General features: G+C 36.2%; 2 protein-coding genes and 1 pseudogene across 6 annotated transcripts; 2 read left to right on the top strand and 1 right to left on the bottom strand.

Moving 5' to 3' along the window:
• The first annotated feature begins 21825 nt into the window (after positions 1–21825).
• LOC116106513 (far upstream element-binding protein 2-like) lies at positions 21826–27969 on the top strand. Of its 2 annotated transcripts, none has more exons than XM_031392884.1 (7): positions 21826–22266; positions 22647–23035; positions 23294–23479; positions 23671–23772; positions 23862–23936; positions 24051–24167; positions 26456–27969. In XM_031392884.1, the coding sequence occupies exons 1-7, from the start codon at positions 22056–22058 to the stop codon at positions 27725–27727; spliced, it is 2352 nt and encodes a 783-aa protein (XP_031248744.1). In that variant the 5' UTR covers positions 21826–22055; the 3' UTR covers positions 27728–27969. The 2 variants fall into 2 exon arrangements, with proteins under 2 accessions (XP_031248744.1, XP_031248745.1); XM_031392885.1 differs by having other exon boundaries at positions 21827–22266; positions 23862–23933.
• A 352-nt stretch (positions 27970–28321) lies between these two features.
• On the bottom strand, positions 28322–36315 carry LOC116106539 (non-lysosomal glucosylceramidase-like). Of its 4 annotated transcripts, none has more exons than XM_031392909.1 (20): positions 36262–36314; positions 35230–35287; positions 34400–34504; positions 33291–33347; positions 33111–33181; positions 32887–32986; positions 32629–32699; positions 32416–32519; positions 32225–32328; positions 32076–32129; positions 31702–31757; positions 31538–31576; positions 31306–31450; positions 30879–31054; positions 30714–30781; positions 30542–30614; positions 30400–30461; positions 29387–30314; positions 28966–29256; positions 28322–28859 (listed from the first exon to the last, which is right to left on the bottom strand). In XM_031392909.1, the coding sequence occupies exons 2-20, from the start codon at positions 35281–35283 to the stop codon at positions 28577–28579; spliced, it is 2841 nt and encodes a 946-aa protein (XP_031248769.1). In that variant the 5' UTR covers positions 35284–35287; positions 36262–36314; the 3' UTR covers positions 28322–28576. The 4 variants fall into 4 exon arrangements, with proteins under 4 accessions (XP_031248769.1, XP_031248768.1, XP_031248771.1 ...); XM_031392908.1 differs by lacking the exon at positions 36262–36314 and adding an exon at positions 35775–35800 and having other exon boundaries at positions 35230–35288; XM_031392910.1 differs by lacking the exon at positions 28322–28859 and having other exon boundaries at positions 28962–29256; positions 36261–36315.
• A 2984-nt stretch (positions 36316–39299) lies between these two features.
• On the top strand, positions 39300–41984 carry LOC116106621 (annotated as a pseudogene).
• Positions 41985–58315: the final 16331 nt, after the last annotated feature.

The following is a 58315-nucleotide window of genomic DNA, read 5'->3' as shown; positions in this document are numbered from 1 at the left end:
CTAACACCTTGTTGAGTGTGTTAAGCATCTTTTAAAAAAAAATGAAGGTAACCTTAGAAATATTATGTTTGTTCGAATTTGGTTAATAAAAAATAGTTGCTCGACCTACATGAAATTATTTAGAGGACTTATTTTCACAAGAAAAAAAAACCCTTAAAATATGGTTATTCTCAACCTCCCTCAACTGAAATACAAAGTACTTATTTGATATAACTCGAGAGAAAAATGTTACTTAAGATTTTACGTACTTAAGAGAAATTTGATTCATTATTTTGTAATTAATATGCGTAATAATAATTCAATTCGGGGTATTGTTGTTAGTTTTTCAAATGTCTATAGTAAGTTTTGGGGTACAATGTCATTTAACCTTTTGTAGTTTTTTGTATGTTTTTAGTTCTAATTATTATAGTCGTTAATTCCTAGCTGGCATTGTTTTGGATCGGATTCCTGGCTTTATAAGCGGTTTGGGCTTTCGGGTGCAAATCAGGGAAAGTTGTCTTCAATTTTAGTATAATTTGTTAAATTAATACTTTTTTTTCAGATTCAAATAGTCTTATGAATCCCTATAGTAGTTTTCTTTCTTTCTTTTTTTTTAATCCATGAAATATCACAATTATAATTTATTATTGTTATACAAGATTAATTTACTTGCCCTTGAGGAGGGTTAAGTTTTAAACATCACAACTATTGATAAAGTATTAAAAAAAAAAAACCTCCCATTAGGGTCTTTTTAATACTTGTAAGGGTTTTTTGATATTTTATAAGAGATTTTATGATTTTTTTTTTTTTTTTTTTGGAGGGGTAATTTCAAGGAGTATTTTTTTTTTTAAATTGTAGGAACAGTAAACTTAACTATTTCTTAGTACGAATAAATTAATCTCCATACAACAATAAAAGGCTATGGAAAAAAAAAAAAAAAAAAGTTCGAGTATAAATTTCACAAGCAGAAAACAACTAAGCATTCATTTTTTTTTTTTTTTTTGTGTGTTTAACAATTAATTTTAAAAAAATAAAATATGATCTTGTGTTTTTAAAATTCAATTTTTTTATGTGATTTTGTATTTAAAAATTAGTTTGAAAAAGTAAGAAATATGATTTTGTGTTTTTAAAATTGGAATACATTACTTTTTTTTTTTAAACTGAAAACCAAAAAAAAAAAAAATTGTATTAATCATCAATGAGTTCTTAGAAGTCACTAGGGAAACAAATTAATGCAAAACTTACAATATTATTACGTGAATCCCATTCTTACTTCAGGCAAAGTTGGTACGAAATCTAAAATAAATAAATAAAATTACAATAAATAAGGAGCTTTAGGGATAATATTGAGTATAATTATTATTAGTTGGTCATATCATACATACAATTATAAAAAATGTTTATTAGTTTTCTTAAATTTTCCTTAATACAATTTGGGATGATTTCATATACCCATTGTGAGATCAATTACTATTAAATGCAAAAACAGTTATAAAAAATATATTAGACACTCTCGATGATTATTAAAAAATCACTAAATTATACAAAATCCCAATAAAATTATCAAATACCTTGAGCTTTTTAAATACTCTCTAATAACAATAAAATATGTTTTATATTAATCGATCTCATAAAAGGTATTAGAATGTAAACCTTGTCAAGTTATTAAAGATAGCGCTTGAACATATCATTTTCACATTAACTAAAATAACATTTTTAATCAATAAATAATGTTTTTAGTCCTCTTTCATAAATAGGTCAAGCTATTGTAATACACAAATTGTTAATATAAAGCCTTGATTTACTATAATCCAATGGTTGAAAAGTTAATAAATCGGTATTAAAGAAAAACTTCCATTTTAAATATATGTATTTTTAAATTATAATATTTCTTTTTTATGTTTGATTATATCACATTTAGACATACACATAGGGGTGGGATTTGTCCTAGGAATTTCGAGAACCCGCTTCACCCCACTGCGTACTAGATAGGGATTCCCCAAAATAAGTAGGGACGGGGACAAAAAAATTCTCTGTCCTCGAGGATGGTATAGACATCTCCCCGCCTTATACCTATCCCACCTCACCTCGCTTGAACCTGAATCCGAATAGATAAAAATGAATTGACCCAAATCCAACTAATAGATGTCTCTCTTCTTTTCTAGTTCTTTCTCCAAGTTGTCAAACTATAATTGTGGCGTTGAACCAACCATAGCAGCCACATGTTGCACCAAAATTTGAACCCACCCCATTCTAAACTGTCAGAGAATGAAAATAAAGAGAAGGCAAGAGAGGCAGAGCTGGCCTGATGGTACTCACTTTATGTAACGGTCAGCATGGTGAGCCCACTACTAACCGGCCACGGAACTACCTTTTATTAAAATTTACTTCTTTAATAGTTAATACACATAAGATTGGTTAGAATTTTGATGTCTATTCATCTAGGGTTAATTTCCTTAATACGCATCCAACCATACCACAATAAAATTCCAAATTCTTTCTACTTATGTTATCTTGGAACAGTTGAGCTGTCAATTATTGAAATAAGATTATGGTTGTACAAATTAAAGTTTGATGATTTATATAAAATTGTTAAAATTAGAAAATAATAGAAACAAAAATAAGTTAACAAAATAAAATAACAAATTTAATATTGAAATTAGACTCAGATGGAAAGGTTAGACAAAAATAATTATGTTTTTTACCCTTTATTTAAAATCCCAAAATACTAGCCATCAAAATATTAAGCTTTCTGCCAACATAAGCATTACTAAAATAAAATTATGCCCATTTTAGGAAGCCAACTGGCCTGATGGTACTCACCATGCTCCCCAATTGACTATAGCCCCTTGGTCTTGGGTTCGAGTGGTAAGGGAGGCGAGAGAAATCCCTTAAGGGGGGTACAGTACCTGCCACGAAGGTAGTTCCGTGGCCGGTTAGTAGTGGGCTCACCATGCTGACCGTTACAGATTGTTTCTTTGATTTCTAGGAAATCAACGTGTCTCCAAGTTTTATACGAAACCCAATAAGTGATCTTCTCGTCATTGGACATGTTCCCCAATTTGACTCGCAGTAGGCTGTGACATCAAGGTTTGCATTTCAAGATAAGAGAAATCCTAATTTAGGACATCCCTTTAGATACTTAATTACCTTCATTTTTGCATCCATATGAGATTGTTTCGGCCCATGCATGAATTGACTAAGGATGTAGATTGCATAACTGATATTCATCTAGAGAAAAAAGCATAATCGTTTTGATTGAGTAAATCCGAGCCTTGTGAGACCTTTAGTAAACTTTTGATTCCACTGTCGAGAGGCTTGCTTTAAACCATGTAGGGACTTTCAAAGGCGACATACTGTATTCTCCCCTTGTCATTGAAGTCTTGGAGGAAGATCCATATAAATTTCCTCATGGAGATCACCATAAAGAAATGCATTGTGAGTCTCCATTTGATGCAAGGTTCAGTCACGAATAGAAGCCACTATTAGAAAAGTGCAAACAGTAACATGTTTGGCCACGGGGGCAAAAGTTTCAACATAATCAAATCCTTCACGTTGAGTGAAGCCTTTTGTAACGAGTTTGGCTTTATATCTCTCAATGGAGTCATCCAAATGGTGCTTGATTTTATATACCCATTTGCAGCCAATAGGTTTTTTGTGTGTTGGACGTAGCACTAAATCTCATGTCTGATTAACAGCGAGAGCAAAAAGTTCTTCAGCCATGGCCTGATGCCAGTGAGAATGAGATACAGCCTCAGAATAATAAGAAGGTTCTCGTTCTGCAGAAATCTGACTGATACAGACCTAGTGAGTTGGAGAAAGTTTATCATAGTTGACATACTTTGAGGTTGGATAATGAATGCCCGTGCAGGTCTGTATTGTGGGGCAAACATAATCAGTTATCCAAATAGGAGGCTGGGTGGTGCGTGTGGATTAGTGTGGAGGAGGTTTAGGAACTCTGGTAAGGGATTGTAATTATGGTGGAATATTGATGATGGAAGTATCTTTTGTTGGGAGAGTAGTGGACCGAGGACCTGTTGGTAAATCTGTAGTGCCAAGAGCAAGGGGGCAGGAATGAGCTCAAAAAAATGAGCCCAAGGAAGGAACATCATCTATAGAAGGTGATTAAATGTGAGTTGGGACTGATAACTGCATCATGATAAGGAAATCTATCCTCATGAAAAACATCCCGTGATACCAAGAACTTCTTTGCTGCTGGATCATACAACATTATTAGTGTATGCCCTAGAAATCAATCGTATAGTCGGTTTCAGGACATTATATCTTGTAAATGTATTATGAATAAAAGAAAGTATTCTTATTTCACATGTTGATTTTCTACTTCATTTATATTATATTATATTTAATATTGCATGTGAAATGTCTGGATGACACGGATCTTCAGAAGATCAAATCATCAAAGAATTCCCTACGCAAGTAATGTTAATTAGGCAATAACATTGCATAGTAGGCTATTGAATGTCTCCATTGAATATCATGTGATGGTATTAGTGTGGGTGATTATAAGAGGTATGTCACTGAGGCATTAGTATGGATAAACGGTTAGTGAACTGTTTATCAAATACGACCGATTACGATGAATCACATGGATGTGGTCAATGATGCATCATAGGATCGTGCTAGTGTACCACTGATCCTTAGACCTGAGACATCATAGTTGGATTCAACATAGGATGCATATGGTTCATATGGTGTATAAGCACAATACTAGTCATGTCTTGTGTAACAAGCCGGTTTGGTCATATGTTATTCATGTGCGAGGACATGTGATAGTCAAGATGGGATCAATTAACTCAAAATAGTCCAATCTCGAGTTCCCAGACGAATGTCAATAAACATTGGAAAAGGGAAATCTCTGGCTAGAGTATAATAAATGTCAAATGAAAAGTAGTTTTATGTTGACGAGTTCCATTGTATCGATTGACAATTTGATTAAAGATTAAGTTAAAGGTTTTGACATACCATGAACTATTTTTAATCGGGATTAGATAACGGAGGGATTTGACTACACGGTACGTACGATTAGAATAGGTTCATTGGAGTTTACACTTCATTGTGGTTTAGGGGTTATGAAACATTGCTAGACGTCTACCATAATCAATGAGAGTTTCAATTATAAAGAATTATAACAAAACATATCAAAATTCGATATTGGGCCCACGGCTAGATCACAGTGAACGAAAATGGTCACACATAAAACCAAGCTCAAGGAAAGAGAGTAATACGTATCACTAATCAAATTAATGATGTTCGGACGTAAACAATTGCATCCGAAATAATGTATTGGTGAGAAATGATTATCCATGGATAGCTAGCACTAACCAAGGGTAATAAGGATTTATTAAATATTATTATTGAATCGGATTCAATAATGGGGACAAAAGTGCATTGGTTTTGTTCTAAAGAGTTAGAATAATTAATGGGATCAAAATTTGGGCTAATATAATTAATGGGATTAAAATTTGGGCTAATTATGAATTAACCATACAACCAATGACTTGACATAAATGCTCTTTTCCAAGATTAATTTTAAATTGTTTGAGGACTTTCCAAGATAATTTAAAATTACACTTTGTGCCCATGGTATATAAACCAAGTGTTATACCATTTTCATAGAATTGAAAGAATTGAAACAAAAATCACTCTCTCGACTTTCTTTTCCTTGACTCGTGTGGATCACATTTTGAGGTTATTCAAGTCCACTTGAAAAACTAAGACTCCAAGATAGAAGATTCAAGTGTTGAATAGCAAATGAGTTGGTAATTTTCTATCCTTTTCTTATATTAATATGTTAATGGTTTAATGGTTTGTTTTCTATCTTATGTTCATCATCTCGATCATCATTTTCTCTCCATTTCCATGTCCAAAATGCATGAAACACGACAAACCTATACCCTTTTTGCAACCGAGGATAGCCCATGAAAATACAAGGTGTGGCCCGGGCTCCAAATTTGTCATGAGATCCCATAACTTTTGAATAGCATAGGCAACCAAACACACAAAGGTGACTAATATCCTGAGGTTTACCAAAGAGTAATTCATATGGTGGTTTACCTCCCAGCACACCAGATGGCATGCGATTAATTAAGTAAGTAGTTGTGATCACACATTCACCCTAAAAGAAAAAAGGTAGGTTGGCTTGGTATTTAAGGGTCTGAACAACTTCTAACAGATGCTTATGTTTATGTTCAATTACCCCGTTTTACTATGGAGTGTATGTACAGGAACTCTCATGCAGAATTCCAAGGGAAGATAATAAGGAACTACAGGTGTGGTTAAAAAATTCTTTGGCATTATCAGATCGTACCTATTGTACAAAGGTTTTAAATTGTGTGGTGACCATAGCGAAGAAATTCCTAAGGTGAGTAAGTGTTTGATTGTAATGACTTCTTTCTACTCATATGCTCATAACATATATTTATAAAAATACATGTATAATTAATAGAAAGTAGTTGGGCCCAAATTTTTCTTTACTTAATATATACATTATTTACATAGTACAAAATAACATGTATAAAAACTATCAAAATGGTGGACAGTGTAGCCGTTTCTCTCCGCTTGCTGACGTCCATCCGACTGCATCCTCACCTATTTCCTGCAAAAACATAGAAAATGACGGGGTGAGCACAAAAATGCTCAGTAAGTAAATCCTCTATACCGCTATCTCCATGTACCACTCTTTAATTCTTTCCTTACTCTACCTTTTTTCTTGTTTTTCTTTCTTTCTTGTTCTTTCTATTTTCTTCATTGTTTCTATTCTTTCTTTCTTTCTGCTTCTTTCTTTCTGTTCTTGACGCAACATGATAGAAACCATAATAACAATGCATGAATTAAATGAACATGCAGTAGTGCATAGGAATGCATTCTGTTTATTTTCTTCTATTTTTCCTTCTATTCTTTTCTTTCTCATGTTTTCTCATTCTTTCTCATTCTTATTATTTTTTATTCTATACCAATCGGATTCGGTTGATACATGGATTCGAAACCCTTGGCCGTGTGAGTGTATTCTCTTTCTCGGGTATAACCCTCATCCGCATGCACTCTCACGGGCTATACCAATTCTTGTTCTCATTCTCAGGCCGCTCACTAAAGGCGACGTACATGCGAGAGTATCTTGCTTATCACTCACGAGTTCCCCATCGCACAACCTATTATTTTCTCTTGCTCTTTTCTTTCTTTCTCTTGTGCTTATTCTTAGAGTATCTTCTTCTTAGAATTCTTTAATCTTTCTAAAGTATTCCACATATATAATTGTATGCATATGGATGGCTCATGCTTGAATTCTAAATGTACTCATAAAATGCAAATATGTAGTGTTGTATAAATTAAGGTTCTGTACTCATACTCATGCTTCTCTTAGGTATTTCATCAAACAACTAATATGCATACATAAACTCTACTTTAACTATAATTTTATTTGTCTCTTAAACCATCCAAAATAGGAGTAAAACTCCCTTGTATCATCACAATCCCTATCAAGGAAAAACACTCCCAAAAGTTTTCTCGAACTCTTTCAATTTCAACCAAACTTCAATTCATCATCATGCAATCAAAACACTTCTCATAACCCAAATATATTGGACAACAAGCATAAATAAACATCAATCTCATCTCAATTTCTCAACAATCATAGCATATACATCATAAAGAAATCTCTACTCAATTGATTTCTTAAACCTTAACTTGGGTTGGATTTACTTACCTTATGCTTGAGTAGTCTTCACTAAAGCTCTCTACTCTTGTTGGACTTTAGCTTTCTCTCTTGTTGCTTAGGATCAACTCTTATAAAAAAATCCCACCAAAAGCCCTCAAAAATCCTTGAAAAATTGAGTGAGGAAATTAAGAGAAAATGGAGAATGGAAGAGGCGGTGGAGGAAAGGAAATGAAGGGGATTTAGACAACTAAACCCTTAATATCACATATAAGTAACACTCTTTCCCATTTTGCCCTTACTCTTTCTTAGGAATTCCATCTTTGTCCTTTAATTCTTTTCAAAGTCACCCCCATTCTAAACTATTTTCCATGAAATTTCCTTGCATTTCACTCTCCACTTTTCCTGCTAATTAGGGGTAGAATGGTCATTTTGCCCCAAAGGAAAAATTCTCTAGTAACTTCATCAAGAAGTTCAGCCTGCTCTTCGCCCCGATGAAAAATTACAGAACCTCGTCGCCTTAGCGAAGATTCTTCTTCGCCCCGGCGAAGTCTGTAACTCCAAGATTTCGCCAAGTTTTCACCAAATTCAGGACAACCACTTAACCAAAACAACATATCAATTCAATTAGGAGCCAACCAAGCAATATCAACAACATATAAGTTTAACTAAGGGCAAAACAATCAACACTACGGGCAAAATGAACATACATTAGCTTCGTACCTCAAGTGGGCGTTACATTGATCCTTGGACTGCATAAGAAAAACCCCAAGTCCCCCGCGAAAAGTCATCTATAATGGTGAGGAAAAACTGAGATCCATCATGATTTCTAGTGTGATAAGGACCTCAAATATCAAGATGAATAAGAGTGAAAGGATGTGTCGTGGTGGACATGCTTTGTGGGAGATTGTTTCGAGTTTGCTTGCCTAGAGGACATATGAGACAGTGAGGTTGGGGAATGGAAGCACTATGACCCAAACATTAGTGGGAAATATAGGAATTTGTATTACAACGAGAAATTTTATTGGTAATATAATCAGAGCTAACAAGTTAAAGGTTTGATATACCAGAACTATTTTTAATCGGGATTAGTAACGGAGGGATTTGACTACATGGTACGTACGATCAGATATGTTAATTGGAGTTTACACTTCATGTGGTTTAGGGGTTATGAAACATTGCTAGACGTCTACCATAATCAGTGAGAGTTTCAATTATAAAGAATTTAACAAAATATATCAAAATTCGATATTAAGCCACAGCTAGATCACAGTGAACCAAAATGATCACATAAAACCAAGCTCAAGGAAAGAGAGTAATACATATCATAATCAGATTAATGATGTTCGGACGTAAACAGTTGCATCAGAATAATGTATTTGTGAGAAATGATTATCCATGGATAGCTAGCACTAACCAAGGGTAATAGGATTTATTAATATATTATTGAATCGGATTCAATAATGGGGACAAAAGTGCATTGGTTTTGTTCTAAAGAGTTAGAATAATTAGAGGATTAAAAATTGGGCTAATTATGAATAACCATAAAACCAAAAACTTGACATAAATGCTCTTTTCCAAGATTATTTTAAATTGTTGGGACTTCCAAGACAATTTAAAATTACACTTTGTCCCATGGTATATATCAAAGTGTTATACCATTTTCATAAAATTGAAACAAAAATCACTCTCTCGACTCTCTTTTCCTTGACTGTGTGGATCACATTTTGAGGTTATTCAAGTCCACTTGAAAAACTAAGACTCCAAGAAAGAAGATTCAAGTGTTGAAAGCAAAGAGTTGGTAATTTTCTATCATTCTTACATTAATATGTTAATGGTTTAATGGTTTGTTTTCTACCTATGTTCATCATCTGATCATCTTTTCTCTCCATTTCCATGTCCAAATGCATGAAACACGATAAACCTATACCCTTTTTGCAACCAGGATAACCATGAAAATACAAGGTGGGGCCCGGGTTCCAATTTGTCATGAGTCTCAAACTTTTGAATAGCATAGGCAACCAAACACGCAAAGGTGACTAATATCTTGAGGTTTACCAAAGAGTAATTCATTGGTGGTTTATCCCAGCACACCAGATGGCATGCGATTAATTAAGATAGTTGTGATCACACATTCACCTCAAAAGAAAAAGGTAGGTTGGCTTGGTATTTAAGGGTCTGAACAACTTCTAAAGATGCTTATGTTATATTCATTACCCCGTTTACGTGAGTAGTACGGACTTTCCTCTTCGCCGCGGCGAAGATTCTCTTCGCCCCGGCGAAGCTTGGCACACTGAACTTCTTCTATTTTCAACCAATTTCAGGGCAAGTATTCTACTTAACACTCAATCAAAGGTCAACCAAACAATATTACCAAGAAACCAACTCAAATAAGAGCAAAAGAAGAAACAATAACTACTTACCTCAAGTGGGGCGTTACAATAGTGGTTTGGTGAAGATATCTGCTAGTTGCTCTGCAGTATCAATGTGCATGGTCTTAATGGTTCGTGAATTTTTTCTCTTACGAAGTGATAGCCAATTTCTATATGTTTTGGTCTTAATGAAACATTGGATTTACTGCAATATCATCTGCTACCTTATTATCACAATATAAATGGACAAGCCCCCTTACTTGTACTTCTAGATCTCCCAATAATCCAAGAACCCAAGTGATTTCGCAAGTAGTCTTGGCCATAGCTCTATATTCAGCTTCTGATGATGAAAGAGATACCATGGATTGTTTCTTTGATTTCTAGGAAATCAACGTGTCTCCAAGTTTTATACGAAACCCAATAAGTGATCTTCTCGTCATTGGACATGTTCCCTAATTTGACTCGCAGTAGGCTGTGACATCAAGGTTTGCATTTCAAGATAAGAGAAATCCTAATATAGGACATCCTTTTAGATACTTAATTACCTTCGTTGTTGCATTCATATGAGATTGTTTCGGCCCATGCATGAATTGACTAAGGATGTGGATTGCATAACTGATATTCATCTAGAGAAAAAAGCATAATCGTGTTTTGATTGAGTAAATCCGAGCCTTGTGAGACCTTTAGTAAACTTCTGATTCCACTATCGAGAGGCTTGCTTTAAACCATATAGAGACTTTCGAAGGCGACAGATTGTATTCTCCCCTTGTCATTGAAGTCTTGGAGGAAGATCCATATAAATTTCCTCATGGAGATCACCATGAAGAAATGCATTGTGAGTCTCCATTTGATGCAAGGTCCAGTCACGAATAGAAGCCACTACAAGAAAAGTGCAAACAGTAACAAGTTTGGCCACGGGGGCAAAAGTTTCAACATAATCAAATCCTTCACGCTGACTGAAGCCTTTTGTAACAAGTTTGGCTTTATATCTCTCAATGGAGTCATCCAAACGATGCTTGATTTTATATACCCATTTGCAGCCAATAGGTTTTCTGTGTGTTGGACGTAGCACTAAATCTCATGTCTGATTAACAGCGAGAGTAAAAAGTTCTTCAGCCATGGCATGACGCAGTGAGAATGAGATACAACCTTAGAATAACAAGAAGGTTCTCGTTCTGCAGAAATCTGACTGATACAGACATAGTGAGTTGGAGAAAGTTTATCATAGTTGACATACTTGGAGGTTGGATAATGAATGCCCGTGTAGGTCTGTATTGTGGGGCAAACATAATCAGTTATCCAAATAAGAGGCTGGGTGGTGCGTGTGGATCAGCGTGGAGGAGGTTCAGGAACTTTGGTAAGGGATTGTAATTGTGGTGGAATATTGCTAATGGAAGTATCTTCTGTTGGGAGAGTAGTAGACCGAGGACCTGTTGGTAAATCTATAATGCCAGAAGTAAGGGGAGTAGGAATGAGCTCAAAAAATTGGGCCCAAAGAAGGAACATCATCAATAGAAGGTGATTACATGTGAGATGGGACTGATAACTGCATCATGATAAGGAAATCTATCCTCATGAAAAACATCCCGTGATACCAAGAACTTCTTTGCTGCTAGATCATACAACATTGTTAGTGTATGCCCTAGAAACCAATCATATTGTCGGTTTCAGGACATTATATCTTGTAAATGTATTATGAATAAAAGAAAGTATTATTATTTCACATGTTGATTTTCTGCTTCGTTTATATTATATTTAATATTGCATGTGAAATGTCCGGATGACACGGATCTTCAAAAGATCAAATCATGAAAGAATTCCCTACGCAAGTAATGTTAATTGGGCAATAACATTGCATAGTAGGCTGTTGAATGTCTCCATTGAATATCATGTGATGGTATTAGTGTGAGTGATTATAAGAGGTATGTCACTAAGGCATTAGCATGGATAAACGGTTAGTGAACTGTTTATCAAATATGACTGATTACGATGAATCACATGGATATGGTCAATGATGCATCGTAGGATTGTGCTAGTGTACCACTGATCCTTAGACTTGAGACATCACAGTTGAATTCAACATAGGATGCATATGGTTCATATGGTGTATAAGCACAAGACTAGTCATGTCTTGTGTAATAAGCCGGTTTGGTCATATGTTATTCATGTGCGAGGACATGTGATAGTCAAGATGAGATCAATTAACTCAAAATAGTCTAATCTCGAGTTTCCAGATGAATGTCAATAAACATTGGAAAAGGAAAATCTCTGGCCAGAGTATAATGAATGTCAAATGAAAAGTAGTTTCATATTGACGAGTTCCATTGTATCGATTGACAATTCGATTAAAGATTAAGTTAAAGGTTTTGATATACCATGAACTATTTTTAATCGGGATTAGATAACGGAGGGATTTGACTACATGGTACGTACGATCAGAATATGTTAATTGGAGTTTACACTTCATTGTGGTTTAGGGGTTATGAAACATTGCTAGACGTCTACCATAATCAGTGAGAGTTTCAATTATAAAGAATTATAACAAAATATATCAAAATTCGATATTAAGCCCACAGCTAGATCACAGTGAACCAAAATGATCACACATAAAACCAAGCTCAAGGAAAGAGAGTAATACATATCATTAATCAGATTAATGATGTTCGGACGTAAACAGTTGCATCTGAAATAATGTATTTGTGAGAAATGATTATCCATGGATAGCTAGCACTAACCAAGGGTAATAAGGATTTATTAAATATTATTATTGAATCGGATTCAATAATGGGGACAAAAGTGCATTGGTTTTGTTCTAAAGAGTTAGAATAATTAATGGGATTAAAAATTGGGCTAATTATGAATTAACCATAAAACCAAAAACTTGACATAAATGCTCTTTTCCAAGATTAATTTTAAATTGTTTGAGGACTTCCCAAGACAATTTAAAATTACACTTTGTGCCCATGGTATATATATCAAGTGTTATACCATTTTCATAAAATTGAAACAAAAATCACTCTCTCGACTCTCTTTTCCTTGACTTGTGTGGATCACATTTTGAGGTTATTCAAGTCCACTTGAAAAACTAAGACTCCAAGAAAGAAGATTCAAGTGTTGAATAGCAAAAGAGTTGGTAATTTTCTATCATTTTCTTACATTAATATGTTAATGGTTTAATGGTTTGTTTTCTACCTTATGTTCATCATCTCGATCATCATTTTCTCTCCATTTCCATGTCCAAAATGCATGAAACACGATAAACCTATACCCTTTTTGCAACCGAGGATAACCCATGAAAATACAAGGTGGGGCCCGGGTTCCAAATTTGTCATGAGATCTCATAACTTTTGAATAGCATAGGCAACCAAACACGCAAAGGTGACTAATATCTTGAGGTTTACCAAAGAGTAATTCATATGGTGGTTTACCTCCCAGCACACCAGATGGCATGCGATTAATTAAGTAGTTGTGATCACACATTCACCTCAAAAGAAAAAAGGTAGGTTGGCTTGGTATTTAAGGGTCTGAACAACTTCTAACAGATGCTTATGTTTATATTCAATTACCCCGTTTTACTGTGGAGTGTATGTACAGGAATTCTCATGCAGAATTCTAAGGGAAGATAATAGGGAACTACAGGTGTGGTTAAAAAATTCTTTGGCATTATTAGATCGTACCTATTATACAAAGGTTTTAAATTGTGTGGTGACCATAGCGAAGAAATTACTAAGGTGAGTAAGTGTTTGATTGTAATGACTTCTTTCTACTCATATGCTCATAACATATATTTATAAAAATACATGTATAATTAATAGAAAGTAGTTGGGCCCAAATTTTTCTTTACTTAATACATACATTATTTACATAGTATAAAATAACATGTACAAAAACTATCAAAATGGTGGACAATGTAGCCATTTCACTCCGCTTGCCAACGTCCATCCGATCGCATCCTCACCTATTTCCTGCAAAAACATAGAAAATGACGGGGTGAGCACAAAAATATTCAGTAAGTAAATCTTTTACACCACTATCTCCATGTACCACTCTTTAATTATTTCCTTACTCTACCCTTTTTCTTCTTTTTCTTTCTTTCTTGTTCTTTCTATTTTCTTCATTGTTTCTATTCTTTCTTTCTTTCAGCTTCTTTCTTTCTGTTCTTGACGCAACATGATAGAAACCATAACAACAATGCATGAATGAAATGTACATGCAGTAGTGCATAGGAATGCATTCTCTTTCTTTTCTTCTATTTTTTCTTCTATTCTTTTCTTTCTTTTCTTTCTCGTGTTTTCTCATTCTTTCTCATTCTTATTATTTTTCATTCTATGCCGATCGGACTCGGTTGATGCATGGATTCGAAAGCCTTGGCCGTGTGAGTGTATTCTCTTTCTTGAGTATAACCCTCATCCGTATGCACTCTCACGGGTTATACCAATTCTTGTTCTCATTCTCAGGCCTCTCACTAAAGGCGGCTTACATACGAGAATATCTTGCTCATCACTCACGAGTTCCCCATCGGACAACCTATTCTTTTCTCTTGCTCTTTTCTTTCTTTCTCTTGTGCTTATTCTTAGAGTACCTTCTTCTTAGAATCCTTTAATCTTTCTGAAGTATTCCACATATATAATTGTATGCATATGGATAGCTCATGCTTGAATTCTAAATGTACTCATGAAATGCAAATATGCAATGTTGTATAAATTAAGGTTCTCTACTCATACTCATGCTTCTCTTGGGCATTTCATCAAACAACTAATATGCATAAATAAACTCTACTTTAACTATAATTCTATTTGTCTCTTAAACCATCCAAAATGATAGTAAAACTCCCTTGTATCATCACAATCCCTATCAAGGAAAAACACTCCCAAAAGTTTTCTCAAACTCTCCCAATTTCAACCAAACTTCAATCCATCATCATGCAATCAAAACACTTCTCATAACCCAAATATATTCGACAAGCAGCATAAATGAACACCAATCTCATCTCAATTTCTCAACAATCATAGCATATACATCATAAAGAAATCTCTACTCAATTGATTTCTTAAACCTTAACTTGGGTTGGATTTACTTACCTTATACTTGAGTAGTCTTCACTAAAGCTCTCTACTCTTGTTGGACTTTAGCTTTCTCTCTTGTTGCTTAGGATCAACTCTTATCAAAAATCTCACCAAAAGCCCTCAAAAATCCTTGGAAAATTGAGTGAGGAAATTAAGAGAAAATGGAGAATGGAAGAGGAGGTGGAGGAAAGGAAATGAAGGGGATTTAGACAACTAAACCCTTAATATCACATATAAGTAACACTCTTTCCCATTTTGCCCTTACTCTTTCTTAGGAATTTCATCTTTGTCCTTTAATTCTTTACAAAGTCATCCCCATTCTAAACTATTTTCCATGAAATTTTCTTGCATTTCACTCTCTACTTTTCCTGCTAATTAGGGGTAGAATGGTCATTTTGCCCTAAAGGAAAAATTCTCTAGTAACTTCATCAAGAAGTTCAACCGGCTCTTTGCCCCGACAAAAAATTACAGAACCTCGTTGCCGCGGCGAAGATTCTTCTTCGCCTCGACGAAGTTTGTAACTCCAAGATTTCGTCCAAGTCTTCACCAAATTCAGGACAACCACTTAACCAAAACAACATATCAATTCAATTAGGAGCCAACCAAGCAATATCAACAATATACAAGTTTAACTAAGGGTAAAACGGCAAAATGAACATACATTAGCTCCGTACCTCAAGTGGGCGTTACATTGATCCTTGGACTGCATAAGAAAAACCCCAAGTCCCCCGCGAAAAGTCATCTATAATGGTGAGGAAAAACTGAGATCCATAATGATTTCTAGTGTGATAAGGACCTCAAATATCAAGATGAATAAGAGTGAAAGGATGTGTCGTGGTGGACATGCTTTGTGGGAGATTGTTTCGAGTTTGCTTGCCTAGAGGACATATGGGACAATGAGGTTGGGGAATGGAAGCACTATGACCCAAATATTAGTGGGAAATATAGGAATTTGTATTACAACGAGAAATTTTATTGGTAATATAATCAGAGCTAAAGGAAAAGACTTCAGGTGTCCAATAATAAAGGCTGCTATGCATTCTACCTAAACCCATCAGTTTCCTAGTCGAAGGGTCCTAAAACTCACATTTGTCGGGGTAAAATCGTAAAAGGCAATTATTATCTTGACAAATTTTGGACACGAATATTAGGTTTAGATGAAATGCAGAGACCAATAGCACATTCTTAAGGATCAAGGATTTGAAAGGGTGGACAGTTCGTATATGAGTAGTAGGTGTAATGTTCCCATTGGGCATCCTAATGGAAGTGGTGGAAGTGTGTGTGGTATGGTAGAAATATTTGGGGCTAAAAATGATATGGTTACTAGCTCCCGAGTCTATTATCCAAATATCATTCTTAATTAAATTTGAACATAATGATGTACCTACATAAGCTATCATTGATGTTTGGGGAACAACTTTCAACATTTGGAGAAGTTGGGTAGTTTAAGGTTGAGTTGTGGAGCTGAAACAGAATCCTCGGAATCAGTGGTGGATACCTGATAAGCAAAAGAGTGGCCAGTTTTATCTTTAGGAGGTTGACCATGTAATTTCCAGCAGTGATCTTTATTGTGGTTTTGACATTTGCAATAGTCACAATAATATTTGGAGCGATTGTTCTTGGACTACCCATACTCATTTTGCCAATTGGCTTGCACAAGCCCATTTGCTTTATTATTATCATTTGGGCTAGAACCTTGACCCATATTGCATTTGGTCCCAAATTGATTTTGCAAAAAAGTGATAAGTGCTAAGCCGTCAGATTGAGGAATTGAATCTGGGCCGTTGGAGGATTGATATAAATTCATCCTGTTATTATTTTGGAACCCTAGCTGCATGTGTAAAAGTTTGGTTAAGTCGTAAAAAAAATTTGGGGATGGTGGTGCCTCTTTGCCTGTGGCAAAAACCCCGACATTGTTGTGTTAAGGGTCATCCACAATGAGTTGCCGTTGGCTCTTGTCTTGGACGTCAAGTTGAAAGTTTTTCTTTAATGATGGCGATAAGGTGGTGGCCAAGATCTATATTCGGAATGGCAGAAAACCTTCATTGAGGGCCAAGGAGAAACTTGCTCAGGCGGTCATGGTCTTGAAGTTGTTGGTATTGCCGGAGGATTTCTTGTGGCGCATCAAGTTTGGCTTCGGTGGCATCCAAAGCATTCTAAGCTGTTGAGAGTTTATTGAAATAGGCAGTGACTATGAGGTTGCCTTGTTTTATTTCAGCAAGATGCTGTCGAAGAGTGAAGGTTTGAGCGAAATCCAACCGGCCATAACTCTTGCGAATTTGGGCCCATGCTTCTACTGCAATCTGAGTTGGTGGTAAGCCGATGGCAACCTTCAGAGACAAGCAGTTCCTAATCTAGGGCCTGACAAGCATGTTGCATCGATTCCACTATTAAAGAAGATGTGGATCTGAGACTGGTGGAATAGTCCCGTCGACGAAGCCCTCTTTGTCTTTGGCGATGAGGGCTCGCTGTAAATCAATGGCCCATCTAGTGTAGTTGTCAGATCCGGTCAAAACAACCTTGACCAGGATGAATTCAGGTCCGTCAGAGGTTGGTGTGTAAAGGACGTCGCCTGGTTCAAGGCGACAGCTGGTGGTGTGCACTATTTGGAAGATGAATGGTGGTTGGGTCGGGTTGGGTTCATGACTCGTTGGTTGACCTGAAAAGGTAAACGGGTAAGGGAAAGTGGTTGGGCCTAGTTGGGTGGTGGTGGAAACTGGGCTGGTTTGAGGTTGTGTGGTTAGGCCTGTTTAAGGAGTTTGGCCTATTTATGTGGCAGTTGGATTTGGGCCAGTTTGTGTTGTTTGGTTTGGGCATAATGTGTTTAGGTCTTGGGTGTTTGCGATTTGGTTTGATGAGGAGAAAATGAGGGGAAAGCTAACCAAGATTTTCTGTTTGATTTCAGGGACAGAATAAAAGGAATGCGGAAGCTAGATCAATTTACCCACTCTGATACCATGTCAGAGAATGAAAATAAAGAGAAGGCAAGAGAGGCAAAAAGGCCAAAGAATGCCAAGAGCAAGAGAGAAGAAGAATTTTCTGTATATTTTTGTATCAACATGTACAGCCCTATTTATACAAAAACAGTATGACAAAATAAGGCAATAACAATAATGCCAAGATTTCCCAATCACATGAAATCCGGTCATTAAATGTACAATGAATGAGAAAATCAATAATGAAGGGAAATAATCAAATACACATTAATTCACATATATTTCATATCTCAACATAAACCACCACCTCACCCAGCTTGAACTTAAATCCGAATAGATAAAAACAAATTGACCCAAATCCAACTAATAAATATCTCTCTTCTCTTCTAATGCTTTCTCCAGCCATCAAATTGCACATGTTGCACTGAATCAACAATAGCAGCCCCATGTTGAATCAAAATCTAAACCCATTCCATTTCAAACCACCACCATAGCTGCCCTGCCTCTCCCCACTTAAAACTGAATTAGAATAGATAAAAACGAGTTGACCCTAATCCAACTAATAATTGTCTCAAGTAAACAACATGTTCCCACCCAAAGGTTAGCGAAATGGCAAGTTTCCACCCTTGGTTTCGTTTATTCCAAATTCCCACCCTTAAATTAACTTTGTTAATAAATTTTAACTTTGACACAGCTATAGAGGATGTTATTACTATACTACCCTTCACTTTTGATTTCACCACCACCACCACTTTTCAACACCACGACCGAAATCCCAAAGTCACCACCACCGAAACCCCAAAGTCACCACCACCACCACTATTGCTATCCCTTTAAACCCCAAAGTCACCCGCCGCCACCAAACAACCACCACCAAATCACTCAAATTCAGCCACAAACCCACCCAAAAACTGCCACAAACTCAGCTACAAACTCATCCAAAAACAACCACAAACCCATTGGAACATTCCTCCTGCTTTTTAATTTGCTTGCACTTGATCGTCAAAACAGCACTTTCGTTTCATTTCATACAACCCAAATTATTAATTACACAACCTAATTTATTAAACAAAGAAAAATGAAAAAGCTAAGTGACATGAAATTGCAACCATAGACTGGGAGTAACAACGATTGTGGTCTGCGATGGGTTCCTAGGGGATGGCGACTGCGACTGGTGGTGGGTTTCTAGGGAGCGACAATGGTCTAGGGGGTGAGGTACGGTAGTGATTTGGGGTAGATGGGTGGTGGCCTCAACATGATGGTTTACAGTGGCCAAATCAAGTCGCATTGGAGTCTATTCCGAGAAGGGAGAAGAGAGAAGAAGAAAGAAAGTAGGAGGAAGAGAAGAAGAAATAAAGGAGGAAAAGAGGAGAAGAAGAAGAAGAATGGGTAGAAGAAAAAGAAGAGGCGACAGTGGTAGAAGGAAGAGGGAACAAGAAGAATGGGGTGAGATGTCTTTTGGGTTCAATGACCATTTTACCATTTTATTGTCATATTAAATAATTGTCTATTAATTTAAGGGAGAGAATCTGGAATAAATGAAACCAGGGGTGGAAACTTGTCATTTCACTAATCTTTGGGTGGGAACATGTCGTTTACTCTAAATATCTCTCTTCTCTTTTCATTCTTTCTCCAAGCCATCAAACTACACCTGTTGTGCTGAACCAACCACAGCAGTCCCATATCGCACCAAAATTTGAACCCACCCCATTCCAAACCACCACCATAACCGCCTCACCCTTCTTCAAAAATGTTTCTAAAACTATCCATCAAGCAACTAACAGTGCTCACCACACAACTGAACCACCACCATAGTCGTCCCCCCAACAAAGCAGCATCCACAAGCCCCCATCCACCTCTCTAAAATAATATCCACCATGAAGTAAATCAACCCGACATAACACAAACAAATAAACCCAAATCCACACCATCAATTATATTTTTTTTTTAAAAAAAGAAAAGAAAAGAAAAGAAAAATGGGGAGGAGGTTGCTTGCGGCTTGAATCTTCCTCTAGCCAATCTCAGAACTCAGAAGTCATCCGTCAATTCCAATTTTTGCTGCCTCATTCAGGCTCATCGTTAAGTGTTTTCGTTACTTTTCAAATTGATTAAATTGCAAGCAGGATCTTTTCTTACAATGTGTGAGTATAAAGGGATGGGGAATGAGGTTGGCAAAAATCCTCGCGGGGATTTTTCCACTTAGTGAGGGGATTTTCTTCTTATGGTACGGGGAATGAGGTGCGAAAACATCTCAACGGAAATTTTTTCCCATAGTTCGAGGTGGGGCGAGATGGGGACAGGGAATGGGTTAAAGGGGTAAGGATGAGGACGGTGAATGGAAAACCCGACCCAACCCCACCCTGTTCCCATCCTTACATACTGAAGTCATTTTTTCTATTCATTTCTATGTTATGTTCTTTATGTCTTAGGGCCTATTGGGTAGGCTTATGAAAATTAGCTTTGTAAGCAGCTAGTGCGTATAAAGTAATTTGAGTTTGTAAGTATTTAAAATTTAAGTAGTTATGTGTTCGGTTAAAATACTTATAAGTGATTGATAAGTAATTAACGTGTTTGATAAAATATAGCTTATAAGTATATTTATCATTAAAATGATTAAAAATGGTACTACATTATTTTATCAAATAATAAATTATATTAACTCAATTTTTTATTATCAAAATATATTTTGATCATATTATAATTTAATTTAATTTTAGAAGTACATAAACAAATACTTTATAGACAAATATTTTATTAAAAAATTATATAAATAATTTTTAGATTTGTTATACAAAATAAACTAATGAACAAATATAATTAATTATAATTATATTAAAAAAAAAATTTCAATCAAAATATTCAATTCATGTCTCAGTTGAATCATATTAATCCATTTTTTTTCTTATAAGACTAAAAAAATTATAAACAAATAGATCATCTTGATCTTAGAGCTTATATGTTGGTTTGACTCAGGTATTTTATTTCCATCTTATTTCAAGATAGAGTCAAAATATTAAGATTTATTTCCATAATTTCTTTTCACTTGTAATTTCTTTTTGTATATACTCATAATTTTCATTTTACTCGTAAAAGTAAAATACTAGTTACCAGAAAATTTTCCCCAAAATCGAGACTTTCATATTCATTAACAAGTATTTTCATCATATTTTGGCAATAAAATCTCTTATACAATTTAAATATGGGTTTACTTTTTAGGAAACAAATAATCTTATAAAAACGCATTTTAGTCAATAGTAGTTTGGTTGAAAACAAATTTTTATTACAATCTTAAAGACTGGTGTAAATTTTTTTTTTTTAAAAAAAAAAACTTCTTTTCTTAGTTTTTTATAGACTTTTAATATGAAAATAAATTAAATTAATATAAAAACAAATTTCAATATTAAAAATATTAAAATATCGGTAGGAGATGATACAACATAAAACATCTATAAGATTAATACGTAATACAAATACTATCTTTCTAAACAACCTTTTACATTACATACTCCTTATAACAGATTCTTTTTTCATATTCTTAAATTACTCACTATTATATTTTATAGGTGAAAGACGAAATGTTTTATTTATGATAAGAATCTTATTCAATTTTTAATAGAATTTTTTATGATTCTTTTTATTTATAATTATATGTTAACCTAAAATTATAACTTAAAATATTTAAATTTATAAAAATTATTTTCGAATTACAGATCAAACGGAAATTAGACTGAGAAACCCTACATTAGAGAAAGTTGAGGTCACTCACTCTCACAGTGTCACGCCCAAAAATATCTCAGCTATCCTTATTGCACTATATAAAAGCCTCAAAACCCTTCTTCTCCACATTTCTGTCTGACTCTCACTGACTCTCTTTCTCTCCCAAAATTATTAAGAAAAAAATCCCAATAAAAAAACCCTAAATCAGCCAACTATATTTTAATTTTTTCTCTTAAAAAACGAAATCTTTTGGTTTTGTTTTGTTTTGTTTGGTTTTTGAAGAAAAATAAGATTAGGGTTTTGTTAAAGCCGAATGGCGGAGGAAGAGGTCGTTGTGGCTCCGGCGGTGTCGGATCTCAAAAGAAAGCTCGATGATTTAGACCCGGAAGCTCAGGACCCCGCTCAACCCAGCCCCAACTCCGCTGCTGTCGAGGCTAATGCCGATGGTGACGTGGCGGAAGCTGATGAAGCAGAGGCCAAGCGGCCGAGACACGACGAGGATAATGAAAAAGCTGATGGGATAGGTAATTTGTTTTTTCTCTGTTTAGGGTTTCGGTGAGTTGGAGTTGACACTTGTAGCATGTTGATTGGTTTGTTTGACTCTGGAAGACGAGTCTTTATGATTGGAAATATTGAACCTTCATTGTTTAGGTTAGGGTTTGAGTAATTTGGAGCTAACTTGTGTTGCGTTTTGATTGGTTCCTCATTTTAGAGGCTGTGAGAGTATTGAAGATGTCATAAATTGGATAGAATTTCAATTGCAAATCGAATGAGTCGTGTTTGCTTTAGAATTTGTGTTGCGATTTTGAAACTTATGATGTTTATTGTTAAATAGATTTTTTTTTTCATGTTTCATTTGTAATCAGTTTAGGTACATTGTAACCTATATGTGTGGTTGTGGCAGCTAGTATTAATGGATTAAAAGAAGGAATATTGGATGAAGCTGGGGATGCTGAAAACTTAAGTAAGGATGCAGCTAAAGAAGAGGTGCAGGAGACTGTGGAGGTTAAGACCGAGCAGGTTTCATCTGTGGAAGACCGGATATCAGGTGACAAAGAGCATATCTCTGTGAAAGAGGAAACTAAAGAAGTATTGGTTAGTGTTAAAGGGGAAACAGAAGAAGCCTCTGTTACTGTCAAAGAGGAAACAAAAGAAGTCACTGTTGAAGGGGAAGAAAGTCTAGAACCCTCTAATGAGGAACCTCGGCAAGAGAGTGATGATTCTAAGCTTGATGAGCCAGCTTCAAATGATGCTTCGACTGTGACCCGCAGAATAGAGGTCCCTAATAACAAGGTATGTCATTAGATAGCTAATTTGTTGAAATTTATTTCTGGACGAGCTTGTAATTGTGGAGCTCAATGCTTGTGTTGACAATATATACACAATACATGTATTAATTTTGTGTACTAACTAAAACCAAATTTATATATATATTTTTTTCAAGATGGGTCATTGCAATTAACTGTCTTTACAACTAGGGAAATGGTTATGAAGGATTAGTATGAAAGAGCAAGGTTTTGACAGATTTATTTTGGGTAATTTATGGTGCAGGTTGGAGTTCTTATTGGCAAGGCTGGGGATACCATAAGGTACCTGCAGTACAATTCGGGGGCAAAAATTCAAATAACAAGGGATGCTGAAGCTGACCCCTATTCGACTACAAGACCTGTGGAAATAGTTGGGACTTTAAGTAATATAAACAAGGCTGAGAAGCTTATAAGTGCTGTCATAGCAGAGGTAATTAGTTCTCTTTGTAATTGTATTCATTTTCCACAACCTGGGAGCTTTAGCTGATGTGGTACATCAGTACGTGTTCCAATGCCCATTTTAATATATATTTTTTTACTTTGTCCACTCCCTCTCCTTTTAGCAGTTCACTTTCTTTCTTGCCCTCATCTATTCAGTATGTTATTTGTCCTCTATTGCAGGCAGATGCAGGGGGCTCACCTTCCCTAGTAGCTAGGGGTCTTGCTACTGCACAGGCTGCTGGGATTGGAGAACAAGTTGAGATAAAAGTTCCAAACGAGAAGGTTATTGTTTTAACCACTTTTTTGGCTTAAATGTGTTTTAAATTTTTTTATTTTTTTATTTTTTATGCCTTACATGTGTTCTTTGCCAGGTTGGTTTAATCATTGGTAGAGGTGGAGAGACTATCAAAGGTCTGCAGACCAGGTCTGGGGCACGAATCCAGGTAGTTGATACCGTTATCCTGTGCCTTAACTTATTTGATGGATTACAGTGTTTTTTCTTCTTATATTGCTTAAGAGTATACTCTTGTGATATTGACTTGATTATGTTCTTTGTATAGCTGATACCTCAACATCTTCCTGAAGGAGACGGTTCCAAAGAGAGGACAGTGCGAGTTACTGGTGATATGAGACAGATTGAGATAGCTCAAGAAATGATAAAGGATGTTTTGAATCAGGTTTGTTTTTCTCCTGGTGTGCTTGCTTTTTCTCTCTTTGTATTGTTATGCATTAATTATAACTGCTATGCTGGTATCTTTTGTTAAACAATTATCAATGTGGTCTGTGTAGATTCTCTTTTAATTTTCTTTTCTTCAGTCATAGTAAGACGACAAGTTGTAAAACAGTTCTGATGGATTAAGTGCTCTTGGCCTGTCTATATGTGATTTGTGTCTGTAAGATTTTTTTATTACATTTATAAATTTGTAATTGTAAACATCCATTGCACTCTTAAATTATTTTATTACTTGCAATGCCATTTCTGTTGTGGCTGTTATCCAGGTTAGGAATATGGTTCATTGTCATGCAAGATATCAAATTGTAAATTTCGAATGAATTACTAGGATTTCTAAAATAGTGCTACTAAGTTATTCAGTTTTTAAAACTTACTTCTGTCCTTTGGTTCTTTATCTTTATGTATTAAATTTTCTTTTACCTTGGTCACTTGAGCTATTAATGTGTGTCTAGGATTTCAGGGACCACACTTTTCAATAATGCTTGGATCAATAATTGTTTTACCATGCCCTTCCTTTGTGCATGTAGGACTTTAAGATTATTTTAGCTTCTATATGACAGTACCTTGTTGGGTAAATTGTTGCGTATATTACTTCTTCAATCAGGTTGTGGTAGTGGCTAATCTTATTTATAATGAAATGACAAGTGGATTTAACTTACGTTATGCAATGCTCTTCTACATCATGTTGCCCTCTGGTAGTGAAGTTAGCTAGGGTGATTTCTTGAATGTCTCACATGGATTTCTGTCATGCCACATATATCATGTGAAATATTTATTATGTCAGCCATAGTTGCTCAGCTTATGTAGCATTACTTCCATTACAAATATATGTATACTAGGGTTTTAGCAATTATTTATCCTTTTGAGGTGCTGATAAATCTTCTTTCTATGAGTTGGTGCAAAAATGTCCGTCCTTGGATTGGTTGAGCGAAATTTCTGAATCTTTTACATTTGTCAGTATAATAAAGTTAATGGTAGATAGTCATGATGTGATATTGTGCCATGGAAGTGAGAGCTTAATTACATTACACTCATAAGAGTTTACGGTATTGATGAATGATCTATGCCGAGGTCACTTGAATGCAATTAGGAAGATAGTCATATATTCAATCCAAGATGTCGGTTGCCATGATTTATTTATGTTGAAGGTGCCAATTCGTATTGGTTGGCTTTAAAAATGCAGATTTGGCTATGCCTTTTCCATGGGTCAGCATTGCTTTCTTGGTGTAGCAATAGACAACCACTTATCACTCCCCCGAAGAGAGGTATTCTCGCAATTGCAGGTGTTAATAGTTGGTAAGATTACTTCAAGACTTGAAAGTTAAAAAATCATGATGTAGTAAAGACATATTGTATTAACCTTAGTGGTCTTCCGTATCCCGATGTTCTATCGTCAGACATGTATTTGAAGATAGTGTTTTACCTCGTGAAGATTCTGTTTTGAATTTGCATGGGACCAATTCTCAAACTTGTATATGATGCTTGTTGAAAATTTAGGAGAGTATGTACGTGTCATCTTTATTTAGTTTTTTTAATAGTGCTGACCTCTAAATGGGATAAGCTCTGAATTTAAATTTCCTGAAAGTCTCATGAATGTTCAATTACTTAATCTTGGTTGGTGTCTTTTTAAGCATGTTTAGATTGTTGTACGTTTCGGTGTTAATATTAGATCATCTCACCTGATACAGATCATTTAATTGTAGAGATTCTAAACCAAGGCGTTTTGAGAATAATCTTACATGTAGAGCTTAACCTTTCTTCTTTGATCTTCTTTGTTGAGGAGGGAAAGATTGTGATGGTGGTATGAGTTTGCTTAGAATTTTTGTTTTGTAGACGTCTGAAGTTTATTGAATACATGCTATTGTACACAAAGTTAACTTTTTTTAGGACAAATTTTACTTATAATCTTGTCTTATTCTAAGTTAAGTTGTTGATGATAATGTCTTGCATTTCATGGTGCTAGCTTTTATGAGGCTTCTGTAAGGAGCATAATCTTAATGATGTTATTCTTGTATTTTGATTTTCTTTGTTGTGTTATGGTCTCAACTTCATCTTCTAATGGTTTATTTACATGTTGATCTTTTCTATCTTTGGTTTGTGATGAACATGCCTTTTTGATGAATAATCTATTTTTTTAATTTTTCCATCAAGATCACGTTCTTTGATTTATATACATTTTTAATGATGGTGCTTCTTGTTACTCATCTGATTAATGCAATTTGTGTTTACTAGACTGTGAGGCCATCACCTCTTTCTGGTGGTTTTAATCAGCAATCCTATCGACCTCGTGGACCCTCTGGTCCACCTCAGTGGGGTCCACGGGGTCCTCCCCCATCGCAGCCAATGGGATATGACTATCAGCAACGAGGACCTTATCCGTCTCAGAATTCCCAGTATCCACCTGCAACATATGGTGGTTATCCTTCACAGCAAATGGGTCCAAGAAGTAATTTTGGTGGTCCTCCAAGTATGCATGGCCCTCCTCATGGAGGTGCCGGTTGTTACGATTACTATGGTGGGCAAGGAGGTCATGATCACCCAGGCTCTGTTGCACATTCAACTCCCAATCATGGGCATGGTCCTGGCCCTACGCTGGCCTCAGCAGGAGGCCCACCTCCGTCCCAGGCCAATTACAACTATGGGCAGCCACATGGTCATGATTACGGGCATCAACCTCCCTATGCCCAGACAACTCCTCAGCAGGGTTATGGGCATGGATATGATGAACCAAAGTATGACAATCATGCTCAAATGCAGCATCCCTATGGAGGACATGGAAACTCTCAGGCAGTATACTCGCAGGGTAGCATGCAACCAGGTTTTCCTCAACAGCAGCAATATGGTAAGCCCCCATCATACAACATGCCACCACAGGGACAACCACAATCTTATGGCCCTCCCCGGCCGGGTCAACCAGGAGATATGCCTTACCAAGGTTCTGTTCCATCAGCCCAATCATATGGTGCTAATGTGCCACATCAACAGCAATATCCATACGCAACAAGTGGAGCTATGCAACAAACCTATCCTGCATATGGTTCTGCACCAGCTACTGAGGGTTATAATCAACAAGCGGCTGCATCTGGTCCAGGCTATCCTCAACAAGTTGGCCAGTCTGTTCCCAGTTATACTCAGCTGCCTAGTGGGCAACAAGCTGCTGGCTACGGGCAAGTGGCTGCTACTGGTGGATACGCGTATACCAATTCACAACAAGGTTACCCCGAGCAGCCAGGCACCACCAATGCAAGTTATGGTTACCAAGGGACTCAAGATCCTAATTATGGAGGTAGTGGCCCTGCTTCAGCTTATACTGCACCAGCGAGTGGCCAGCAAGCTTATGCTCAACCAACAGTGGCTCAACCAAGCTACGAACAGGCTGCTGCACAACCAGCTGCATATGGGGTTGCTCAAGGGAGTGCTCCAGTTGGTTACGGAAAAACTGTGTCGCCGCAGCCTGGTTATCCTCAATACGATGCTACCCAGATGTATGCTGCACCTCGTTGAAAACTTTTCTTGTAGCGTGTAGGTGTACCGGATATTGATTAGTTAGCTGTAGCTTCAGTTAGGTCTATTTCTCTGACTGCTGATATGAGTTTCAGTTTTTAGATTGTCATTTTCGGGTGGTGTCTGGAAAATGCTTATATTTCTTACATGCAGCTAATACTTGTTGAGAATGTTGTTGCTCTACTATTTTGATGTATGCTTTGGATGATATGATCTCAATGACTCCCGTATTTTTTTTTCCCTCTTAATGGATGAATTCAATTACGAGTTTAAAAGTAAAATAGGGTCTCTTGAAATACCCACTGAGATCAGGATCAATATTGCATTTAATGTGAGCCAACTCCAGCCCTTTTTTTTTGGGTTCTGGAAGAAAGAAAGATAATAAGGCAATTGTGCCTCTGATTTGAAATTTAATTATAAATCTCCTGGATTTGTCAATGCATCACTTGTCAAGTCATATTATCTATGTACTCGAAAGTCTAAAACCTATTTTTACCGGCCATGAACTACGAAAGCCTCTAGGTCATACCATTCTGTAAGATAAAAGGCTTAACTTGCAATGAAAAAAAAAATAAAATAAAAAATAAACAAGCATGAAGAATTGAAGATATTAATTATACTCAAAAACTCTTGTACAAGCAGTTATTTGGATTCTGAAGCAACTGTTATTTCAATGACAGTATCCATTTGGAAGCTTCTTTCCATTTGATCAATGTATTTTGAATGGAATTGTTTTTACATACAATTGAAGTAGCAATAGCATGTAAGTTCCAATAATGCTCATCAAACATTAATCCTTTCGTTAACGAGAAAAATCGCCAAAATTTATCTGCAGGATGTAAGAATTAGTTACCACAGAACTCTCTTGCACGTGAAATCATAAAGAAGTTGTAGCAAGCTTTTAGGAGGTTCTTCCTTTGGCAACTTTAGCAGGTTAGCAACTTTTGAAAATGCTGCATGTTGCTTGATATATGAAGACTCTTCATCACTGCTTTCAATGTTTATCTCATCCATAAAGAGCTTTGGCTTTGTCAATGCCCATTGCATTGCCCAGATGGCCAATGGTCTCATGTAACAAAGAGATCGAAACTCGTCATCAGTGTTCCAGGCTTCTGGAGTCTGAAAACCATAACTGTAAACAGAAAGAGTTTTGACAAGTGAAGAGGAATGAAACCTCTATATGACATACACAAGCCTGAAGCTGAAGCCAAAACAAAACCATCAAAAAGCAAACTTACCCTAAGCCTTGTTGGGACCAGGCAGCTTCATAGATGCCAGCGGCTGTCTCAAACGCCTTATCCGGCATGCTCTCTTGAATCATAGTAGCAGCAAGCGCATATGTAACTCCACTCCATATTTCCCTTGATTGCATAGCTGACATATCGACTCTTCCATCTGCAAACATACCGTTCACTGCCCCACGCTTTCCGTCTTTCACCTTTAAGACATTAAATTTGTGAATTTTCTCGAGTGCATTCTTCACTTTATCTTCATCAGCTATTGGAGCAAGACCACATGCTCTAGCATACCTAAAAATGTCACAAGCCACAAAAAAGTCAGCATGTTGAATTTGTTATCCTAATATTCGTCATATTTTAATTCTTGATGTTAAAAAGAAAAATAAAGAAAAAGAAAAAACTGAAAGTACTTCTCACTTACCATTGTCCAGCCAATTGATCAGCATGAATAGCTGCACTTGAACTACCATTACTGTTGTCGTAATTGAAGTAGGAACCATTCCATAAAGTGCCATATACAGCTTTAGCCTTCTGATATTTCACCCAGAAGTAGTTAGCACATTCATGGTCATCAACTACATGTGCCAAGGCTGAAGCAGCCTGGAGAGCAGCCACCCACAGGCCACCACAATATGCGCTAATGCCCCTAACAGACCATGCGTCATAAGTCTGATCAGGGAATCCCTCATTCTCAATCATTCCATCTCCATCCTTATCAAACTGATCCATAAAAGCCATTGCAACATAAACGGAGGGCCAAACAGCTCGCGCAAAATTTTTATCACCAGTGGCAACTACATCGCGATATATCTGGAGAACAAATTTCGTATTCAAGTCTTTCCAACGATCAGTATTGAAGAGATTATAAGCATTTACTTCAAACCAGGGGTCATTGAGCCCAATATCATGGGGCACAGAGCCAAGAACTTTTCTTGGAACCCATTTTCCATCACTCATAATTTGCATCCTATCAGGATCATGTAACATTACCGCGGCTGCAAAATCTCTTTGGATGCTGAGTTCAAGTTTAGGGAATAGCATGAGTATTGCAAAAGATGAATAGAAATGAACATCATAGGTATTCCACATGAGGTATTCACTTCCTTCAAGATAGAGGAATTGACCAATGCTTTCTTCTTCATTCTGGAGTAATCGTGTTCCTAAGGCAGCATTTGACACTGCAGGAGTATGTATGTTATCTAGTGTCGATGTCATCCGTTTAAGGACTTCAACAGCAGTGTCATTTGCGTTGGCATCATCAATTGGAGTATTCAAATCTGACCTGGTTTTATCAAGAGCAAATTTTCTCTCTCTAAATGCCACCAAATTTTGAAGCGGGGGTAATCCATCTATCCAAAATTAAAAAAAAAAGTGTCATTATAGTATTAGATTAGAATCAGCTTCCAGAAAATAAACTTTCAGCTCCATGAATACCTGTCCAAATTGTTCCTCCAGCATTAAGATAATACAGCTCATTAAAGAGAGTGATGGGGTACCTGCATAAGAAATTCGCAATTTTGATATCTCTAAAGCAATTTAGAAGATTTTGTATACCAACAGGTTCCATTAATCTCACCATTCAGGAAATCTTTTGTCTGCAATAATTGGTCTTTGCCACGCTTCAATCTCGGATTCCCATTGAGCATGTTCTAGTTTCAAAATATTAGAAAAACATTCAGTTAGTTGTATTGGTAGAAACTGAAAATAAATGCTCATTCTAACAGTTGATACAATCATGTTGACATTACCTAGGATAGCGTCATGTGCCATATTTGGGGCTGCATCCCCTAGAGTGCCATAAAATTTTGTATAGCGCCTGTAATGAAAGTATGCTTTTAGAATAAACCCACAAAAAACTTTTAGGGACATTAGGCTTTACTATAAACAAGTATTGGGAGATCCGGGAAGCCCACCTGTGGTATGTCTTCTCACAAAATCTGACTTCTGGACTGTCCCATGCCAATGAAAATGTGACGGTGCGGACAGCACCAGAAGGAACAATCACAGAGGCTGCTATGGCTGCTCCAATGGATGATCCTGGTTCTGATGGTGAAGTTCTTTTGCAGTCAAGGTGCTCAAATGATCCATTCTGTAATTACAAATAAAACAGTCATAATTTTTTGTGAGTCCGTAGCAGATTATGCTGTCAAAACTATCATGTATGCAGATTTTGGTGACCCAAACTGAGTCCTCGACTTCATTGATGGATTTCATTACACTTGTATTCATATACATACTAGAACATGATAGTTATGACTAAATTAAGACTCCTTTTATTTTTAAGGCTTAAATTGCTTTATATTTTGCAGACATGCGAGAATGTAAAAGAAGACCAACTACCTTTTTTATCTCATTCCACATATCTTTAGCCGTGATTCCCCGAGAGTCACCGGATATCACGAAGCAAGGACACTCGGTGACAAATACATCAGCTGTTTCCTTTGCTGCAATGGCAAAACTTACCGGAGGACATCCATTTGCTGTTCTGAAATGTTTGTAGTTAACATCAGAGATATAAGATGCTGCTTAGAATTTGAAATATGTACAATTGTATATCTGATTAATAAATTACTTGTGGTGTAAAGTTACTCCATGCACTCCGTCTTTTGTCCTGGAAGGAATCAAGAATTATTTAATGATTAAACTGCTACAACAACTTGGAATACAAGCAGCATAATTAGTAAGCAGCATCATTAAAGAATTCACTGATTGAAGTAAGTAAAATGATATCCTCACATCATCTTTGAGTTGAAATGATCACCAGATAATGCAGAGACTCCACCCACAGAGTTCTGAAAAATCATAAATTTATAAGTTAAGAGTAATACAAATAGCATAAACTGGTTTATGACACCAAGTTATCCAGGGGTGAGATTTTAGACTGAAAATATCCCACGACCTTCTACTTGATACAAAATCATTATCAAAATGGGGAAACGGAAAACTCAGCATGTGAGGGAACAGAAAGCAAATGTAGTTTGAATCGTTTGACTAAATCCAAATATTTCATGTCATTGGAGATTCATCGAGAATGATCATGGTTATCAAGAAGGACTCAATATAATAAATTGAAATGTGATGTGATGTGCTGTATAAAATGCTGAACTTACAGCCCATGTAAAAAGCAAGGTGACATCAGCAGGTGTCTGTCCAGAATTAGATAGCTGAAAGAGGCAAAAAGCATCTACTAAGGCACACAATCTAGAGTTACAAATAAGTATTTAAATACAAATGAAGTTGCTTGCATGCCTTTTCATACCGTGAATGTAAATACTGATACAGGCAAACTGCTCTCTTTGTAATTGTGGGGAATAATAGGCGAAAGTTGACGACAAACAATTCTCAGCTCTGGATCAGGTTCACCTGTTTTTGCAAATATTGATAACAAATGTAGGAAACTGCCGATGATAGAACAGAAATTTACTGTTTTCAAGTTAAAAAAACTAATACCTTCATAGACTGTCCAGGCCCTCGGATACAAAGCATGATATGCACATTTCTCGCCCTTCAGATTCCAATCCCAAGATTCAATGCCTGAAGCTGAACTTTGTCTTCTGAGTAACTCAGACAAGTACAAATAATGTGTTTATAAAGGACTATCAAATGATACATTAATTTCAAAAATTAAAGAAGTTGAATTCCTGGATGATCTTTAAATCTTACTCGGAAACCTCTGGACTCTTTGGACATAATACAGTGGAAATTTTTTTTCCATCCGGCCGTGAAACAAAAACCTGATCAATTAAATATATTAGAAATTCTGCATGGTGAAAAGTTAAACGGAAACAGCGAGACATTGTTAAATTTCATTTTTTACTGCTATTGATCATCAGGTAAACTTTTTCACAAATAAAAGGAACCAATTCATGGTTGGCTATTGGATGTATACATATGCCTTCAAAATAAAAGAAGTAAACTTACAGAAAACTGATTTGCCAGAACTGGGCCTTCTTCACATGTTCTCGCAAATAATTTAAATTGCTGAAATTCGCCTCTGTAACTTCTTCCGATGCTTCCAGCACTAAATTCGTGATTTCAAACATAACTTCGAATCAAAACAACTGTGGCCGGTGTGTTTTTTCATAAACTAACAAGAAAATTAAAAATGTGCATTGTCACAATTGTCAGCAATGATGTATACATACCCAATACCACCTAAAGGAATGCCATGATCACTTGTAATTATATGTTTTCTGAAAATGTCAAATATTGATGCCTACAAACATGAAGAATGTTTGGTTATATTTGAAATAAAGGATTATAATCCAAATGTAATGTTCTAATCATAAAGCATCTGTTAAAACAAAATCAGATGTAATCTTTACCCGTCCTTCTGCTGCTTCTCTTCTGGCATGACGATACAGTCGCAAACCCATTAGGGCCTTCCAACAGTCAAAAATAAGAAAAATGGAATGAGACTTGATAATATTTATCAAAATACAAAAACAGAAGGATGTAAGCCATTGGCAAGTCTTAGATGCCAAGATAGGCCCTTTGACTTGTTAACTAAAGAGCAAGCAAGTGCAGATCAAATAAACTACTGAATCAAAACATTTGTCCTGATCTTCAAACTACTATATTCCTCTCTTCTGAGATGACTCTTGCCCTTAAAGCTGCATCAATTCCAGTGAAGAAAGAAAACGCACAACATAGAAGAATGTATAGTCATCCATTTTGGTATTCCTACCGATACTAAAAAATCAGTACAGAATTTCTTTGTCAGTCAGTTTGATGACAAACCTTCTGATATCTTGTACAAACTAAGAGAGGATTGCAAAGAGTTGTGTTCATTACTCAAATATAAACTGAATGTGTCAGAACACTAGATTGGGCACATTAACATTAGTTAAGAGTCCATTGTGAAGCATGAAGAGCTCCTTCGTAGTGATGCTCATATGAACGAAGAGTAAAGGATACATTACTTATGACATCCATGCTCTTCCCCATTGACTACAAACTCTAAACACAAAATTGTTACAAACAAAACAGGTTGCTAAACCAACTTTATGTTCACCACCAGAATGACAATGAAATGACCCAACCTGGACAATGATGAAGTGATAAAAATGGCATTCAGCCAGGGTAAACCCCTCTTATCATTTAAATTAAGTATAGTAGAAATATAGATATTCTATATTATATAAAAACTTCACGTTTATACATTCTTCATTGAGCTCAAAGCAACATGAGTTGGGCTATCTTAGGCTGAAGCTTTCAGATTATTCCCACTTAAGAGTCAAGTGTTTTCATTCTCAGAACACACAGCAATAAGATCACCACAGATTTGGAACGACCAAAACTTACTATATTGACTGCAGAAAAACAAAACTGTTCGCAGGTTACAATTTAATGACTGAAATTGATTTTCACTCTACACTTGGTGGGAAAGAAACATGTCAAACATTAATCGAATCACAAATAGTCGCAAACATACCATATGCCTTATCTCTTGAAACTTCAGAGTGAACCCTATAGGGAGATTTACTTTACTATCCAGTTGTCGTTGCCATGTTAGTGGGGCAGGTTTCCCTGGGTCAACCTGATGAAAGAACAAAAAGAAATAAAAATGAAACAAGAATTTCAAGATGCAAAAAAGAGTATGTCAGTCTTCAAACTGAATAATGTCACTAACATTAGCTGTGAGACTATAAACTCTCTGAAAGGTGACACATTCTGTCCTCAGAATGGTTTTAATGAAGGCTAAATTCAGTCGGATAAGACCAGATATTTGACATTCTTTAGACTTAATTCTATTCAAAGTTCAGACTAGTCTAAGAGATTTACATTCATTACTTCAATCCCAAACTTTCAACACAGCATCCTCTTGCAAGACTTTAACATAAAATAACTTTAATATATACAAATGAGTTTTGGGGTAACTTCAAATTATACCCATCTTTATATCATCTTTTACGTAGGAAATTCGGCATAAGTTGATTAAGCAAACAATAATCTGAAGAGATGAAATGAAAATTGATCGATCTAAATTCTTCATTTCCATCTTCAGCAGGAAAACAGACACTATGTTAGTATACTGCAATGATGAGTTACACTGATATTATTTCTTAGGCTCCAGTACATGAACAGAAGCCACGGCATTCTACAAGTAGAAATGTATGAATCATGGATATTGCTCTATGTTGGAGAAAAATATACTAAACCAGTCAATGTAGAGACAGATTGATCATGAAACACTACAGATGCCCCGAAATATATAAGAGAAGTGTCGACTCTGCTCTCTGAATAATGAAGTGAACAGCATACCTTGTTGATTGAAGAAATGCCCGGTTCACCTTCTTCTTTGATACCATTCTCCATTTTCCTTGAAACAAAATATGAAAAATTCAATCATGATTTCAGACGCTTTACTATTATTATTAAAGGAGTCAAGAGTCAAACGCAATCCCAAAACAAGGGACTTTCTAGATAATTTTTATATACAATTTCGATGCTGAAAAAGTCGTCGCACAATGATTTTTTCTGGGACAACATTGTATAAAGTAAATCCCTCGATCAATAATGGAGCCAATAAAAAAAATTAAAATTCGCCAGTTCCTTTAAAGATGTGTTTGTAGAAGGTCCACCAGTTTCATTATTAGGATAAAGTTAAATATGACACTGCTAAGAGATAATAAGCACATGTGGAGTTGATACAGATGCACAAAGGATCCGTGGACCCCTCCATTGTTTTCTGGAAATCTTTCCAATTCAAACTTTCCCCAGAAAAAAAGTACAATTCAATTTCTTCCCAAAAAAAGAAACTTTTCCATGAATTTAACTAAAACAACCACTAAACAACTTGGACTTACCAAACTTTCATGAGGATTTATGATCCGATTGATCGAATTATCCAAACAAAACAGATTCTTTGTAGGAACTGATTTGCTTCCAAACAAACACAGCCTCCCTTAATTGCAAAAAACAAATGATCTTTTTCCAATGTTCAATTGAAACCCTCTTCCTCATAGTACTCTACATAAAAATAAACTAACATGACAACCCTTCAATTATAAAAAACTTCCAAGAAATTTGAACCCTTTGATCTTGACACAATAACAAGAATCAAATGTAACCTAAGAGTGATCTCTTTTCTCAACCCAAATTAACCATCCTCTTCAAATTCACTCTACGTACAAAAAACAAACAAATAAACATCACCAACTCTCATTCAATAATCAAACTTCAAGATCTTGATACAATAACATGAACGCAAATGCAAGTAACATAAAAAAAGTTATTCGTGAAAATGAGCATGCATGTGATATTGGGATGAAAATACAAAAAGAGAGAGCCAACCTTTGAAGATGAACAAGCCCTCTGGAGCTGAAAGAAGGTTGTTGAGAATTCTGTTAATATGTTGTTCAGATTTTGAAATTAAAGCATCTTTCACTCTTATATTACATTGGTGGGCCATGGGTGACACTAGAAAGATACCTTCATATTTTTTTATCATAAGATATTGAATGTATAATAATATAACATTAACATTAAATTGGGTGATAAATAATATTAAATATAATTTTCCTTTTTAAGTGAAGGTAAGATTTTTGATAATTTTGGTACATGATTTAAAACAACAATATTAAACATAAATAAAAATTTTCCTCCCCTTATCAATAATTTTTTTTCTGTTCTCTTTAGTGTTCATATCAACATTAAACGTTTGACTATTACATAAAATTTGAGTATATTTCATCGTGCAATTAATCTTTTCCAAAATTTTAATATCAACTTAAATTTTTTTTATATTAAATAATTTACAAATTAAAACCTATATATTTTGACCTAAAATAAAAGCATATTTTCACTAATATATTTCTAAAAATGGATACGTGACACAAGAATGCTCGTATTTGAGGAGAGAAATATAAGACTATTATCGAAAAATGATAATTTTATAATTAATTAAAAGATAGTTCTCTGGCTTTTAATAGTTTATAATAGCCATTAAGGGCAGAAATAATAAGGATTATCAAATTACACAACAAATTAATAATTTTCCTGATTCAATATTATTTTTTTCTCTCCGTCCAAACACCATTAAAAATTCAAATAAAGACATTCACATTTTTCACACCATTCCATTCCATTCAATGCTATATATATATATTTTGGATTAATAACATTAATCCCCTTCAGATATAATATAATAGCAATAATCTCACTTAGAGTTTCAGAAATAACAGATATCCCCCTATTGTTAAGTTTTATTTTAGGTGTTAAGATAAATGGTACGAGAGTCATTTGGTAATATGTACGAAACTTATATCAATACAAGTTTTAATAGTTCACTAACAGTTTATTAATAATAGGGGAATTTATGATGTTTTGGAAACCTCAAAATGAATGTTGTTATCATATCATACTTTGGGGCATTTATATCATTAAACTTTAAAACACCAAAAAAGGAGTTAACGACTTTTTTCCACCCAAATAATGATTTAATAACACTTTCTCACCCACAGACTTTTAAAATATTATTTTACAACTCAAATTTATATTCTAGCACGAACATAGAGCAAACTTTGTCCAAGCTATTAATACTTTTGAAGAGGAGAGACCGATGAATCTTTTGGTAGTGGAAGATTGTATTTTGGTAGATGTGATTGATCGAAATTTGACTTAGGAGGAACGATTGTGTAAAACCTTTATCGCTCGATTTTCGATAGATAGAGTTTGAGGAGTTTTAATGAGTGATAATCAAGAAAGAGAATGATAGTGCTGTGAAATCGTAATGATACCAAAATAAAATATAAAATATAAATTTTGATAATAAAATAGTATTTAAAAAATGTGGATGACAAAGTGTCATTAAACGATTGCTTGGTGGGAAAAAGTCGTTTATTCAAAAACAAAAGCAAAAGAGTGGGTGAGTCTTGATTATTGGGACAAAGCCGACAGCCAATTAAATATAATGCTTTGGTAACTTGTAGTATATTTTAATATATGATAATTTGAGCATGATGCTTTTGCTTTAAGCAACCAAAATTGCACATGATTTTCCTGCGCAATTCTCTTAATTTTACTACAATAATCAATATGAAGATGTCACCAAGATTTGACTGCACATTTAGACATACATTTTTATGTTTTTGGTATAATATTATTTGTAATTAAATTATATTTCAACCAATCACATGAAAGATAACGTTATTTTCAATACGTAAATTTAATTTGCAAAAACTAATAAAAAATATGCTTAAATTTATTTTATACGTTTTTTTTTTTTTTTATATATATATATCTAATATGATATTTCTCCTAATTAATTTCCTTTAAATTTTGTGATTTTAATTATTTTCAGTGCATTTAAACCTAATTATTTTGAAACAAATAATTTACGATGTGAATATATATATATTTTTTTTCTAGAGATAATCTAGAAGATGACAAAAAGGGAAGTTTAAAGGCTCAACTACCCCCAGTATATACCAATTTTTTTCTAGATTAATTTAGATCACATAATAATAATAAAATAAAAAGGAACAAAAAAATGTGGAGTGGGTGGCTGAAAAGACAAACAAATTAATACGAAAGGAATAAATAGAAAATAAAAATGTTGCTTTCTATGGGCACCCTTAATAAAAAGAACATTAAATGAAAATTTATGAACAAATCCAAATTGGATTTATTCGAATCTAAGTTTCTTCTCAATTGAATGGTCCAAAATGATATATATATTGCCTTTTTATAAAGGGAACATTTTGGCATATTTTCTTAGACATAAAATCTGTCTATAATTTTAATTAGCTAAGAAATTTATTTTTCAACAAGGAATGCTTTAATTTAAAGCAAAATTATTGAAAAGCTTTAGAAAAAGCATCTAACAATCACTTCTATAAAAGTTAAAAGTAATTATGTGCGTAAATATTACGTTTATATAAAAAGTCAACGTAATAAAGATGTGATTTTACATATAATCGCTTTTGAGAAACTGTTTTTCATCATATGAAAGATTTGATGTTGACAATATAAAGTTGTATTATTAAAGATTTATTCGTTTTACTTTTGGTGGTTGAATTAGAAATGAAATTTTGTAAAAAAATAAAAGATCTCATTTCCTAAGCTAATAAAAAGTTCCGATTAGGAGAGAGCCCAGATTCAGCCCGCAAAAGCCCAGCTTCCAAACTACCGGCCTTTTGCCAATCCATAAAAAATGGGCAGGTCCATTTGTTAACGGGAATTTTTTTATGTCAAATAAATTAAACATTTTACTTATTTATTTCAAGTATGTACTATTCATGTTAAAATAAGTTCAACATTTTAATTTAATTTGGTATTTATATTTATAAGATTATATACTCAAAATATTATTTATAATCATTTAACATCAAATGAATATGTAAGTTAACTGTTAATTTTCATATCCTTTTTGTTTGTAAAAACAAATTTAACAATTCATCATATTAGAACTTCTTAAAATAAGATCTACAGTGACTTCGCTCGGAAAAAATCAAGAGGTAAGCCTTTGAGCAAAGTAGGAGAAAACCAGACTTAAGCCTTGGTTTCCATCTTTGAGAATTAAACTTCTAATCACTATAATTATCTACAGGCTCAAGTATTTAACCCAGAATCTGGATCTTGTGCGGCATTCCTTGCTAACTATGACACAACATACTCGGTAAAAGTGGACTTTCAAAATATGAAATATGAACTGCCAACTTGGTCCATCAGCAAATTTTCTTGGCAGTCATACATTGAAGAAAGTGCCTCTTCTAGCGATGATAAAACTTTTACCACTGATGGGCTGTGGGAACAACTAAATGTGACTAGAGATGCTTCGGATTATTTGTGGTATATGACAAAGTGAATAGTCTTGACTAATCACCTCTTGGCTTCCTTCACACATTTAACTTCTTAATTTTAAAATTAGTTTTTATAATCTTTCTGAAACTGATTTTTATCAATATATGTTTTCTGTGTCCCACTCGGTGTAAATAATTAAATATAGACGCTAATGAAGGATTTCTGAATAATGGACAGGATCCTCTTCTCAACATTTGGTCTGCAGGTCATGCACTGCATGTTTTCATTAATGGTCAACTATCAGGTAATAGGAAGATTGAGACACTATCATAAGTTGGCTGAGTACTAATGTCAAATGAAAATCTTGTGTATCTTCACTTATCACCAACTCACTTTAGCTTTTATCATTAATTCAGGAACTGTTTATGGTGGAGTTGACAATCCAAAATTAAGTTTCAGTCAAAATGTCAAAATGAGAGTTGGTGAGAACCGGATTTCTTTGTTAAGTATTATCTGTGGGTCTTCAGGTCAGTTTTCTCATTTTCTGATGCGCCTCTATTCTTTGAACACTGCTGACAACTCGGAAGTATGACAGTTTACTCTTTCCATCATCAAATTCTCAGAATGTAGGCACACATTTCGAGCAATGGAATGCTGGTGTGCTAGGTCCAGTAACATTGAAGGGTCTCAATGAGGGGACGAGAGACTTGTCTAAACAGAAATGGTCTTACAAGGTATGTCTATAAATATTCAAGAGAAATATATTACCTTTCACCATACTGAAAATTTAGGGTTCTGGTAGGTCTTTTGCATAACTATGGCTTGTGCTATATTTTGTAGACAGGTTAGTGGGTTATTCTGGAAAAGAATTTTTGCTTGAATGCATTATTTCTACGTCCAATGAGGACTCACACCAGATCCAATTGTTAATACAATATATAAAGCCATTACTGCAGATAGTACTACACCCTTGCTTGTGAACTATTGATTTTGTTGAACCCTTGAAATTATTAGAATGGTGTTGAATGTTGGAAAAGCAACAGTAAAATAAAGTGAGTATACTTTGTCTAAATGATGTTGAATGTTGAAAAAGCAACAGGTAATGCAGATGTAGCCAGGAAGTTGGTCATAAATGATTGAGTATTTCTCGAGTACAAGTTTTTCACACTGATATTTATCACAAGCTCGCTAAAAATGTACTGTATGATCTAAGCAGATTGGTCTGAAAGGTGAAGATTTAAGCTTTCATACCGTTAGTTGAAGCCTTTCTGTTGAATGGGTAGAACGATCATCGTTGGCCCAAAAACAACCATTGACATGGTACAAGGTGAGAACAATTTCTAATCAGTTCATTTCCACTACTGTTAAAAATTAATGGTATACCAGATATATTAATACCAAATATTTGTTCTGCAGACTACTTTCAATGCACTGGCAGGCAATGATCCTTTAGCTTTGGATATGAGTACCATCTGATTTGGATCAATGGCCACAGCATTGGGCGCCACTTGGCTGGATATATAGCATCAACAAGCATGACTAGAACATATAGGCTTGACTGTGATGAGGAGTTAGAGCCAACAATTACTTCCATCAACAGGCATGATAAAAACATATGAGCTTGATTGTAACGAGGAGTTAGAGTTAACAACTACTTATATTAACATGTATAACCAAAATATATGGATTAGACCGTGAGGGAGAATTTTGGAGTTTCACACTGACTAAGCAAGACCCAACATATGAGCTTGATCGTGAGGGGGAGTGTTGGAGTCTCATACCGATTAGACATGCTCAAGCTTACTGGGTTTATAAGATGGGATAATCCTCTAATTTAACAAGGTTTTATAGGGTAAGAAGTCAGACCTACCTCAAATTCTATTAGAAAGAAATATAACACGAAGAATGGACAGCCGTCTCAAAGATGGTGAGAACAGTGTTGCTTCTTTATTCTTGTCATCGTTTGTTTCCCCAGTTTGAATATTCACTCGGTAGATGTTACTTTTAGGTATCATGTTCCACGCTCATGGCTGAATTCAACTGGAAACCTGTTGGTTGTGTTCGAAGAATGGGGTGGTGACCCAAAGGGAATTACTTTGGTCAAAAGAGCAACAGGAAGCGTATGTGCTGATATTTTTGAAGGGCAACCAACCTTAAGCAACTGGAACATAATCTCCTCTGGAAAATCAGACAAAATGCAATCCAAAGCCCATTGTCCTCCTGGGCAGAAAATCTCAAAAGTAAAGTTTGCTAGCTATGGATTACCGCAATGAAAAAGTTTTAGTTCCAAAACGTTCGTATAGGTAAGCCATAAGCCTTCAGCTTTACTGGTTTCAATCTTCATCTGCAAACTTCCAGTGGAAATCAATTGTATTGTCCTTGTATGTGTATGAATAAACTGGAAGTAATAAATAGAAACTTTTCAATAGCATTTGGTTTCTATATTTCTTCTATATACATAACTATCTAATTACATGTATATGCATTCATATTGTTTTGGTCAATAGTAAGGAACGACAGCACAAAAGATACGCAAAATGTTGACGCTTGACATGTCTTGCTTCTCCAATTACCTTTGTCTCATTGATTGAATCTGAGATTTGAGTCCTTGGTAACCTTTACGACAGAACTCTGAGGACAAAGCAGAAGTTTCTTGAATGAATTTTCATTGAAAACTCAAACAACCTACTGAAAAGCTGATTGCCAGGGCCCTGTTATGCAACAACTTGAGTAATTGGATTAAGATAGAATAGATGCCACAACTGTTTGAATGTAAATCAATCACATATTAAGAATTTACCAGATAGTTTCCCATTATAACTGCCATAACTTTTGGTTCAAGTCATTAACCTTGACATTTTCTCGATACATTCCCATTATGAATCCTCAGTTACATCCACAGAAATAAAAGGTTACTAGATACTATTCACAATAAGTGAAATGGTAAAAACAAGGCCTCTGTATATAAATTTATTGAAGAAAAAGAAAATGATCTATCACACGAGTTTCGTCACACAAAAGTTTACAAGTATAAATTGAGGAAGAATACATCGCCAAAGGGTTTCATAACTTAGTATTCTTGACATTTGATCCCTAAGGAAACAAAGACATTCCTCTCCACTTCAGAAGAGTAAATAGTTTTAGACATTATATCCAACTCATTAATTGCACTTTCCCAAAATGTACCGATTTTATTTGAGGAACAAATCTAGTGACTTACCGATTATACTCATAATGAAACAATTAATTATTTATTAATAATATATAACGTTAGACTATGATAAACTATACAAGACTTGATAGTTTAACATCTATATGGTTTAATAGTCTAATTAAAATATAAACCATAATAGATGGTGTTAGACTTGATAAATCTCAACTATTTTTGCCTTTGTTATTTTTATTAGGGATAATTAGGTTAAATAATGTGATTTTATGGCTAAATATTTGAGAACCTACCTTTTATTTAGCATTCAAGCACTCTTTCCTTCAGCCTCAAACTGACGGTTCGTGGCCCAATCGCTGTTGATCGAGGCCCAACAAAAAACCGACATTAACAAATTACAACACTCAACAATGGCTTGAATGGAAAATTACGAAGAATTGTTATACAAGTTGGGAAACTTAGTGCACCTGCCACCTGTGATAGAGTTAAGGGTATGTTTGGTACACTTTTTTAAATAGAATTTTTGAAATCCTATTATGAATAATGTATTTGGTATATTTTTTTGGAAAATATATAGATTTATTTAACCTCCTATATTTTTTAATTTAGCTAAACACCCCCCATAATAAAAGTTTATAAACTAACAAAAACACTCTCATCTACCCATCTATCCAACTGATTGCTAGCAGCTAGACTTGGCAAACGAGTGGGTCAGGTGAGTACATACCGAGTAACTATGGGTAACCAGTAAAACGGGCATGGGTAGACGGGTATATTTTTGGAACAGGTAGAAAAATGCATCACCTGTACCCACACGTAGGTCACCCGCAAAAATTGAATTCTATCATTTTTTTTTTCCAATTTTTATTAATCACATTTCAAACCTTAAAATGTATATTGTATTAATTTTTTCAAATATTTGGTCTTCTAATCCCTTCCAAGGAAGTTGGATTACCATAACTTGTCCTTGAGCACATTTGATACAATCCAACCGCTAGAACAAGCTTAATAGCTGTTATGCCTAAAAAAATTAGAGCTGATGTAAGCTCACATCAACAAGCACCAATCAGAGTTCAGGAAGGCTTTGCGCCGTCCAAGAGCTGTCACGTCACCCCAAGATAGAAAGAATATGGCTGTCACCAACTTGGCAGATCCAAGTTTTGTCTATAAGTGAATGGGAGCCGCACACATGTCCAAGCCCCAAGTAATTTGAAGATATTTTCTAAGTTATTAGCCAATGAGAGACAAGAAAGGACTTGCACGACAGATACCCACATGCAGATTTGTAATCATTATCTTAAATTCATCTACTATCAATAGAGGCCCCCCTCTCATTTTCGGGATTCTGACACTGAACCCACATTCTGATTGTAATCTATATTTTTAGAAAGATAACCTACGAGAAAGAGATTGACTTGATATTCTCTCTGAATACTCAGTTATTGTACCTCTACTCATTGTTCGCTTTACGTGACCTCTTGTAATATTTCATATATAAAAGAACAGTGGACGTAGGATTTGTTTTAAGCATCTCAACCACTTTGAAAATCGTCTTTCATTTACTATACAGTCTTTGCGTTTGATTAACATAATCATTCATGTGTAATTTCTAAGAACAGCTTAACACTTTGCACGTGCGATTCGTTGATGTCAAAATCAAGCATCGATAGTTTGGCGCTAGAAGGAGGGCCTGATTTAGTATCCGCTCATTATAAAGAATATCTGATCAATCAGTTTTACTCAAGAAAAATGGTTCGTGGTCTTGAAATAGAGCTAACTAGCACCAACAACGAGGAGATCTCCCGGGTACAGGATGATACTTCTCCCGAAGTACCTCCAATTTCACGGGGTACTATGACATATATTCCCTCGAGCTCATAGCTCGACTAAGTTGTGATGAGTTACCTGAAGAGGTTCAACAGTACTCTCCAAACGGTTAGCCAAAGGCTAGATTGTTTGGATCAGATCGTACTGCCTGATTTTGACAAAGTAGTGTCACCGCCAAAGACGCCTGTAGGTTGCGCTAAAGCACAAAAACGGGTGAAAGCCCATGCCACACGCACTACAATGCTTAATGACAAGGGAAAATAGGTGGCAGATAATAGGCTAAAGGGCTCTAAGGGACCAGCAAATATCGGTCATGAAGCAAGGAGAATACATGTGGCTCTGCAACTTGGTGGTATGTTGGTATGTCGCATCATGAACCATCCCACGCCACATCTCATTGCCCCCCCCCAAAGTGCAAGGCAGGGAGATTCCCATTATCGCCGGCATAATGGTTACGACCATCACCGTGAGGAAAATGCCTACTATATGCAGGTCGGTTCTGACCATCGTAGAGGTCAAGATAGCTCCCCTAGCCATTTAGTGCCTTCACATGGCTCCAGCCAGCGTGTGTCAAGGTATTCTGCAGTCTCCGATCGAGGTGAGGAAGAGTTTGACCTGCGATCTTTCCTCAACCGCAATCATGAAGGGAGAACCCACGTTGCGAAAAGTGATCCTCAAGTTGCTCCACTTCCTCAGATTGAGGAGTTACAGTGAGCTTTGGATCAACTTAGAGCTCAGCAAAATGAGCGCGTGTAGGTCACTGAGGGGTTTCCCTTTTCTCCGGCAGTATTGATTGCTCCTCTCCTGTCAAGATATAGGATGTCTGACATCCGAGCATTCGATGAGAATTCTAATCTGCAGGATCATCTCTATGAGTTTAACAACCTCATAAAACTTCACCAAGTTTCCAACTTGGCTAAATGTCGATGTTTAGCAGTGACTTTGACTGCCCATGCCAAGCGTTGGTTTAGATCGCTTCTACTAGGATCTATTAACTCATGGTAACAGATGAGTTCATTATTTTTGAGACACTTCCATGCTAATAGGAAGTTCTCAATGCTGTTAAGCTATCTGAGCAACATACGATAGGAGAGAAATGAGTTCCTCCAGTCCTATATTGACAAGTTCCACAAGGAGCTAAATAAAGTGGCTATACACCCGAAGATTCACTTTGGACTCTTATTATCACAAGAGTTCACCCACAAACTGACCTGTGGAAGAAGCTGCAATCTAAGGACGATATTTTCCTCAATTGCTTCTATAATCTTACTGAGAAATATCTCCGAATTAAGAATTTTGTGGCTGCTCTGAATTGCCACAACCTCGGTCCTTCAACTAGTGCCCCTAATCGGAAGGAGGAAAACAGAGGGGAGAGTAATAGAAAAATTAATCGCAAATAGACCAATGACGATCAGCGAAAGGGAAAGAAACAATAGTTTGAGCCCAAGAAATCTTATGCCTAGGTTCCTTGTCACGATCGCAACAAGAATCAGTATACTCAACTGAATGCATCGATATCAACTACTCTGGATAAATCAAAAGAAGCTAATCTTCTCGGAGAGCCAAAGCCTATGAATAATCCCTCTTTAGCAAGGAACAGTAAGAAATATTGTCATTATCATTGGGACAATCGGCATCATACCAATGAATGTTGGGCTCTTAAGCAAGCAATTTTAATACCTCAATAAAAAGGGGCATTTCAAGGAGTATATTGATGGTCCAACTCCCATTCGGGAAAAGGATCAAGGGGATCAGGGGAAGAACGTCGTGGTCGAAAGGGTATTCACTTCGTCGGGATCATATTCTCGAGATGCTTAGAAGAAAGACGGTCGAGAAGCTCACCATGACCCCGTGAGTGTGATGAGCAGGCGTTGTGACTTGCTAAGATGCGCAGAAAATAGGAGATTACCTTCTAATAAAAAAGACGTGGTATGATTGCATCACCTTTATGAGAAAACACTGGTTATCGCCCTTGAAATATATTAATGCGAAGTCCACAAGATGTTGGTGGATAATGATAGTGTCGTGAATATCCTATTTCAGCGAGCGTTTGAGGAAACACAATTGGATGAGGCAAATCTAAAGCCTGCCTCTATCCCCTTTTATAGTTTTACTAGGGATCATCTGATTCCCAAGGGAATGATTTCACTTCCTGTTACTTTGGGTGAGACCAACGAAGTGACTAAGATGACAAAATTTTTGGTGGTAGACTGTCCGTCTGCTTTCAATGGCATTTTAGGACAACTTTTACTCCAGAACTTCAAAGCTGTCACCTCCATCTATCATCTGAAGATGAAATTTCCCACTTCGATAAGATGTAGGGAAGACAAGAGGTCTCAACGTGAATCTCGCGACTGTTATGTAAGAGCAGTGCAGATAGCATACAAAGGGAAAGGAAAGCCAATGGGCATTCTTGAGTAGGCTATGACGATCAACAAGATTGAACCACAGTCAAGTCTAGTGAAAGACAACATAGATCCTCACGTTCAAACGGAGTATTCTCATAGTGGGCCTGTTGAGACTCTATTTAAGGTATCAGTTAACCAGAGTGAACCGACTCGGGTATTGAGAATTAAAAATAATCTCAGCTTGCTATAGATCTAACGAGTTTCCTCAAACAGAATATTGATGTTTTTGCATAAACTCATGATGACATGGTCGGGATCAACCTGAATGTAATATGTTTTGCACCCAATATCGATAATGTGATTAAGCTAATTCGCCAGAAAAGAAGAGCCATGGGCCCAGAGCGTTATGCTGCTCTTAAGGTTGAGGTGGATAAGCTCTTCTCAATCGGGTTCATTTGGGAGGCTTATTACCTAAGTTGGGTTGCCAATCATGTTTTGGTGAAGAAACCCAATGACAAATGATGAACATGCGTTGATTTCACTAATCTCAATAAAGCCTATTCGAAGGACAATTTCCCTTTGCCCATAATCGATCAGCTCATTGATGCCACTTTTAAGCATGAGCTGTTGAGCTTCATGGATGCCTACTCAGCATTTAATCAAATCCCGATGTACACGTCTGACGAGGTGTATACCTCGTTCATTATAGATTGAGGACTATACTATTATAAAGTCATGCCCTTCAGCCTAAAAAACATTGGCGCAACCTATCAGTGTTTGATTAACCGTATATTTTTTGAGCAGATTGGGAAATCAATGAAAGTCTATGTCGATGACAAACTGGTCAAGTCGCATGTCACTTCAGATCACATAGCCAATCTCACAGAGATGTTTAACATACTCTAGAGATATATGATGAAACTTAATCCCTTTAAGTGTTCATTCGGAGTATCCTCGTAGAAATTCCTGGGGTATACGGTTAACCATCGAGGAATTGAAGTTAACCCTGAAAAGATCCAAGCTCTTCTAGATATGAAAAGTCTCGCCAACGGAAAGCAAGTTCAGAGCTTGAATGGAAGAATAATGGCTCTCAGTCGCTTCATATCAAGAACAATAGATCATTGTTTGTCGTTCTTTAATATACTTAGGGCCAACAAGAAATTTGAGTGGACTTCAAAATGTAAGCAAGCCTTCCAAAGTGTAAAAAAGCATCTTGGAAAGCCACCTCTCCTGTCCAAGCCTCTTCCTAAGGAAATCTTATTTCTCTATCTGTCTGGCTCTCAGTACGTGGTCAGAGTAACTCTCATTCGAGAAGAAGGCAGAGTTTAGTGGCTAATATATTACACGAGCAAGCGACTATGGATGCCAAGACACGGTATCCAGAGATGGAATAATTAGCTTATGCCTTACTGATTGCTTCCAAGAAGTTATAATCTTATTTCCATGCTCACACCATCCATGTATTGACCAACTACTCACTCAGACAAGTTTTTTAGAAGTTGGAGACTTCGGGTAAGTTACTTAAGTAGGCTCTGGAACTGAGTCAATTCGATTTGCATTATAGACCAAAAACAACAATCACAAGGTAGACTATTGTTGATTTTGTTTCGAAGTTCTCTCATTAGCCAGATCGGGAATCCAAACAGCCAGCCAGTGAAGTTGTCCAGGAAATTGTTTAGAACTTGTCAACCTAGAGCCTCTATGTTAATGGATCTATGAACAGGAGAAGAGTCGGAGCTGGTATTCTACTCATTAGTCCTGAAGGGACTCACATTTATGAAGCTCTTAGGTTTGGGTTTAAAGCTACAAATAATGAGGCTGAATATGAGGCATTATTTGCTAATTTGTGACTAGCAAGAGAAATAGAGTCAAATATGATCCACATTAATAACGACTCCCAACCAGTTGTTAATCAGATTTTGGGAGAGTATCAAGCCAAAGAAGATAATATGATTAGTTATTTGAAGAAAGCCAAGGTCGCACTTGAGCCCTTCAAACATTATACGATCAAGCAAATCTTGAGAGACAGTAACTCTATTATGGATGCTTTGACAAAGATAGTCTCATCACTAGATTTTGATGCCCTAAACAGTATTCTGGTTCGATACATTGAGGTTTCTAGCATCAATTCGCTTGAGTAAGCCGTAGCTACAACCGAATCTACTTCTTGGATGATTCCAATTATTCAATATCTTTGAGATGGGATTTTGCCCGACAGCAAGCCTAAGGCAAGACTCTTGTGAACCAGAGCTACTCGTTACACACTCATCGAAGATTAGCTATACAAACAAGGGTTTAACACTACCCTCCTCCAATGTGTAACCGATGATGAAGCAGACTACATCATGAGAGAGATACATAAAAGGATCTATGGTAATCACACCGCCACATGATTTCTCACCAATAAAATTATCCGTCAGGGATATTATTGGCCCTTACTTCACGAAGATGTCTTCAACTTTGTGAAAAAGTGTGATAAGTGCTAAAGATTTGTAAACATCCCACGAGCTCCTTTCTACCAGCTAATGACGATGTCCAGTCATTGACCATTTTCTATGTGAGGAATTGATCTTATCGGACCTATGCTAATCAGTAAAGGGGGCATCAAGTATGCAGTGGTTGCAGTGGATTATTTCACTAAGTGGGTCGAAGTAAAGCCTTTGGCTACAATCAGTATAAAGAAGCTCAAAGACTTCATCTTTAAGAAAATAATGTGTTGCTATGGGATTCCTCATACCCTCATCTCTAATAATGGAAAACAGTTTGACAATGAGGAATTCAAACAGTTTTATGAAGAGTTGAGGGTTCACAAAAAATTCGCCTCAGTAGCAAGATCACAAGCCAACGGTCAGGTTGAAGTTGTTAACAAAACTATTAAGCACACATTGAAGGCTAAGCTTGGCGTAGCCAAGGGCAATTGGGCCGATGACCTCCCAGAAGTTCTATGGGCATATAGAATAACTCCGAAAACCTCTACTTTAGAAACACCATTCTTGCTAGCATATGGTTGTGAGGCAATGGTTCTAGTGGAAGTAGGAGCTGGTTCACTTCAGAGAGAATTCCATAATGAAACAAACAATAAAGCACTCTTACATGCAAGTCTGGACTTAGTTGAGGAACATCGCGATAAGACTTGGCTAAGGAAAATTTCCTACCAGCAGCAGGCAAAAAGATTCTTCAACTCTAAAGTCAGGAGAAGAGACTTTTAGGTTAGCAACATAGTTTTGAAAGAAGTCTTTCTTGGCACAAGAGAACCAAGTGTGAGGGTATTGCGACCTAACTGGGAAGGTCGATATTGCATCTCAAAGGTAATACAACTTAGAACATATCACCTTAAAAGGCTTAATGGTTATAAAGTGCCGCGGGCTTGGAATGCTGAACATCTTCGTCCTTATTATCAGTAATTCTGAACTCGCTTATAGCTTGATCATTTTTACTTGTAAAGTTTTTATTATTGTCAATATCATGAATAAAATTGTTCCAATTCTCCTCAGAGAAATACTTGTGTCGTAATATCAATTTTTTTTTTTTAATAATCTTGTTATTTATAACATTTTACAAGTTCAATGATCAAATATGTTATATTTGTTTTGTGAAGTTTTTAAGTTATAAAAGTGCTATCACAATTGGTCAAAAACTCCTTTTCATATATTCCATAAATATGTACAAGGGACACCAGGAGCTACATCAAAAGAGATAAGCAAAAAAGAGTATTCAAGTAGAGAAGAGAATGATCACTAGTCTTCATTTCCAAGATCCCTGGTTGCGACCTCTTTGTTGTTTGGCTGATCTTCAACCTTTGGGTCGACTGCTCAATCTTTAGGAATATATGTTTCCTACTGATCGTCCTCTAGGGTAGGCTCTTGTTCCTCTCGCTCCTCGACCTCGAGCATAGAGATAAGAGCGGCTTGATACTCATCAGAGAGGTCGGAGATATCCATGTCTGAATTTCTCGGTTGTAAGCTATAAATAGCTTCTAGTGCCTAGTGAGCAGCCTACTTCATCTACTCGGTCAGCGAAGCGACTCGCCGTTGAGCCATCTCAAGATTTGTTCGCAGCTCTCTTTTATCCATCTCTAAGTTTTCCTATAACTCAGCTCGAGTCTTTTCTACTTCTTTTTCGACCTTTGAGCTTGCTTGCAGCTCATTTTCTCTCTAGCCTAACTCCTTGGTAAGCCTCGCCACTGTTTATTGGAGCTCTTTATTATTGTCGTTCTTTTTTTTTAGCCTGACCTTCTGAAAGTTTGCTACTCGAAGAGCAAAATTTCTTTCAGTCATATGCACATTCGCCCGAATGTGAGCAGCCTTTGCCTTTGCATATGAAGCCACGAGATCTTGCTTCAGTTTGACAATTTCCTCTTTCAATTCATGGATTTTACCAGTAGAATCAATCTTCATCTTTTATTGGGCCACATTCAGGGCAAGCAAAGACTGCATGGAAAGGGAATAAAAAGTTAGTTTTTTTAGTTAAAAAAAAAAGGAAAAAAATAAGAAAAAAAACTAAGAGCCGACTTGTATGAAAGAGTTCCTGAAGAGAACAAGTCATTTCACTTGACTTTGCATTTAGAGTGCGATGGCCACCAGGTCGATGGGTCGAGAAACCACAAACTTGTCAAAGGTTATGGCAAGTTAGCATTCTAAGAGGGTGTATACCACTGGCCGTAAGTGGTCTAGTAGCTGCCCTAATAGATCTAACACGGACAGATCAAGTCTCGTGGGGCCAAGCACCTGTTCGACCTGTTGCTCGCCTACTTCCCCCTAGGCAGCTGCGGTCACTCCCTCTTCCCTTTACAAACTCTTGGGAGCAGTTGAAGTCTCGAGAACATCCCCCAAGGATGTCCCCGCAGAGAAGACTTGACAAGATGAAAACCTACCTGATAATGCCCCGAAGCCTTCTAATTCAGATTAAGTTTCTTCTTTGGTGGGTATTTGCTTTCTTTTCTTGGACTTTTGGCCCATGGTCTTCTTCTTCAAAGCGCGAGCAACTACGGGCCGAGGACCTTCTTCACGTCGCTCCACAGGTTGTTGCCTTTTGGCGTCGATTTGTATCCCCCTCACAGGGATATCACTAAAGGTCGCTCTAGCTGGTTCGGTTGGGTTAATCTTGGGGAATATAAACCCTCTAGGTTTCTTCATTGTCTTTGGGACCTTTGGTGGCGTAGCTTCTGCATGGCATGGAAATGAATAAGCAAAAAAGGTCTTCTTTTGTTAGTAAAGACTTAAGATTTTTTTGCATGAGAAATACTTTCAAGCTTGAGCTTCCAAAGAAGCCTTGGGACTGAAAAACTAGTACTTTCGAAGATTGACAATAGTCACGAGCAACTTTGCATCGTGACTCTATTCAGACAATCGACCAAATACCTCGATATGATTGAAATCAGTTAGCGTCGACAATCTAGTCATTTTGTTTTTTGTAAGAAAGCAAAAAATTCATTAGCCTTATTTATTATGGAAGAGTTAAAGATGAAGGATAAGCAGTCTAGAAATTAAAAGGAGACTCTATCGTACTCGAAGAAGAAATACTTGGTTTCATGAGCCCCGATGTTACTGGGGTAACCAAATATCCTTTCTTCGATCGTTGATCACTTCGAGAGCTAGTATGAATCCTTGTCTTTACTCTTCTTTAGATAATAGGCGCAACCAAGTTCCACTACTATTGGTTCGCCAAGGTTGTGTTCGCCAAATGCGATATACATAGCAAACACTATCATATACGCATTTGGCGTCAATTGGAATGGTGCGATTGAAAGTGATCAAGGATTGACCTAATGTAGGGGTGAAACGGTACCCTCACTCCACATTTGAAGATCGCTTCCGTGATTGTAGTCATTCCCTCAAGAGAATCTTGAGTAGTGTGTAACCTGTGTTGGAAGATGTTTACATTGATCGCATATTAATCTATCACTTTTTGTTTCTCATCCTTTGTAACTGTTGTTCGCACCACCTGCCCGAGACTTGCAAAGGTGCCTGGTGGTTGCAAGCTTCCCTTTCTGGCTGCTTTCGTCTCAAGGATGTCCATTACTCTTAGAGTTTGAAAATGTGTGACATGTAGAGGTGACTCAATCTCCATATACATTGCCCCGTACGACGACTCAGAATAGTAAAATAAACCTTGGTTTCTCTTCCATAGCCGCTAAAAACCCTAAAAATTCTTAAGGGTGGTTTTCTAAGGATATGTGCCCAAAGTTTCTACTTTTAAAATGTTTCTTTTCAAACACTACCCGAGAATGCTCACCATCTAAGCCTACAGACGTTCATACCAACAATTACTGCAAAAACTAAGTTTTTTAACAGGAATGAAAGAGAAGAATTTTCTTTACCTCTTGATTGCTGGGAATGGATGTTATGTCATAATGACGAGTGCGCATCAATCTAGAAGAGGATGAATTAATTTCTTGAGTGTAAAAACATTGTTTTTCTCTCTGAAAGTTTTAGTTCTGTGAAAAACTTGGAATAGGCTTAGGGTTTTATAGGGCAGAAGGCGATGTTTGGGCGGGATATGTTTCTAACCATTGCTTTCGACTATGTGTCATCAATCTGCATAAAGAGTAACATTCACGCTTTGTGGAAATCAATCAACATTTCCCTTCATTGAAATCGCCAAACGTCAACGTGCTTATCTCTTCCGCATTAAATACGTCCTCGTCTACATTTAATGTTTCAAAAGAGAATGTCGTTTCAACATGACTTACATTTAATGCTTATGGCTGACACTTACTATGCAGAGACATGTTTGTCAGATAAAGCTTATTTTATTGACAAAAAATAGTTGTCAAATGCAATGGATAACATCTAAAGAGCTCGTTTGAATAAAACACTATTCTCCATGTGTCAAACTCAAAGCAAAATGATTCTTAGTTTTCGACAGTAAAATATCCTAAGTATTTTTAGGTCATGAATGACAGACTAAGTTCAAAACACATCAGTATAGCACTGCGTAGGATCCGACATAGGTCGTTAAAGCTTTTGGAATGATCACCTTAGGTTGCTTGTGTAACTCTCGAAGATCCATGTCATAGCCTATACTTGATTCGTTGCTTGAGTTAAGCCATCAACCTCATGTCGTTTTGGCTGTATTCAACTATTAGTTCGAACAAATACTCCTCAAGACAAATCAGATCACAACATAATCATGAAGTTCTCAAGATTTAATTCATGAACCTTAGGAACAGGGAAGCTTCTATTATGCCTAAAAAAATTAGGGCTGACATAAGCTTACATCAGCAAGCACCAATCAGAGTTCAAGAAGATTTTACGCTGTCTAAAAGCTGCCATGTCACCCCAAGACAGAAAGAACATTGTTACCAACTTGGGCAGATCTAGGTTCTGTCTATGAGTGAATGGGAGCCGCACACCTGTTTAAGCCCCAAGTAATTTGAGGATATTTCCCAAGTTATTAGCCAATGAGAGGCAAGGAAAGACTTGCACGGCACCTACTCCCTTGCAGATTTGTAATTATTACCTTAAATTCCTCTACTATAAATAGAGGACCCCCATCCTTCCCCCCTCCCCATTTTTGGGATTTTGATACTGAACCCACATTCTGATTATAATCTATATTTTTAGAGCAAAGATAACCCACATGAAAGAGACTGACTTGATATTCTCTCTAAATACTCAGTTATTGTACTTCTGCTCGTTGTTTGCTATACGTGACCTCTTGTAATCTTTCATATATAAAAGAACAGCGAACGTAGGATTTGCTTTAAGCATCTAAACCACTTTAAAAATCATTTTTCATTTACTATACAGTCTTTGCATTTGATTATCATAATCATTCACGTGTAATTTTTAAGAACAGCTTAACACTTTTCACATACGAGTCGTTGGTGTCAAAATCAAGCATCAACAATAGCTACTATCATTCCAGCTTCTCAAGAACACTTTAGGATCAAACAACTCATGTTTAAAAGCTTGTAGAGCTTGAAAATAAGCTTTAGTGACAATAATCCCATCCCAAGACTGGATTGAAATAGGTTACATAAAACAACAAACGAACGAGTAAAGAAACAAGAAAACATAAATATTGTAAACCACCAACTCCTTCCACTTCTTCTTATCAAGCCAACACTCAAGAATCTCAAAAATGTATCTATTCAAACAAGTAATACTTTCACTTTCACTTTCACTTTCACTCTCTATTCCCCAACTTAAGAAAGAAAGAACAAAACAATACAAAGAAGAAGAAGAAGAAGAAGAGAAAGAAAGAACAAAACAATACAAAAAAGAAAAAGAAGAAGAAGAAGAGAAATGAAACAGTTAAATAAGAGGGTCTAAAAGGGTTTTGATGAGTGAGTGATGCTGTGCGTGTGTGAGAGAGAAAGAAGAGGTTACGTAAGAAAATTTACTAGTGAAAAGATTGAGAAATGGTTGGGCACTACGTAAGAGATTGAGAGTGAAAGGTGTTGGCTGGCTGGGAGTGGGCGTGAGCACTGCCAAGAAGTGATGGCTGCACTACGTAAGAGATTGAGACAAGGTTTGATACTTTGATTAGGAGAAAACTTTGAGAGTGAGAGCTATTACTGGTTGCGTGTGGGCGTAGGCGTGGGCGTGGGCATGGGCATGGGTGTTAGGTAAGAGAAATGGTTTAGGATTAGTGATTAGGAGAAAACCAGGTTGGGCGTTAGACAACATGGAAGATGGGTAGGAGAAAATGAAATTAGAAAAGTAGGGTTTAAGTTTAACATTTTTTTAGTAAATGCAGGTACCCACAGGTTTCACCTGGCCCACCCATAATTTTTACAGGCAGGTTGGGTATGGGCAATAATGGTACGAGTAGATATTACAAAAACCCATACTCACCTGTTTTACTCGGATACCCGTGGATCCCCGAGTACGGGTTGATAAAATAACAAAACTGATTGATTTATTATTGACTAAACAAACGTATAAATACATCAAGGGAATAACAGATAATTGTTGAAGATCCTACAAACTAGGAGGCTGTTACAAATAGAATCCTATATCTATGAAAGACAGCTAAGTATATTTGAATAATACAATCTGATATCAACAAGGAGGAATAAGTCAAGTAACTAAGTATATTTGAATAATACAATCTAATATCAATAAGAAGGAATAAGTCAAGTAGTCAAGAACTGATAGCAAAGAGATGAGTGAAAGGAAATACAGACTCAACAAATCTAACATGCCTAGAGACATATTTTGGAGATGGATGGATCAAGGTAGTACTAAGCACTCTTAGTTAAAGAGTATCCAAGGAATATACATAGTTTGGATCGATTGTCTAGTTTGTTGGTTGCATATGGTCTACACCAGGGATAGCATAAACATCCAAAGATTTTGAGTTTTGAGTAATTAGGAGTTGTTCTAAAAAAAAATTCATACGGAGAGAAGAGGTTTAGTGTGGGTGTTGGCATGCAATTTATTAAATAAACTCCTGTGGCTAAGGCATAAGTCCAATAACTTAAAGGAAGAGAGGCATGAGATAGTAATGCTAATCCAGTTTCTATAGTGTGAAGATGTCTTCTTTCAGAAAAACCATTGTGTTCAGGTGTGTGAGGTGGTGTAGTGAGATGGGAAATACTAGTCGTTGAAAGAAAATGGGCAAGAGCGATATATTCACCACCATTGTCAGAGTAAAATGTTTTGAGTGTTTTTCAACAATGGCTTTAAATCTAATAAAAATAGCTTTGACTTCTGACTTTTGTTTAAGAGGATAGAACCAGATATATCTGGCGAAATGATCCACAAAAATTACATAATATTTAAATCCATCATGTGATATAATTGGGGAAGTCCAAACATCAGAAAAAATAGTTTCAAGGGGTTGAGAAGAGACAATTGTGGATTGAGAGAATGATAATTTATGGCTTTTATTACATAAACAAGCATTACATGAAAAATTAAAGGATAAGGAAGAAAAGAAACCGAGTTTATTGCTAGAAACAATCTGTTTCAGAATAGGAAAAGCTAGGTGTCCTAATCTATGATGCCACTCGGATAAGGATGTTTTGATGCTAGAAAAAGCAAGCAATGGTAGAGATACCGGCCACTCATAAACGCCATTTTTAGTTTGGACCTTCATAAGTGTTGCCCTCGTGTGAATTTCCTTTACAAGAAAAGCAGTTGGTAAGAATTCAATTGAGACATTATTTGAGGTACAAATTTGAGAAATTGAAATGAGATTCTTTTTCATAGCAGGAAATAGAGGACATTGTTCAATTGAAAAGTGTTATGAGATGTTTTGAGATAGGAAGAACCGGTATAGATAATGGAGAGACTCGAGCCATCTCCGATCATAATGTAATCTGAGCCATTGTATGGAGCATGCATGGGGAGATTATTTAGATCAGCTGTAACATGGTGAGAGGCTCCATTGTCCAAGAGCCAATACGTATTACTAGGATTATTGGTAGCATAATGAGCCCTCGGCTGCCATGGGGAAGCAGATTGATTATTCGAAATAGTGAGATTACTATTGGATTTTTGAATTGGGACCAACCGAAATGAAGGACACTGTTTTGTTGTATGACCTTGTATTTTGCAAATTTGGCAATAACCCAGGTATGGCTGAGATGGGCGATTTCCTTGAGTTGTGAGTTCTCTCCTGTTTTGTGCTGTAGGATACCTATTTGGATGGTTGTTGGAGGGATGCCATGAATGGTTGTTATTGCCTAAAGGTGCAAGTGGGTGCCAGGTTGTTGGATTCCTGCTTCTGGGATTAGCAGTGGCAGGAAAATGTAAGGGGTTTGGTTTTGTGGTGATCACCAAAGCTTCAAAATTGAGGAATTTTTCATGTAGTTCCTCAAAGGTTATAGATGTGTCTCTAACTTGGACAACACGTGTTAGTTCTTTGTATTCATTGCCAAGTCCATCAAGTATCTTGTCTGTGAGGTCTTCTGTATCAAGTGGTGCTCCAAGAAGGGCAAGCTCATAAGCTTTTGCTTTTATGACTTGCAAGAACGTTGTGACAATTTCAGAGCCTTTGGTGATCATCTTGTGTTGGCTCTTGGCCTATTTGATACGTCCACAAGAAGGCTTGGCGTAGGTGGTGGCCAACATAATCCATGCTTCACGAGCGATCTTGGCTTGAGCAATGAATTGTATGATAGTTTGGGAAATGGAGCCAATGATGGCATTCAAGATTAACTGGTCTTGTCAGATCTAGAGGATTTGAGCAGGGTTTGATCTAGTTTTGTCATTTTGTGTGAGAATGGCTAAGGGACAAGGCTTTGAGCCATCAATATAGGCCTAAGAGATCATAGCCAATGAAAAGGGTGTGAAATTAGCTTTCAAGAGAT

This window comes from Pistacia vera, unplaced genomic scaffold (assembly GCF_008641045.1).
Source record: "Pistacia vera cultivar Batoury unplaced genomic scaffold, PisVer_v2 Contig52, whole genome shotgun sequence".
Classification (NCBI taxonomy): Eukaryota; Viridiplantae; Streptophyta; class Magnoliopsida; order Sapindales; family Anacardiaceae; genus Pistacia; species Pistacia vera.
Note: the sequence above shows the minus strand (reverse complement) of the source record. Positions and strands in the feature narration are given on the sequence as shown.

Coding starts and splice junctions, on each gene's coding strand:
- LOC116106513 (XM_031392884.1), top strand. CDS start 22,056: ATGGCGGAGGAAGAGGTCGTTGTGGCTCCGGCGGTGTCGGATCTCAAA. Junction 23,773..23,861: donor TAAAAGTTCCAAACGAGAAG/GTTATTGTTTTA, acceptor GTTCTTTGCCAG/GTTGGTTTAATCATTGGTAG. Junction 23,937..24,050: donor CTGGGGCACGAATCCAGGTA/GTTGATACCGTT, acceptor TTCTTTGTATAG/CTGATACCTCAACATCTTCC.
- LOC116106539 (XM_031392909.1), bottom strand. CDS start 35,283: ATGGAGAATGGTATCAAAGAAGAAGGTGAACCGGGCATTTCTTCAATC. Junction 30,315..30,399: donor TGGAGGAACAATTTGGACAG/GTATTCATGGAG, acceptor AATTTTGGATAG/ATGGATTACCCCCGCTTCAA. Junction 28,860..28,965: donor TGGTCCCAACAAGGCTTAGG/GTAAGTTTGCTT, acceptor TTCTGTTTACAG/TTATGGTTTTCAGACTCCAG.